This window comes from Aegilops tauschii, chromosome 5 (assembly GCF_002575655.3).
Source record: "Aegilops tauschii subsp. strangulata cultivar AL8/78 chromosome 5, Aet v6.0, whole genome shotgun sequence".
Lineage (NCBI taxonomy): Eukaryota > Viridiplantae > Streptophyta > Magnoliopsida > Poales > Poaceae > Aegilops > Aegilops tauschii.
The window spans coordinates 299423467-299495555 of record NC_053039.3 but is presented as its reverse complement, the minus strand read 5'-3'; the positions used below and the strand labels follow the sequence as shown (position 1 = coordinate 299495555).

At 50.2% G+C, this 72089-nt stretch overlaps 1 protein-coding gene across 1 annotated transcript; it reads right to left on the bottom strand.

The window, feature by feature from the left end:
- Positions 1 to 21983: 21983 nt before the first annotated feature.
- Positions 21984 to 34680, bottom strand: LOC109758000 (polycomb group protein EMF2B). Its single transcript, XM_020316848.4, has 22 exons — positions 34451 to 34680; positions 34237 to 34376; positions 33492 to 33660; positions 33322 to 33377; positions 31450 to 31564; positions 31208 to 31364; positions 31056 to 31133; positions 30145 to 30281; positions 29097 to 29156; positions 28820 to 28944; positions 27590 to 27654; positions 26543 to 26595; positions 26226 to 26279; positions 26079 to 26138; positions 24939 to 24985; positions 24717 to 24865; positions 24300 to 24426; positions 24153 to 24201; positions 23485 to 23568; positions 23253 to 23332; positions 22615 to 22704; positions 21984 to 22403 (listed from the first exon to the last, which is right to left on the bottom strand). Exons 2-22 carry the CDS (start codon positions 34269 to 34271, stop codon positions 22277 to 22279), a joined length of 1917 nt encoding a protein of 638 aa, XP_020172437.1. The 5' UTR covers positions 34272 to 34376; positions 34451 to 34680; the 3' UTR covers positions 21984 to 22276.
- Positions 34681 to 72089: the final 37409 nt, after the last annotated feature.

Here is a 72089-nt window from a genome sequence, read left to right as displayed (position 1 = left end):
GAGATTACAAATGGACTACCACATACGGATGTATATAGACATATTTTAGAGTATAGATTCACTCATTTTGCTCCTATATAGTCATTTGTAAAAATCTCTAGAAAGACAAATATTTAGAAACTGAGAGATTATTTGGTTTGTCGGCAAATTGATGACCGACATCAACACCATAACTAAGTATTTCCTACCTATGTTCCAAAAAACTTGTAGTTCTAGGTCTGTTTTAAGTTAAACTTCTTCACGTTTGACCAAATTCATAAATAAAAAATGTATCAATATCTACAACACGGAAAAATGCATCGACAGCATATGTAGTTGATGCGTGAGAGCCAAATTAAGCGAGACACTGTTCCGGCACTCGTGCGTCACACACGTTTTTCGTTATTTCGGCACCTTATGTTTCAAGGTTTTGGATGGAGCAGCTGCCGCATCAGCGTCATGAGCGTGCGCGGGTTTTCGCTCCTTCCGGCCGCATCACGCATGCATGCATATTTATTTCCGGCCACTGCATGCACCTGCACTCGTCTTTCTTCGAGTGGTATCTTTTTTTTTTTTTTGCGGGGTCTTCGAGTGGTATCTTGGGTACGAAATCGATCGTACGAACGACGAATAAAGCGTACCGTGCCCGCTTGTAGTAGGTGTCAGTTCGTTATGACGAAGTAACAACCACGAATTCTTTATGCGTGTCTTCTCATTGAAAAAACGTACATATATATACTGTGTGAATTGTGATCTTGCTAACCACACTTTAACTTCTCAAAAATACTGGTATACACGTACTACAGATCACCACACTTTAACTTCTCAAAAATCAAAGGCACTTAATTTGATTTTTGATGTACAAATGTGTAATATTCTTTGAGTTGTGATATTTGTCCATATATATTATCCAAACCAAAGGTAAATAAAATTGTCTTCTTTTGGGAGAATCGTTTTTTCAACCTTTTAGGATAATGATGATAATATATTGGGACCTCCTTGGCAATGATTCTTGATCAGAAAGCTAAGCAATGATGTTGACAACCTTCCAAATATGTGTGAGAAAGTCCATGGATGGGTTTGGTGAAGAGATTCCTTTATGCCTACTAGCAACCGCATGCAAATATATATCGTACAGAATATGTACCACCACATATTATACACAAACAAATGCAACTAAAAGAAGTCCCTGAAAAAAACATATCCTACTAGAACAAGGGGCGAGGAGGAGCACCGTGAGCGGCTACGACGCAAAAACATTTAACACAAAGAACACTGGAATATGAAGTCTCAAGAAGATTTGAGGAGATAGAAAGGGATATTATTTGGTACAAAAATCAACATAGTTATTTTACAGCCATGAGGTAACTAGTGTGTCAATGATTATCGGGCGAACAGTTGCAACTTATTGCTCAGGTTACCAAAATCCGAGTCCGCTAAACCAGCTAGCGTACCTGACCCACATGCACCATGGACCTTGTCGAGGGTGTTTTGCAAGGACCCTAACAACAGTAGCCTCATGTTACTAGATGGACATCAGATAAGACACGGGGCACATATTTTACCTAGATTCAGGACCTCACTAGTGGAGTAACAACCCCACTATTCCTTATATAGGATTATATCGAGATGATATTACAATAGATGAGTACAATGATGGTATCGGCGAGTTGGATGTCAGCCCGTTGAGTTCCATGTGGACGATTTGGGCGGAGCACCCAGATCGAATGTTCTAATGACCTAGTTTAGGGCTCAGAGAATGTTGAATATGCCCTTAGAGTTTGTCGAATGCCTTTATATAAGGGTGTATATATGTCGCTGGTCGTCATCCTTCATCTTGATCATCTTGCCTTGCATGCCGTCGAATCCTCCTGCCTTTAGTCGCCGAACTTCTGAGTAAAAGGGGGTGGCTTGTCGGAGGAAGTTGACCACACATGCATGGCCCCCCAATACCGCACATATGTAGGAAAATACGACCCAAATATGGTATGCGTGGCATGGAAATACAATGGAACCCCTTCCCCTCGACAAGCTACCTCCATCAATATTTGTAATGAGGTCGCGGGTGTGTTGCTAAATCGTTTGCCCTGCTGAAGGCGTTAGGCGACTTGCTTGTTGGCATTTGGACTCGTGGAGTCGTTGCTTCCCCAGCTAGCCTGCTAGTCTGCCACTTGATGGCTTTTTTCTATTTCTTTTATGTTTTTGGGCATGATTGTGTTATTGCCCTAGCTGTCTTATTTTCTTTGGTTCTTTGAACTGGTTGTATGGATGTTTGCTTTATCTATAAAGCGGGGCGAAAGCCTATTGAGAGAGAGAGAGTTTTTGTTTCCTTTGTGGCCATTTTAGTCGTCTATGAACCGTTGTCACGTGTCATACCCTGCGAGGGGTAACCGTGCGAATATACCCAAAAAGGGTTTCCCCCCGCTTTGTATACAAAGCAACCAACCGACCCATACAGGGATAGGTGCTAGGGGGGAAGCAGCACAGTCACGCCCAAAAAAATGACTGAGAAAGAACAAAGAAACAAATGCCGACAACGGCGGATCAACAAAAACGAAGAAGCCTCGCGACCACTGCGCCCACCAGGATCTTCCACTAGGCTCCAAGACTCCGGAGCGCCGGCACCTATCAACACCTCCAAGAAGGATCGCGACGATGACGACGCTGCTGCCAAGGGTTTCCCCCGGTACACGACGAGGCGAGAGGAAGGGTAGCCCCCGATGCCCTTCCGGAAGGTCAGGTGGCGCCCACAGGCGTCACCGCGCCGGTGTCGGACACGCCGACAGGGGTTTCCCCCGATCCCAACCCGCACCTCGGGAGCTCCGGATCCAGCCACCAGACCAACCACTACCCAACGCCAACGCGGACATGAGGCCCCCACGCCGTCTCACCACGGCACCACGAAGTGAGGACAGCGCGACGAAGAATCAGAGCCGGGACTAGGGCATCAGCATCGTCGGCACGCGGGAGGGCCCCACCTCCACCGTCCGCGACGGTAGCCGTCCGGACGCAATAGCAGGAGCACACCAGGCCCGTGGGCCCACAGGCCCGGCCGAGCCCTCTGGGCCCGTAAAGCTCCCGCCTTCGCGCTGCTGCCGGCGCGCCGTCGATGCCGACGCCCCACATCCGAGCCGCTCCTCCTCCTCACCGCGCCGCAGACAACGAGGCCACGCCGGGGAGCCGGCCCGCTAGGACCCAGATGGGGCCCGCCGGGCCCAGATCTGGGCCGGGGTCGCGACGACGGCCACCAGCACCACCACGCCGCCCTGCCGCCAAGGAGCGGCGCTGACACCACGCCCGCCGCCCGCCGCCGCCGCAGGGCAGCCGGACCGCAGCCACGCCGAGCTGCACCGCCGCCGCCTCCCTGCCCCGGGAAGGGAGCACGCGCGCGCGGGAAAGGGAAGGCCCGCCGCCGCCGGAACCACCCGGGCCAGCGCCGGGGGCGACCGCCGGCGGCGGCGAGAGGAAAAGAGGGAGGAGGGGGCCCGCGGAAGAGGGGCACGAGCTCCGCCCCGGCCACCTCCCGGGGATGCGGCGCGAGGCGGGTCTGGACGGGGGAGAGGGGAGGGAGGAAGGGGGCGGAGGTGGGGCGCGGGGCCGGCGGCCGGCGGCGGCGGGAGGTGGGGAGGGGGAACCCTAGACGCCTAGTCGCGGGAGCGCCAGCAAAACCACCGTGTGAATATACGAATGGTGATGCGGTTGATCATTGGCTTTTGTGCGACAGGTGGATTTATATACACATTACCCCCTTTGATGAAGCAACACCTTTCCTTCATTCCTCCTTTCTCAATTCCGCAGAGCCCGAAGCTTCTTCTTGCCTTCTCTCCTCCGCACGTGCCTAATGGAATCCCTGAGCACTGCCATGGGAGCCACTGCTACGTAGATTCCAGTTGGGTACGCAGGCAACCACGTACCACGCCATCTTTTTCATATATCAACAATGGAGTATTTAGAATCATCTATGCATATTAATAGAAATTTGTCCGTTGCTACAAAACTATAATGGAAAAAACAAGGATGTAAATGTGGCTAATGAGTACACTGATTAGCTTTGGTTTGATAACCAGTTATATGCAACAAACAAGCAGTGGTTTAATGCATGAATTTAGAGATAACAGTGGAACCACATAATAGCTTGATGCATGATTTAGAGATGGAATGACCAGAGTGTGTACACACGTACATCATGCAAAAGTTGTGGTCACGCAGGCAACTAAAAGTGAAGTGGGAGAAGTGTACTCACCACCAACTCAAAATTTTGTAAGTAGGAAAGATTTGGTTTCACTTTCATCACAAAGAAAAAACCCAGCTGAAAGAAAACAAGGAAACAAATCTGTTAGCTTGGGCATTGTTGGCCATCAGTCATTCTCAGGTTTCACCGCCCATTTGAGAGCAAATAAGAGGAATACACATGTCGCTTCTCCCAATTTAAGTATGATATGATAGATCCAGGTCTTAACATTTTGGCTTCAAACACAAGTAGTGAGCAGTAAGTACCTCACGTACCCTAGCTCTATCACACCTAACACCAAGTGTTGGCATCAATTCGTTAGATAACAGTTTTCCAAAAGCCGTAAGAAGACTGCCACCATATAAATATAGCACTTATATTTCTACGCCGCTAGTGCTAAGCAACAATATGATTTGTTTAAGGTGGGACTGAAACTTCTTCCTTCTCTCGCTCTCTGGGGTTGGTTATGCATGCAAATGCAAAGGCCGTGTGGCTAGCTAGTGCGGCCAAGATAGCCACAGGGGCTAGGAGGAAGCTTCGTTCATTGTCGGCTATGGAGGTGTACGTTTGCATGCAATGCAAGCAATGCAACGAGATAGTAGCTCATAGCTATGTCTCCTGGTCTCTTTTGCCGCGGTAGCTATGTCGACGTCGTCGTCTGCATACTTGAGGCTGGTACTTGCAACAATGGGCAACAATGCCAAAGCTAAGGCAACTGTCCATGCTTAATTATTGTTTCCTAGCTCAAGTGGTTGGGGAAGTGGATGTATAAACCCAACACCTAGGTTCAAATCTTGACGGAGGCGAATTTAGGTTCCTATTTAGATCTAAGGCGGCGGCGGCCTGACTTGGATCTTCTTGCGACGAGGTTTCTCTCTTGGGAGCATTGTTTGTGGAGCAGTGCTGGAAGTCAGAGGTAGGAGGTGGAGTGGCTTCGTCTTGCATGGAGCTTCGGTGAAGATGTCAAGTCATGCCTGGCCGGCGGGTGCTACGCTTGTGCTACGCACAGCAGATCTTCCAGAGACTTCAAGCTATGTTGGCTGGTGGTACTTGGCGGCATGGTGCTGAGGTGTACCAGCGGCGACCGCGATGTGCTCAGCAGTTCGCGTGCAGGGAGGTGGTGACGTTGGGCGCCGTGGTGGCGTCTACGGCAGCTAGACCGGGCAAGGATGATGCGCTAGTACAGCTCTGAAGATGGAGTGGTGGCAGTTGGCGGCGGAGGCATCTGAGAGCGCGCCGGACCGGTGTGTGCCCCATACCCGGCAAGTGGCTTGGCTGGGGCCTCGGGTCTTAGATGTTAGGCTTGGTTGCGAGGTCTGTGGTATTAGGCCCGGACTATCGGCATCTCTTCATCAACTGGATAGGAGTACAGATGTTGCCTAGACGGTGGCTTCAGACTTACTGATGTATTTCTTTGTAAGGTCTTTTGTGAATAATTAATAAAGTGGCTGCATGCATTGCCCAAATGCAGAGGCCGAGGGTCTTCCTCCTTTTAAAAAAATGATTAATTATTGTCGTGTCTCGTCTTTAAGTTCATATATATGTTTCCTCACTCAAAAAAACTACATATACTCCATATATGTTAATTCTAGCATATTGCTACATGATTATGAGTGTTGTTGTAGTAATGAAGGCTTGTAGTAATGACGGCTGCGGTAGCCTCGGTGAGTGCGCCGGACCGGTGTGTGACCCATTCCCAGTAAGTGGCTGGGATGGGGCAACCGGCATTAGATGTTAGGTTTTTGTGCGATGTCTGTTTGGTATTAGGCTCGGACATTCGGCACCCCTGCATCAAGGGAATAGGAGTAGCGACTGGTGTCGCCAAGATGGTGGCTTCAGACTTACTGATGTAATGATTTGTAAGGTCTCTGAGAATAATTAATAAAATGGCTGCATGCATCGCTCAGATGCAAAGGCCGGGGGTAATCCTCCTTTTCTAAAAAAATGAAGGCTTTCGTCCGGCATTATATTCTAACTACCTCCGTTTCATATTAATTGGACTCAAAGGGATGTATCTGGAGCTGGAAACTGACCCAACGAACAACAAAGTGAGGAATAGGACTCCTTCCCCCACGTCGTCCCCATGGCGACCGGGAGCAAACCCTAAAGCACCACCAGTGTCCTCTCCTCCTAGCCTCCTTCCCTCGCCGTCGCTGCACGGCGCCACCAGGCAAAGCCCGGCCGGCGTAGGTGGTGGCGAGGAACTGACTCCTCTTCGCTCGGGGCACGGCTCGCGGGACAGCTTCTCGTGCAGGGGCAGTGGGCTGGCGCGACGGCGGGCGCACGGGTCGACGGCGCGTGCAGCAAACGCTGGCGCGGTGGCGGACTATTGTTGGGCCGTGGTGCAGCGGGTGCGAGGAGACTGCTGAGGCGGGTGTGTGAGCCCTGTTCCCTGACCAGGTACGACCGGATCTGGCTCAGGGTGGCTGGGGCGCGGCGTGGGCAGTGGCCAAAGGCCTGGCTAGGTATCTGGGGGTGGTGTGTTGCGTCTGTCTCAGGAGGGTGGGTGCGGGCAGGCCCCCGACCAGATCCAGCCTCCTGGCTTAAGGTGGCGACGCGGGCCGTGGGTAGCACGGGCCGGCTGCCGCGGTAGCTCCGGTGGCAGTGGTGGCTGGTGGAGGTAGGCCAGCGACCTTGGGTGGCGCGGGTTGGTGGCGGTGGTGGTGGTGCGTGCCGACTGGATCTGGCGTTTTCCAACGGGCGGCACGGGTTGGGGCACCGGCCTGGTGTGGCCGCTACTCCGGATGTGGGCGGCAGCGGCGAGGCGGCTCGGCCCTCTGGTGGCGGCTTCCATTCACCGCGTCGGCATCACGGCAGCTCGGCGTGTCGGCTACTGCGGTGGCTGGATTTCCGGCGTCGGCTCGTTTGTACGCGGCCCGGCTCGACCTTCGATCCATCTCCTTGGCGTCCGGCCGCTATCTTCGGCGATGGTTGGCCCTCCCCCAGCTGCGGTCCATCACTCGTCTCGCGCTCGGCGGCATGACCGAGCTCGTCTCGCGCCCGGTGCCTCAGGATGGGTCGATGGAGGCCAGTTTCGGCCGGCCTATTGGGTCTCGGCACTGGGGGCAGCCTAGGGGTGCGAAAGGCGGGTCCTTTCCGCTCGTATCTTTGGTTGGGGTAGCGGCGGGTCTCGGGTAAGGTGGTGTCAAGGTCTTGGATGTCGGGGCGGCGGCCCTGGTGGTGGGTCCGCGATGCTCATGGGCAGAGACTGTGGCTTGGTCTTGCCCGGTTGCCACAGCCGTGTGGGCGGCGTGGTAGCCGTGGTGTGGCGTTCGGTGGCGGTGAGTGGTGGTCGGGGTGAAAACCTACTCCATCTTCGGACGGCCCGGCGGCGGCGAAGCTCGTTCCCTTCTTGAAGGCGTCGGCGCGGCTCTCATTTCCCGTCGTCTTGCTTCAGGGAACACTCTGATCCTTAGATCAGGCGGTGGCGGCACCTCGGTGTCCTCCCCTTCCTGAAGGCGCCGCCTTGGAGCCCACGGTTTGTTAGATGCGGCTTCACTTCTTCGCGGTGGCGTGTTCACGGCTGTAACCCCCGGCTACTCTTATAGTGCTAGAGAAGGTGTTGCTGCGCTCAACGCCTATATATTCTGCCTTAGATGTGTGTGTCCGTGTGTTGTGGGGGCATACGTTTGTCCGGGTGTTGTTGATCGTTGCTTTATATATAAATCAGGGCTCGGTAAACGAATGTATCTAGCACTGAAACACATCTAGATACATCTGTTTCAACGGCAACAAATATGAAACAGAGGAAGCAATAAACTAATAATGCCCTTAACGACCAATAATACGACGATGATGGTGTGTGCCTCGTTCTTGAGCATCTAAGGTATAGATCTGTGAGGAGAAAGCATGAACCTCGTGGCTCTTAATTTACCTTCCTCGAGCATCTACAGAATTTTGATGCATTAGATCATCTCCAATCCAACTTGTCGGATTTTGACACCTACTCCCTCCGTCCTTGAAAATGTGTACTTTTAACTTTGTTGGAGGGTCAAACTATCTCAAAGTTTGACCTTTATGTAAAAATATATGAATGTTTGTGAAACCAAATAGGTATATGACGAAAATATGGTTTATCATGAATCTAATGCTACTAATTTGATGACATAAATATTGGTCTATTATTATATAAATACGGTCTAACATAAAAAAAATTGACTTTTCAACAAAGTTGGAAGTACATTTTTTTAAGGACATAGAGAGTACCCCTTATATGCCCGCGGATACATGCAGACAGTGTCGGAGGACATCGTGCGGACATCCTCATTTTCTCCCAACATATTGATTTGGTTCGGGAATTTGCGAATGTTTGCACACATGCATTTCTCTTAGAACCGTTTGTACACATGCATATGAAAGAGTGAGTGGGCCGGATCTGATGTACCGGTTATATGGTCACATTCGGACATCCCCATTTCCTCTTTTCCGGCTGGATCCGACGTACTGTACATGTTGTATTGCCACATTTGGACACCCTCATTTCCTTCCGGCCGGATCCGACGTATTGTACATGTTGTATTGCCACATTCGGACACCCTCATTTCCTCCACACATATGAACTGTGTTCGGACAAAGAGGAATTGGGAATCTCGGTTGGTTAGGCTTTTTCCTTCTCTCTCTTTTCTGTCCGGGCTGTCCGCTCAGACATATGAAGAGGTTTTCCTTGGTTGGATGGAGATTTTTTTTTTGAAAAGGGGGATCTCCCCGGCCTCTGCATCAGAGTGATGCATACGGCCCTCTTATTAACGAAATAACATGTTCCAACAAGGTTCCAAAGTCTCCGACTGAAAAGAAATAAAAAGACAGCTCACTCAGAGCTAAAGAGGCTAGACACACAGACTAGCCAAGATACGACGCCACAACCGGCTGGCTAAAGATAAATAGGTAAACTAATTGCCTATCCTATTACATGACCGCCATCCAAACCGGTTGAAGATATCCCGAGCTACCATCTCCCAGCAGATAGATCCAGTAACCAAATGCTCCCTGGCCTCCATCGGAGTGAGTAGCGACCATGAACGGATCACAGCCGTAGCCCGGAAAATAACCTGCAAAAAGTGAATACGTGATGTTCTGTTAAAAACCAAATCATTTCTGCAAGTCCAGATAGTCCACAACAAAGCACAAACTCCAACGCGAATATGTCTCGCTAATTCATGCTCAATCCCAGTGAGCCATGTCCCAAATAACGTAGTGACAGAATTCGGTGGAGTAATATTAAAAGCAATGTGAACCGTCCTCCAAAGTACTCTGGCAAACGGGCAATCAAAAAAGAGATGTTTGATCGTCTCGTCCCGATCACAGAAGCTACACCTCGTAGGTCCTGTCCAATTACGCTTAATCAAGTTATCCTTGATTAAAATAACCTGTTTATGGACAAACCACATAAACACCTTTATTTTCAAAGGAACTTTGACAGCCCAAACATGTTTGGAGGTAGGAATGGAGCTCGAATTAATTACATCAATATACATTGATTTAACCGTGAATACTCCAGACCTAGTCAGTTTCCAGCGTAATACATCGGGTTGTTGAGAAAGGTGGACATCCATTAGTCTCCGGACTAGACGGAGCCAATCTTCCCAACGATTGCCCACTAACGACCGTCTGAATTGAATATTAAGGGGGATGGATTGAAACACCGTAGCAACGAACACCTCACGTCGTTGAACAATGCGATATAAAGACGGATATTGAATGGCCAAGGGTGTCTCGCCGAGCCAAGTATCCTCCCAGAAGCGTGTACTAGCGCCGTTGCCAATAACAACCTTTGTCCTATTAAACAGAGATTGTTTGACTTTCATCAGACCTTTCCAGAAAGGCGAGTCAGTTGGCCTGCCTGTGACCTGGGACAAGGACTTTGTCTGTAGATACTTGCTGCGAAGGATTTGGGCCCACATGGTATCAGTCTCAAAAGAAAGCTTCCACAGCCACTTGCTAAGAAGGCATCTATTCTTAACTTCAAGATTCTCAATACCAAGACCCCCTTGGTCTTTCGGTCTACAGATGATATCCCATTTTGCAAGTCTGTATTTTCTTTTTAGATCATCACCCTGCCAAAAGAAACGCGATCGATAAAAGTCCAGTCTTTTCCTAACACCAACTGGGACTAGAAAGAACGATAAGAGAAACATAGGCATACTCGTAAGCACCGAATTAATCAGAATTAATCGGCCTCCATATGACATGAGCTTGCCCTTCCAGCAACTCAGTTTCTTCTCAAACCGGTCTTCGATGCACTTCCATTCTCTATTGGTTAGCTTTCTATGGTGGATTGGAATACCTAGGTAAGAGAAAGGTAAATCCCCCAAGTCACACCCAAACAATTGCCGATAAGCCTCCTGTTCGTCTTTGGCTCTACCAAAGCAGAACAGCTCGCTCTTATGAAAGTTAATCTTTAACCCGGTCAATTGTTCGAAAAGGCATAACACCAGCTTCATATTTCTCGCCTTGGCCAGGTCATGCTCCATAAAGATGATTGTATCATCAGCGTACTGAAGGATGGATACACCTCCATCAACCAGATGAGGGACCAAGCCACCCACTTGACCATTCTCCTTATCCCTTCCTATCAGGATGGCTACCATGTCAACCACAATGTTAAATAAGATAGGGGACATCGGATCTCCTTGTCTTAGGCCTTTATGTGTCTGGAAGTAATGACCAATATCGTCATTCACTTTAATTCCCACACTCCCTTTTTGCGTAAATGATTCAACCTGGCGTCGCCAGGCTTCATCAAAGCCTTTCATACGCAATGCTTGTTGGAGAAATGGCCATTTAACCTTATCGTACGCTTTTTCAAAATCCACCTTAAAGATGACACCATCTAACTTCTTGGAATGTATTTCATGGAGCGTTTCATGAAGGACGACCACCCCTTCAAGGATGTTTCTATCCGGCATGAAAGCAGTTTGGGAGTGCTGCACCACAGAATGCGCAATCTGTGTGAGCCTATTAGTCCCGACCTTGGTGAAAATTTTAAAACTAACATTGAGAAGGCAGATCGGCCTGAACTGCTCAATTCTCACAGCATCCGTCTTCTTCGGAAGCAGTGTGATAGTTCCAAAATTCAAGTGAAATAATTGAAGCTGTCCAGAGAACAGATCATGAAACATAGGTAGCAAATCCTCCTTAATAATATGCCAGCACTTCTTGTAGAACTCCACCGGAAATCCATCTGGTCCGGGAGCCTTATTATTTTTCAACTGTGCTATAGCATCAAACACCTCCTTTTCCGAAAACGGGGCAACCAGAATATCATTTTCAGCAGCCGAAAGTTGAGGCACATCCTCATTTCTGGACTCATCGAGAGATACACAATTATCCTCCGGAGGTCCAAACAACTGCCTATAATACTCGGTTATATATGTCTTTAGGTTATCCTGTCCTAAAATAGTGCCCTCATCTTGTTCCAGTTGGAATATTCTCTTCTTTCTATGCTTACCATTAGCAATCAGATGAAAGAATTGAGTATTCGCGTCCCCTTGAACCACTTTGCGAACCTTAGCCCGCAAAGCCCACTTCAATTCTTCTTCGCGGAGAAGTTCTTTCAATCTCTTCTCTGCTTCACTTTTCACCTGAAGCTCAGCAGGTATCAAAATCGTGGATTCAGCCTTAACGTCCAGATTCTGAATAAGAGAGAGGAGCCTGTCTTTCTCAACCTTATAAACCCCACTAAGATGCTTAGCCCAACCCCGTAAGAAGCTTCTCAAACTCCTAATCTTATTTTGCCAGCGCTCGACCGCGGTCCTACCGCCTACACCCTTCGCCCATTCCCTAGCGATCAGGTCTAGGAACCCTTCGCGTTTGAACCAGGCCATCTCAAAAGAAAAGGTGTTTTTGTTACCCACGTGGTTCGGCTCCCCTGGGTCAACGAACAGGGGTGTGTGATCGGAAAAACCCCGAGAAAGAGCTTGAACCGTCACAAGCGGGAACTTCTGTTCCCACTCTACACTCGCAAGAACGCGATCAAGCTTTTCGTAAGTCGGGTTAGGCAAAGAGTTAGCCCATGTAAACTTTCTACCAGAAAGCTCTATCTCCCTCAGATCCAAGCTTTCAATAATAGTATTGAACATGAACGACCACCTGCCGTCAAAATTATCATTATTCTTCTCCTCTCTCCTCCTAATGATGTTGAAATCACCCCCAACTAAGATTGGAAGCTGCTCAGACCCACAAATCCGAACAAGATCCGCCAAAAATTCCGGTTTAAGCTCGGGCTGTGCGGCACCATAAACCGCCACCAACCCCCAGTTGAAACCATCAACCTTAGACCTGACTCGAAACTTAACCGCAAAGTCGCCCATGACTACACTCCGGACTTCAAGCGAGTCGCATCTCACACCCAGCAAGATACCACCCGATCTTCCTCGCAGAGGGAGGCAATGCCAATCAAAATCAACACCACCCACAAGAGAGGAAAGGAACTGGGGCGCAAAGTTGTCTCTACCAGTTTCCGATAGCGCAATAAAATCTAAACGATACTCCAGAGATGCCTCAGCAAGAAACCTTCTTTTAGCCAAGTCTTTCAGACCTCTGCTATTCCAAAAGATTCCTTTCATCACTCATCATGAAATTTTTTAGTAGTCCGAATCCTAGCACTCCGACGCACTGCAGAATCGGGGTAAATTTTCCGTTTCCACTTACGCTTGGGTTTACTAGGTCCTAGCTCCCGATCCTCATAACCGGACTCAGCGGAACAAACAACTGCATTCTCTATGGGCATATCGTCGTCCTCAGACTCATGATTGGATGGTGCTAGATCCACACACATATTATTGAGCACTCTAACCCCTAATGCATCAATCTCATTATCATTCATGGGTTTAACCGCTGCAATATTACGAATAGTTTCTAAGGCACGCTCCGCCTCCAAATCTAACAAATCATTCACCGAATTGGAAATCTCACTATATGTAGCCCCGAGTGAAACTCCTAATTGGTTTGCATTATTTATAATCTCCTCATTAGAAAAATGCAATAAAGAGTTAGATATGTTGACGGACATACCAGCAGAGATTGCAGCATCCTGAAGCTTGGCGGCCCTCATAGCGCACCGCTGCTGCATATCATCCACCTCCGGGAGCTCGTGGACGCGAGCACTGAACCGTCTCCCCGTCGAGACAGGGTCTGGGATCCCGCCAAAAGCAATGACCTCCTCCCTAGTAAAGCCTCGCGCTGAGTCCCTCAGAGGATCAACCGAGGTTACCGGAGGAGGTAGCTGCGGGCTCCCAAACCCCACCGGGGGGTCCACGTCCACGGGGACGAATGGATCGGAGAAGGCGGGGGCCGCCTGCCCGTGCCCTCCTCCCACCCCACCTACCGACGCAGAGGGTAGAGCCGTCGGCGAAGGAGTGGCGGTCCTCCTGACCGCCGGGGAAGAAGGGAGAGCCAGGGCCACCTGCCCCAGCCCCCCCCCCAGCGCAGCGGCTGGCTTGGGTGACACCGCCCCAACCGGAGAGGCAAGAGCCGAGGCCGCCTGCCTCGGGCTCCCTCCCCCGGCGCTGGCCGACCCCACCGGGACCGGCGTCCCCATAGGAGAGAAGGCTAGGTCCACCTGACCCATGCAGCCCTCCCCACAGCCGACCATCGCCGGCGTCACCGGTGTCACCGGCGCCAGACTAAGAGAAGGAGAGGCCGAGGCCACCTGCCCCAGACTCCCCTCCCCATACCGAACCACCAAGACATTCGACGCCTGCCGGCCCGAGGCCACTGAGGTGGTAGGAGAAAGCGGCCCCACCTGAGGCTCCACCTCCCGAACCCCTCCCACGGTCGTCACCGAGAGCGTCCCCAACAAACCATCCTCCATAGGACTAGCCACAGCATCAAGCTCCAACGGCGGAAGCAGGCACTCAAAGCTATCATCAGACTCCACCCTGTCGCTCCAGAGCCGAGGAGGAGCCGATGCTGGCTCAAAGGATCCGAACCGCAACGTATTCATTGGTACCGCTGGAGCCGAGGGAGACTCTACTCCAGGACCATCACCGGGTAACTGAGCATCCGGACTCGACCCCTTGGCCTTGTCGCGACCCGCCTCATTATGCGGGTTCCCACGAGCACCGGCATCATCATCCCCCTCGTGCATATCCATAGCATCCCCGGAAACCACATTGGCAAACAGCTCCGAATCCTCAAACTCAATCTCAAGAGGAAACACCTCTCCCCCATAGAACCAGTTGACCATATCTGGGACAAAATCGATGTCCAAAACACCCACTAAGAGCCGGGCCACCCCATGTGAGCGGGTGAAAGCCATGTCCACATCCTCAGTCTTACCAACCATCATACCCAAACTCGCCACAACTCGAGCATCTGTCAGAGCCTCAGATGGGGCCCCTGAAAACCGCAACCACACCTGAGTGAGCGGTTTGCCCTTAGGCTCCACCTTTTTCCACTCGTGAAACTCCAGGATGCACTTAGTACCCGGCACCTTACACAACCCAAAACTCAGCAGCTTCTGCAGATCTTCCACCGTAGGGAAATCAACCCTAAACACATTGTCCTCAATCTGGACGAGCTCCCACTGAAAATCACCTGGAGCCAGTTCCTGAAGTCGCTGCACAATTTGAGCCTCAGAAATCACTTCGCGGGTAGCTTTCACAAGTCCAGTAGTCAAACTTTGAGTCTCAACTCGAGTCTCCCTCGCCACCGGAGACTCAAAGAACGTGAGCTCGGCACAGTATACTCCGTACATTGTGAGAGCAGGAGCCTGATCACGCAAAGCCGGGCAATCCCCCATACCATGAGCAGTCTTACCACACGAGTTACAGAGTTCCGCCATGCACTCAGCAATAAAGTGGCCCTTCTCACCACATCGATAGCACAGCATCTTTTCTTTCTTACGCGCCCATTTGGACGCCCTCTCAGACTCAGCCCTGTCCCCTGCCTCCGCAGCAACTCCAGATGCAGGAACCTCCACGTTGGCCAAAGCCGTCACAACTTCCAAAGCCTGGCTAGGCAACTCAGTCGACCGAACGGGATCAACAGCCATATCCGAAGCCTGATGGTCATCCACGACCGGTGGCGGGGGCGGCTTGCGGGCCCGACCACGTCCACCACCACGGCCACCACGATGGCCACGGAATCCACCTCTCTGCCGGTTGTTCGGGCCAGTAACCCCTTCGACAAAACCACCCGCCGGACCAAGGAATGGTCTTTCGGCAGAACCATCACTCTGCCAAGCGTATCCGCGTCCACCTCCCGTAGACGACGAACCATGGTGCTGGCCTTTCCCGTAAGCATCAACACCATCATCCCCCCACTGTCCTCTGGGCGGCCCATTAGATCCACCGTTCCCCACGTCAGGCCTTGACTGCGATGGGCCCGAACGTTTTTGCGCCGGTCTCGCGACATAGTGAGGCGGTGGCGCGGCACGAGGCACAGTCGGCGCGACACCCCGCCCCACGGATGCAGGCGCCGGAGGTCTTGGGGGAGGGGCACCGCTCCCCGCAGCTGCAATGACCGGCTTGGGAGGCCGCACTCCACCTCGCCCTGCATGCGGCAAAGACCCAGTCTGCACCGCCGGACGCTGAAGCGGCGGCCGGGCACCATAGCCACCGCCCCGACTCGCAGCAGCAAGAGTCGCCGGACCTGGCGGGCGGATGCCACCACCCCTACCCGCGGCAGCAGGGGCCGGAGCAAGCGGGCGGACGAGATCTCCACCACCGCGGCCAATGGGCGAAGCACTAGCACCAGCCGGTGCGGCGCCCCGGCCCGCCGCCGGCACGCCACGGTGAGCTCCACCAGAAACATCCAGCGGCACCACTCCGGCACGGGCAGACCCGGCCGGCTCCGCCGAGCCCTTTCCCGGGGGCCCCTGACCCGCCATGGGAGGTAGCGGAGGGATTCGACGGGCGCGGCCTCCACGATCTACACGACGATGAGGAACCCGACAACAACAAACCCTACGGCGCGCGACGGGACCAGAGGGAACAGACAGATCGTTGCATGCCTCTCGCACGTAACCGATAGTCTCGTCCAAAAAGCCCACAGAAATTGGCCCACCTGCGATCACTTCGTACTGGGCCTCATACCCAGCCGAAGACGGCCCATTCTCCACCGGTGGCCCTGCATCGCCGCAGAAGGCATTCGACGCCGCCGGCCCACTCACAGGCCCGCTCTCACACCGCTCTTAGAAATGTGTAATTGTACTACCTCTCGTCCCCCGTCCTGATAATCATGATGTTTCCTAACTAGTATTGTTTTATAACACCAAGTCAGGACCTTGCGGTGCTAGTCTCTGATTTCTAAACGGCGTGATAATTTTACACATGCTTACGCAAGGTATAATTTTAGATAGGTTTTATTGCAGCAAGGAACAATGATTCAAGTTTGCAGACCATACGACAAGTTCTGCGACACTAAAGGCGCTGATCCATGGAACAGAACACGACGAACAACAACAGTCCATGTAAACACATCTCATCCGGATCACTGCTGCTTCAACACAACCGATCGATAAATAGAATCGAGAATAGTCCTCCATGGCCTCAGGTGCAGCTTTCACCTCTCTTTAACATGCTCCTAAGGCCTCCTCCAAACACCCACTTGATTTAAATTATAATGAGCGCACTATGCTCGACTCACATTTTCTTGGGGTCCGAGCCGCTTTCATTTTGGTAGCCTTGAAGAATTGTGCCGCAGACGTTCATGGCGCGGGCATCTAATAGACTGTGGTTCCAGAGTTTAATCATAAGGAAACGCCAGCTCCTGTTTATCCAGCCAGAAATTGCAGGTCAGATAAACACCAAACAGAAAGGTGCCTTGCTAGGAGTTACAGATACTACTCCCTCCGTCTTAAAATATAGAGTGTTTTCATCAGTAGCGTAGTGTAGTGTCAGAAACACTTATATTACAGGACAGAGGAAGTAGTTGACATCGATAGAACTATAGCTCAGCAACTCACCATAGTAGAGGAGGATTCTGTACAAGATGTTTTCCATGAAGCCGGGAGAATTCCTCACAGGCCCAAGGAATATGACCATCAGCTAGCACCCTGTAATTTACCAATTCAGTACGAGAAATGGACATGGAGGGTTCCGGGGGTATCACTAGACCAAAATTTGTACCGCATAGGATGAACACAACTTGTCAAAACAAAGTTGTGATATCCTTTGCAGGAAAAAAATATCATATATGATGGATACACATAGTCGAATCAAACTCAAACTCCCTGCTGAAAAGGCTATAGCGGGGCTATAGCCGGCTATTTAAAACTACGGTCGGTGGTCGTCATCCTTCATCTTGATCATCTTGCCTTGCATGCCATCGACCCCTCGTACCTTTAGTCGCCAAACTTCTTTGAGTGAAAGGGGGGTGGCTTGTCGGAGGAAGTCGGCCACACATGCATGGCCCCCCAATGCCACACATATGTAGGAAAATACGACCAAAATATGGTAAGCTTGGCATGGAAATACGATGGAACCACTTCCCCTCGACAAGCTATCTCCGTCAATATTCCTAATGTGGTCGCGGGTGTGTTGCTAAATCGTTTGCCCTGCTGAAGTCGTTAGCCGATTTGCTTGTTGGCATTTGGACTCGCGGAGTCATTGCTTTCCCAGCTAGCCTGCTAGTCTGCCACTCGGTGGCTTTTTCTATTTCTTTTATGTTTTTTGGGCATGATTGTGTTGATGCCCCAGCCGTCTTATTTTATTTGGTTATTCGAACTTGATTGTATGGATGTTTGCTCTATCTATAAAGTAGGGCGAAAGCCTATTTCAAAAGAGAGAGTCGTTGCTTCCCTTGTGGCCATTTAAGTCGTCTATGAACCGTTGTCACGTGACATACCCTGCAGGGGGTAACCGCACAAATATACGAATGGTGATGCGATCGATCATTGGCTTTTGTGCGGCAGGTTGACTTATACACACATTACCCCCTTTGATGAAGCAACGCCTTTCCTTCATTCCTCCACTCTCAATTTCGCAGAGCCCAGAGCTTCTTCTTGCCTTCTCTCCTCCGCACGTGCCTAATGAAACCCCTGAGCACTGCCGCGGGAACCACTGCTGCGTTGAACTTCCAGTTGGGTACGCAAACGGCCACATACCACGCCATCTTTTTATATATCAATAGTTGAGTATTTAAAATCATCTATGCATATTAATAGAAATTTGTCCGTTGCTACAAAACTATAATGGAAAAAACAAGGATGTAAATGTGGCTAATGAGTACACTGATTAGCTTTGGTTTGATAACCAGTTATATGCAACAAACAAGCAGTGGTTTAATGCATGAATTTAGAGATAACAGTGGAACCACATAATAGCTTGATGCATGATTTAGAGATGGAATGACCAGAGTGTGTACACACGTACATCATGCAAAAGTTGTGGTCACGCAGGCAACTAAAAGTGAAGTGGGAGAAGTGTACTCACCACCAACTCAAAATTTTGTAAGTAGGAAAGATTTGGTTTCACTTTCATCACAAAGAAAAAACCCAGCTGAAAGAAAACAAGGAAAGCAAATCTGTTAGCTTGGGCATTGTTGGCCATCAGCCATTCTCAGGTTTCACCGCCCATTTGAGAGCAAATAAGAGGAATACACATGTCGCTTCTCCCAATTTAAGTATGATATGATAGATCCAGGTCTTAACATTTTGGCTTCAAACACAAGTAGTGAGCAGTAAGTACCTCACGTACCCTAGCTCTATCACACCTAACACCAAGTGTTGGCATCAATTCGTTAGATAACAGTTTTCCAAAAGCCGTAAGAAGACTGCCACCATATAAATATAGCACTTATATTTCTACGCCGCTAGTGCTAAGCAACAATATGATTTGTTTAAGGTGGGACTGAAACTTCTTCCTTCTCTCGCTCTCTGGGGTTGGTTATGCATGCAAATGCAAAGGATGATGGCATGGTTAGGTTACTTGTCGGGCATCGCCCGTGTGGCTAGCTAGTGCGGCCAAGATAGCCACAGTGGCTAGGAGGAAGCTTCGTTCATTGTCGGCTATGGAGGTGTACGTTTGCATGCAATGCAAGCAATGCAATGAGATAGCTCGTAGCTGTGTCATCTGGTCTCTCTTTTTTTGCCGCGGGTAGCTATGTCAACGTCTAGATACTTGAGGCTGATACTTGCAACAACTGGCAACACTGCCAAAGCTAAGGCAACTGTCCATGATGAATTATTGTCGTGTCACGTCTTTAAGTTCGTATATATGTTTTCTCACTCAAAAAAAACACATATACTCCGTATATGTTTATTCTAGCATATTGCTACGTGATTCTAAGTGTTGTCGTAACAATGAAGGCTTTCGTCCGGCATTATATTCTAACTCCCTCCGTTTCATATTAGTTGGACTCAAATGGGTGTATCTGGAGCTGGAAACTGACCCAACCAACAACAAAGCAAGGAATAGGACTCCTCCCCCCATGTCGTCCCCGCAGGTGACCGGGGGCAAACCCTAGACCGCCGCCAACGTCCTCTCCTCCTAGCCTCCCTCCCCCCCGCCGCTGCACGGCGCCACCTGGCAAAGCTCGGCCGGCATAGGTGGCGGCGGGGAACTGGCTCCTCTTCGCTCAGGGCGCGGCTCGCAGGACAGCTTCTCGTGCAGGGGTCGCGGGTTAGCGTGACGGCGGGCGCAAGGCGGTGGTGGTGGTGGTGCGTGTCGGCTGGATCTGGCATTTTCCAGCGGGCGGTGCGGGTTGGGGCACCGGCCCGGCGTGGCCGCTGCTCCGGATGTGGGCGGCAGCGGCGACGCGGCTCGGCTATCTGGTGGCGGCTTCCATTCGCCACACCGGCATCACGGCAGCTCGGCGTGTCGACTGCGGCGGCGGCTAGATTTCCGGCGTCAGCTCGTTTGAACGTGGCTTGGCTCGACCTTCGATCCATCTCCTTGGCGTCTGTCCGCTATCTTCGTCAATGGTTGGCCCTCCCCCAACTGCGGTCCATCACTCTCTCGCGCCCGGCGGTATGACCGAGCTCGTCTCGCGCCCGGTGCCTCGGGATGGGTCGATGGAGGCCAGTTTCGGCCAGCCTATTGGGTCTCGGTACTGGGGGCAGCCCAGGGGTGCGAAAGGCGGGTCCTTTCCGCTTGTATCTTTGGTTGGGGTAGCGGCGGGTCTTTGGTAAGGAGGTGTCAAGGTCTTGGACGTCGGGGCGGCGGCCCTGGTAGTGGGTCCGCGGTGCTCATGGCAGAGACTGTGGCTTGGTCTGCCCGGTTGCCACAGCCGTGTGGGTAGCGTGGTAGCCGGGATGTGGCGTTCGGTGGCGGTGAGTGGTGACCGGGGTGAAAACCTACTCCATCTTCGGACGGACTGGCGGCGGCGAAACTCGTTCCCTTCTTGAAGGCGTCGACGCGGCTCTCACTGCCCGTCGTCTTGCTCCAGGGAACACTCTGATCTTCGGATCAGGCGGTGACGGCGCTCCGGTGTCGTCCCCTTCCTAAAGGCGCCGCCTTGAAGCCCACGGTACGTCATATGCGGCTTCACTTCTTCGCGGTGGCGTGTTCACGGCTGTAGCCCCCGGCTACTCTTGTAGTGCTAGGGATGGTGTTGTTGCACTCAACGCCTATGTATTCTACCTTAGATGTGTATATGTGTATGTTGTGGGGGCATGCGTTTGTACCGGATGTTGTTGATCGCTGCTTTATATATAAACCAGGACTCGATAAACGAATGTATCTAGCACTGAAACACATCTAGATACATCTGTTTCAACGGGAACAAATATGAAACAGAGGAAGCAATAAACTAGTAATGCCATTAACAGCCAATAATATGACGATGATGGTGTGTGCCTCGTTCTTGAGCATCTGTGATCTAGATCTATGAGGAGAAAGCATGACCCTCGTGGCTCTTAATTTATCTTTCTCGAGCATCGACGGAATTTTGATGCATTAGAGCATCTCCAATCCAACTAGCCGGATTTTGACACCTACTCCCTCCGTCCTTGAAAAAGTGTACTTCCAATTTTTTTTGAAGGGTCAAACTATCTCAAAGTTTGACCAAGTTTGTATAAAAATATATGAATGCTTATGAAACCAAATAGGTATATGACGAAAATATGTTTTATCATGATCTAATGTTACTAATTTGATGACATAAATGTTGGTCTATTATTATATAAATATGGTCTAACATAAAAAATGACTTTCCAATAAAGTTGGAAGTACACTTTTTTAAGAACAGAGAGTACCCCTTATATGCCTGCGGATACATGCAGACAGTGTCGGAGGACACGTTCGGACATCCTCATTTTCTCCCGATATATTGATTTGGTTTGGGAATTTGCGAATGTTTGCACACATGCATTTCTATTACAGTCGTTTGTACACATGCATATGAGAGAGAGTGAGTGGGCCGATCTGATGTACGGGTTATATGGTCACATTCGGACATCCCCATTTCTTCTTTTCCGGCCGGATCTGACGTACTGTACATGTTGTATTGTCACATTTGGACACCCTCATTTCCTTCCGGCCGGATCCGACGTTGTACATGTTGTATTGCCACATTCGGACACCCTCATTTCCTCCACACATATGAACTGTGTTCGGACAAAGAGGAATTGGGAATCTGGTTGGTTAGGCTTTTTCCTTCTCTCTCTTTTCTGTCCAGGCTGTCCGCTCAGACATATGAAGAGGTTTTGAGGGCCTTGGTTGGATGGAGATGCTCTTAGAGATGTGTAATTGTACTACCTCTCGTCCCCCGTCCTGATAATCATGATGTTTCCTAACTAAAGTATTGTTTTATGACACCAAGTCAGGACCTTGCGGTGCTAGTCTCTGATTTCTAAACGGCCTGATAATTTTGCACACGCTTACACAAGGTATAATTTTAGATAGGTTTTATTGCAGCAAGGAACAATGATTCAAGTTTGCAGACCATACGACAAGTTCTGCGACACTAAAGGCGCTTATCCATGGAACAGAACACGACGAACAACAACAGTCCATGTAAACACATCTCATCCGGATCACTGCTGCTTCAACACAACCGATCGATAAACAGAATCGAGAATAGTCCATGGCCTCAGGTGCAGCTTTCACCTCTCTTTAACCTGCTCCTAAGGCCTCCTCCAAACACCCACTTGATTTAAATTATAATGAGCGCACTATGCTCAACTCACATTTTCTTGGGGTCCAAGCCGCTTTCATTTTGGTAGCCTTGAAGAATTGTGCCGCAGACATTCATGGCGCGGGCATCTAATAGACTGTGGTTCCAGAGTTTAATCATAAGGAAACGCCAGCTCCTGTTCACCCAGCGAGAAATTGCAAGTCAAATAAACACCAAACAAAAAGGTGCCTTGCTAGGCGTTACAAATGAGCACAAGCAGATACTACTCCCTCCGTCCCAAAATATAAGAGTGTTTTCGACACTAGTGTAGTGTAGTGTCAAAAACACTTATATTACGGGACAGAGGTAGTAGTTGACATCGATAGAACTATAGCTCAGCAACTCACCATAGTAGAGGAGGATTCTGTACAAGATGTTTTCCATGAAGCCGGGAGAATGCCTCACAGGCCCAAGGAATATGACCATCAGCTAGCACCCTGTAATTTAGCAAATTCAGTACGAGAAATGGACATGGAGGGTTCCGTGGGTATCAATAGACCAAAATTTGTACCGCATAGGATGAACACAACTTGTCAAAACAAAGTTGTGATATCCTCTGCAGGAAGAAATATCATATATGATGGATACACATAGTTGAATCAAACTCAAACGAACATATTTTGTTCTGAAGGCAACAACAGAAAAAACGGAATGAAAACTTTCAATGGAGTATCATGTCGTATGAAAAAGTTCAAAAAAAAAGCATATAGAAATAACCCATGCCCAACAAGGAACAAACAGCCTTCCGACAATCATCAAAATGAGAATGACTGGAGAACAAAGCATTATGTGCAAGACGAAGACAAAATGGTACCCCCTTCTCACTGGAAACACCCCCAGCTTAACGCATCACAAAACACCTTTTCAAACAATATAAAATGATGAGGACCTGGTACTTGAAGAATTTTCATATCCAAAATTTCACAACAACTAAAATCATAAAAAGAGATTTCCAATTCAGGAAGAAAGCAAAAATAGTCCTGACCTTTGTTTCCGAACAAATGAATTCCACATATGCATAATAAGTTTCTCATCGTCTGTGACGTCAACAAAATCCTCAAGCATCTGCAACACAGAAATGTAATAACTAAAAAGGGGGAATAGTAGAAATAAATTTTTAGACAGAGACTGACTTGAGCTCACGTGTAGGCAACAGCATGAATATAAATTTTATGTTTCCGAACAAAGAGGATGAAACAAATATGATTGTATCTGACCCGTTTATCTTCAAAATCGGCGATGTCATCATCAACTTCATCTTCACTATCACGGTCCGAGAAAACTTGTTCCAGTGCCATTGGCTACAAGAAACGTAGTAAATGCAGTCAAGCTAGATTTCAAATGTAGAAAAATAAACTGTAGATAATCCAAAGTCCAAAGTCATAATAACAAATAAATAGTATATAATACTTAAAATCCAATAAACAAAATATAATTAGGGGCAGTGCAATAACCAAACGATGAGCATCTGCATTAAAAGCAAGACAACGAAGACTGGCGTACAGCCAAGCGCAACCATATAGTCTGACACTAAAATACACACGCAAGCTCTTCCAGATCACCATATTTTATTTCAAGAGAAGCTAATCGTGAATGGAGAAGAGTATTACTGCACACCAACCTCCGAGGAGAAAGAACCTAACATTTTAGACCTCGACTATAAATCAGCATCAAACTCAAATACTAAGTTAGAGGTTGAACTGATTATTCCCCCGTACAAAATAACTAAAGACCAGGCACCCAGAAAACAAAATGTGGATACAAAATCCTAAGGCTAAACAAGAATTATGGAACTATCAACTATGCAAACAGGCAACAGAAATAGAACAATAAAGTTTAAAGAACATAGAACAATACAATGAGAGGTTTTTTATTTTCCACACACCTGTGCCCTGTGAGAATGGAAAAACTGACGTTTCTGCAGGAGTTGCCGGCTGCCAGACAGTATACAAAATAAAACAGTTAGTTTAACTTAACATTTTAAATCTTACAATGCATAATGTGATACCGGCAATGTAAACAGAAGGGCTACTTTCTGGGATCAGCTCGCTCCGCAGATAGTTTCCTTGTCTTCCCAAACTGTAGTACTGTGGGTGGTGAAAGATTGCTACCATGTAATGATTGAGCAGGATCAACAGAAGCACGTGGTGCAGAAATATCTGGAAATTTTAGACACGGAAATGGGATATGAGCACGTGTAAGAAATAAATCTTCACCCAAGGTAAGGATCTAAATGTTTCAGGTGTGTTATATTCAAAACAGCATGCAGAACTTCTCAATGCTGAAATTCCGTGTGCATGAAACAAAAAAGAACTAGCTCATTCTAAATTTACCAAAAATCCAAATTCACCGGAAATTTTACTTGTTTGCCAAACTGTATGAGTAAGTCAAGAAAAATATTTGGTTGACTAACAAAAAAGGAAAAGGAAATCACAAGATAAGAATGTACCATCTTCCTCCCTCTGCACAAAGTCGTCTTCAGACACTGCCTGGGCGTCTTCAGGTGAATCTGAATCCATGATATGTGGATGTACATGGCTTATTTTCTCAGCTGTGGTTCCCAACATTCCCAACCTTCTACGCTTCTTAAACCTTGAGCTGATGCAACACAGTTTGGAAAATCAAACAGAGAACATAGCAGTAGCACCTTGCAAAGTGATGAATAGCTTACGAGTAGGAAAATGTTTGATGTCTTGGATCAACTCCCTCAGCCACAAGCTGAAAATAATTGGGATTATTAGTTCCAAATATTAGAAACAAAATGCTTCAATTCAAATCAATTACTAACAATCCATGGATTTACTATGCCAAGCACGTAAAACTTATGCAAAGCAGATTCTGCGAGGTATCCTGCACATTCGTCAAAGAATTTTGCAGAAAGCATGGGTTGATCATCACCAAGAGGCATAATATGTGCAGCTCATGGCCTTTGCATACAAGAAAGTAGGATGAAAAGCTAAGAACAAAACTGAGAATTTAATTAGCAGAAAACCAAGGGATATTCTTGTTATGTGGGGAATAAGCTAATTGTTTGGTGCGGTTAGTCCCTCGATTAGTCAGGATTAACCCTTTTTATTCAAATTAGTTGTACCCCAAGTCATATTGACTCAATGAGTCCACCCAAGCTAATTGTTTGGTTCAGTTAGTCCCTCGGTTAGTCAGGATTAACCAGTTTTATTCAAATTAGTTGTACTTGTTAGGAATCCTAGAGTTTTATTCAAATTAGTTGTACTCGTTAGGAATCCTAGATTCAAGGATTATCTAAATGAATGGTGCTCCATTAGGGGTGCTACAGATAGGATGAGTGGATACTGCATAAAACCACGAGATGTAAATTGTAATCTACTGAGTCAAGTCAAGCAAAGAGCTAAGGAAAACAAGTATTTCCTGCTCTCTGCCTCACCCTCTCTCCTATCCTTGCGCAGCTGTGCCTAGCGCTTCCAGCCCAAGACCTAGCCAAACCCACAAACAGTACCCCAAAAACCAACCTCACACTAAAGGGCAGCCCGGTGCATGTAGCTCCCGCTTGCGCAGGGTCCAGGGAAGTGTCCGACCACTTTGGGTCTATTGTTCGCAGCCTTTCCCTACATTTCTGCAAGAGGCTGTTTCCAGGACTCGGAACCCGTGACCTCATGGTCACAAGGCAGCAGCTTTACCACTGCACCAAGGCTCCCCTTCAAACACGAACCTCACACTCACAAGATAATACTCTCCTACAAAATTCATTCCATGAAATCAAGCCATATAACATGCTAAACTTAGAACACTCGGTTCAAACAGCTAACTTGGAAGTTCTAGATCTCTGATTTACCTCAGTTCTCCAGACATCAGTCTTCAGACTAACATTAACAGCCTGGCATTCTTCAGATATCTGTTTGAGCATAATGAACAAATTACGATCAAAGTATGACAACAAGCAAATAAGATTTAGTGATGGAAATTTCGGAGGTTTACCAACCCAAAACTCAAAGTGGAATAGGTCATGTGATGAGTTCAAGTGACACCCCAAACCCTAGTACCACCAGAATCACAACATTAGAGATTTGCCCTGAGAAAGTGGGCACAAAGATTGTTCCCAAAAAAAATAGGAAGGTCGTGCAGAAAGCAAACACAATCCAAATTTCATCACAAAGAACATCAAGACATTAGTGGTGCAGTGAGAATAAAATATTTGGTTTTACCTAACTGTAGCAGGTGAAATGATCCACCAGCCAATAGCAGCAAAGTGACATTTGAATAAATACAGTGCAAATGGAACTTTGCATCAAACTTTACCTTGTAGCTTCCACATTTTACCAAGCAGAAGGGGCAAGCAAAATCTTCAGTGACTGGTAAGAAAAGACCAATATAAGAAACAAAAAAAAAACAAGAAGAGCAAAGAATCATGAACCAACCAGAACTATTCGGGTTTTTTACCAACAAATGTCAATAAGTGACGTAAACTGAACATAGGTAATTGCGCGAATCTAACACTGGATCTTTGTCATGATTAGCATTCACAACAAAGGACTAAAAACACGGCTGGAGCTACACGGCACTCAATCAGCAATACGTACATCAGTTCATGGGCAAACATATACCTTAAACTACGCCACCAAATACAGCACATAGCACTCCTTTTATGATTAAATTAAGATACTTTGGTCTCCCATGCTGAACACGTTCGTAAAATTTATTCTTCCAATTTCAATGTTACACTATCCTTCTGAAGCGCTACAGATCATATGAGGTGTGTGCTTTCTGTCTTATGCACCAGCATTTTCAGTAATTGCATCTTTTTTAACGGAGCATATCTGACTTTTGCGTTTATGGTAATGACACGGAACTTGATTTTCAGAACAAAAAAATGCATAATTCATAATTAATTCAGAGAGAAATTTATAAGCCATTTCTTAAGTTAAAAACATATCAGTACATTAAAACCATTATACTTACCATTACCGAACTTAGCTCGCCAGCTTTAGTTCCAGGATCATATGCTAACCTAAAGCGTAACAGCGTAAAGTTCTCCACTAGGTTACTAGCTATGGCACCACAATTAGTGTGACAAAGTAATAAGATTACCACCATCAAACAGAAGTAGCTATTATTCCAACATGTGTACCATGAAAGGGTCTTAGCAGAATATCTTTTAATAGTTCAATGCTGCTGGATCATTTATTCAGATATCTAACATATCTAGTTCATTACTTTTCACAGTCAGGTATAAGGAGAAAATGTGGAACACCTAGAAAAAATGTCAAATACATGATACAAACAAGTGTGAGTGGAAGTGTGGAACTGAAAAAACACATGAACCCAAATGTTTGTGTAAGGGATAACCTTCAGTCTTTTGCATAGTATTGTTGTAGTACTTGAAGTTGAAAAGCACATTACCAGCTCTCAACCTGTGTGGAAAACAAAAAAATTATATCTGCTCAATTGGCCATATTGAAACGCAAATGCATTTGTAGAGATGAAAGTAAAAGCAAAGTGTCACACTAAGACCTGGCCAGACAACAGGTGCTTCGGTTAGGCTAAGGTCACACAAGAGCACAACAAACCTGAGCCGGTAGCCAAAACCTCACCACTAGGCACTAAAAGAAATTTGATATACTGACTCCATTCCTTTACCTGCCCTTTCAGGCATCTAAATCTATATAGAAGGTACCAACACATGTTTGTGGAATCCACACAATTTGAACCATCCATCCAACTTTCACCGAATGATTCAGAATTTTAGTTGGACTTTCTCAGATTCGGCTTTAATTGCACAATAATCCTCTTAATAAACCTCCATCTTATTTATTTTCCTCCTACCTTAATTGTAAGTGAAATCCTAATCCCTTCTCTGATTTCTCTTGTGTGCACTCACTCTGCGTCCTCTTCTCTCAAGGTGACATATTTCCCCCCTCTTCTCCCCACGCACACATGCCCACTTCCCTCTCGATATCTGCCACCTTTGCGGCTCGCCTGCCAATCGCCCCCCACTGCGCTATCTATTGTGTGGTGCTGAGAACTTCTTTGTGTTTGCAATATGTTCATTTCATTTTGCATTATGTCCCTATGACCAATGCCATCACTTTCTTCAACTATATTTCAGGAAAGCCACTAAAAGTAATATAATGATCTGAAGGTATTTTCTATGGAAAATCTATAACTATTATTTGAACATGACAAATCAGTATATATTTGTGTATATTAGCAGCCAATTTAAAAGATAGACTCCGTGCATTCCAAAACAACACCTAACAATGAACAGGTCCATCTTAGCCCGCTCAACTGTCACAGATGTCCAGTTTTCACCCTCAACTATGAAACAGAACATTTAACAGCCTGTCCATGTTGGTTTTGCCACATTTGGTACATGCCATCCACACACACATAAAATGTTCTCAGCAGGCAGCAAGCTCAGCTGCGCTGACTGCAAAACAGTGGCCATCTACTAAACCCTGTCAAAAACTCAAAATAGATATCTTCGAGCTAAGCTCTCCAAGCAAGCGAATGCAGTTACTCACGACTCTATTACGATAAATAGAGCTATAGATATGCATATACATGTAGTAGTGTTACCTTATGATATGTGGTAATGAAGAAGGTGGGACACCACTGTATGAGTAACTACTATATGGAGATTCAGACATGTCTTTTGCACCAGCTTCTTGAGCAGATATGCCTACTTGGAGTTGATATGAACCCTGCAACAATAATACAAATCTCAGAGAAGCTACGGAAGTAAATAACAGAACATACTGCAGTAAGGTGCTGACATCCTATATAAAAAATACTTACCCACTTAAATGCGGAAACAATTATTACATAAAAAATAAAGTAACAGGGATAAACTTACCGTAGCATCAACCTTATGAGAGCAAAATGTCAAGCAACTGTCCTGCTCCATAAATTTCGGCTGCATATATAACAAAAGGAAAGGCAAGTAGGTCAACATATAGAGTCAAGTACGGGCATCTTTGGTTCAAGGCTAACTTTGCTTAAGCAATGTGTGGCTTACCGCAAAAGAGTGGCTAACAAAATTAAAGCCACAAGTGTGGCAAAAGATTGTGTCTATGACACATGGGCCATATAGGTAGTTAGGTATGTGGTAAAAAACGGGTATGTACCTCAAAAAACTGTGGCTTGCCTATGGTTAAGTGTGGCAAGTTGTGCAAAAGATTGTGTCTATGACAGATGGGCCATATAGGTAGTTAAGTGTGTGGCAAAAAAAGAGTATGTACCTCAAAAAACTGTGGCTTGCCTATGGTTAAGCATGGCAAGTTGTGCAAAAGATTTGTGTCTATGACACATAGGCCATATAGGTAGTTAAGTGTGGCGAAAAACAAGTATGTACCTCAAAAAACTGTGGCTTGCCTATGGTTAAGCGTGGCAAGTTGTGACTGGGAACCAAACAACCCCTAAGATTGGCAAGTAGTTGCCACTACACTGCATATTCTCTCTCTCTTGATTTAACAATTTTCTATTAAAAACAAAAAAGATAGCGGATCCTGAGAAAGAACTGAATGGAACACATTTGCAGAATCACTGGAATATCCATAAACTACAATTTCAACCTTTACTGTTAATGTTCATCTTATAATATGTTCAGTTATCTTGATGCAAATTGCACTACTAATTTGACGATTTTCCATCTGAACTTCTGCAATGGGATGTGCTAATTAATTGCAAGCACTACAGCCTTCTAGATAGCAGAAGGTACATGCGGTAGATCGTCAAAATTTAACGTACAGGTGGCTAAGGTAATTTATGTAGTTGAAACATGCTTCAGGTGCTGCAAAAGGATTTTGCTTCGTCCATCCTATGGTTAAATACTACAGAAAATTTGCAGTGCATACAATAGGAACATTAAAGCTTAAAACCATGAGCAAGTTGAATTGGCATACCTCTAAGAAACTTGGGCTCATACTAACTGCAGAAGCCAACTCCACTGTATGTCCCAAATTTAAAGTTACACAGTTCTCCAAAGACGAACCAAGTAGATCAATTGGTATTTTACCCCAGAAACATTTCCCTTCAAGCTCTGACAAAATGCATCACATAGATGATAGTAAATAACTGCACTCAACAACACTACAAATCATAAGTGGTTTCTGAGATTCAATGTGTTCTTTACACTTTATTTCAGAAGGCACATGTGCTAGCTATACTAGCCAGTATGGGTGACTGACAATAACTATACCCTAAAAGGAGATAAAATAATCTAAACTAATGGCATACATGGCCTAGTAGCCCCTTGTCAAAAACAGATAATGCAATGTTTAAGGATACTTTTCATTTGATTCTCCTAACCACAGTAAAGTCGGTAAACATAGCCAGATCTTGCTCACCTACACTTTGTTAAGTAGTTATCCATGGATTAAAGGAATGTTTGTTAACTATTTTTTATTTCCAACGACTGTAATACTAATCTTCCATGCAAGAGAAGGTCTGGTAAGTTGCTGTTAGCTGTGAGATAGGTGGTTGCAAGGGTTGGATTGGTTTGGCCAAGAATATTGGGCGTGGACTAGCATAGCATACTGGGAGATAAACATAGTTTGATCACTGGTCTTCATTCTTGTCAAGAATTGGGCATTTGAGAATACAATTATATCTTCCACCACATGATAAGCAACAGTAACTGGCTAGTGGTAGCTCAACCTGTGTGGCACACATTTTGTGTGCCACACATTTTGTGTGGCTATCTAAATGTCTTGCTTGATAAGTTTTAGCATATTGTGTTAAACAACGGTAAGAATGCGCTTATTCTAGTAACTGTTTAGTATTTTTTTTCACAAAATAACAACCACAAACTTACTTTGGAGAGCAGAGCCTTCCACATGGTCCACAGAGCAGTTATGTTCACCACGATTTTCCCCAACTTGCCCTTCCGAAACTAAAAAGGGAACCAAATGTGATGGTGGTGAAGAAATGTAAAACCATAAACATCACATATGAAGCACATCATACCGCAGCTGATAAGGATAATGTTAAGGTTGCAAGCTCGGGAGGTTGATAAATTCTTGATGTCTGGAATTATGAATGTAGCTTTGGTGCGACCTTTATTACCAAATTCACTAAAAGCGGTAAGCAAACAAGCCCGACTGAATCGATATATCGGAGAATGCTGCAAAACATTATGCATCAATAAGATAAGAGATCATTTGGTACAAAATGTTGCATGTGTGGAACTAAAAAATAGGCAGACTTACCCCTTCAAGCGAAATATTACTGGTAGGTGTAGCCAACAGAACATAAAGAGGAAAGATATTCTGTTCTGGCAACTCAGTATTTGTACCTCGAGATAGTGATACCGTTATCTGAATCCTACATCCATAGCACAAACATTGATCAGCATTTGCACGATGAATAGACAATAAAATCCAAAAGTGGTTAGTACATAGTTTAACAGACATTACACCTGAGAACTTAATCACTTGGGCCTTGTTTGGCCAAGCTACCGTTTCAGCTTCTACTAGGGTGTGTTTGGTTTGGGGCATGGGATGGAATGTCACAGGTTGGTTCTGCACCTGGCACTGGTTCTTGTGTTTGGTTTGAGAAGAAACTGGAACAGACTGATTCCCCACAAGTGGATATACCCCTCCGATGCCAAACCAACAGATTCCTCCAAATCGGTGGAATCACATGGTTCCTCGTCTATTAGCGATAAAAATACAAATAAAATGAGCTCGCCTCACTGCCATGTCTCTCGCACCCTCGTATCTCACCCCCTCGATCTGTGGAGGAGCAACGCCCAGGGCCACAGCGGCAGGCCGCAGTCATTCTCCGGCGGGAGGAGGCACAAGCCGCTGAGAATCTCGAACGGAGCCTGAGGCCACCATCGCTCTCAGATTCCTACACAGAGAGCTGAGGCGGGCCTAGGAGTGGTGCTTGCCATCACAGGCGACTATCAAAACTCTCTTGACGGCTTACCAGAGCGGGATGGTGGTGGTCTCGAGCTGTTGGGCGGACGAATTTGTCGAGGGCCATGAGAAAAGCTAGCAAATTGTTAAAGCCCAGGCACACCGTAAACTAAAGCACTTCACTTGGTTCTACGAAGAACCATACTTTTTTTTTTGCGAATACCAAAAGCCATACTTGAATAAACATCATGTGTATAGTACACACACTAAAGTTCCATAGATCACAAATGTACCAAATGTGTAATACAATATATAGTACCACCTCTGTTTCAAATACCAGGCGTATTAAGTTTCAGTAGAACAAACATTTGACCAGGAATTAAACTATTACTATGTAACAATTGTGCTAAAAACACATAACCACAAATTTGTGCTTTAATTGTACTTTAGAAGATGGGTCTAATGTAACGCTCATGCTAGGATCACACTGTGCGTGAGTGTGTGACCCCTCCGACATGACCTATCTGGAAAAACATCCTAACCCCAACACAGAGCGCCTTACTCATGTGTATTGCATGTAGGAAAACCCCTGGCAAGATCCCAGTCATGCCATGTCACCACCAGCATGCCGTTCTTTTGCCTGCCATACCCCGGTTCGATTGGACTAAAATTGATCCGCTTTGCCAAATTAAGGGAGGCAGATGCATGATTTGCAAGGTGGCGTGCCTAAGTGTTTCCACTAGCCAAGTTTATCGACTTCTGATGCATTTCTCTCCTACTTTTTATGACCATGTATGTGCTAACTGTTGCATAGCCAACCTAGGCAATGGCATTGGGAAGGGAAATTATCAATCCAATTAGTTTCCAAATGACTAAATAAGCATTAAGAATAATGAAAAAATCCTGCTACATTCTTCAAATTATTGGGTGGAGTAGGATCTACGGTTTGATACTACTACTATGTTCAAAGCATTTCCAATTTGATTCAACTCTAATCGTAACAACCTTATGTACGCGGTTCCAAGACAGCTAAAGGAATCAGCAAACTACATAATAGTGAAGTCTCTGCAATTCGCAAATAAAAAATAGTGAAGCGTCCGCTATGTAAAAAAGAAAATACGTTTTGAAACAGGACAGTCCTTTCTTTTTCTCGACATATTGGATTTGGATCACAACAATTCTGAGTGTCAGCGTGTTCTGCAGTAGAGTCAAAGTGTGTACCTCTTTTTTCGGCTTGCATGTATCTTGTAATGAAGGCATCTTTGCAGAAAAGCGGGCTGCAAAAGTCAGTGAGAGATCATTGGTATCTCAAATCACTTGCACATGATGGTTATGTGATTAACACATGTGATTCATGTCAAATGAAGCTGCAAAATTAAGATGGAACTTACATTTCTAATGGCTCGCCGCTGAATGATATTGTATAGCTCAACTGGCTTGCAGTACAACGCGAAACTTTCTTCAGCAGCAAGCTGCTCATCTGGAGATAATCGAGCTCTCAGCTGTTGCTGGCGCATCTGGTCTGCAGACTGAGGGTAACTGAATTCACACCCAGCGTCCCTGCATGTATGCAGCACCAACATCAAAAGAAGAAGATACATTCATCTCATCTCACTATTAAGATCAAGAAAACCATCTACCATATATACATGAGTGCATATCTGCAAAGCAGCTGAACAGTTACAGAACAACTAAGCTACTTTTCAGAATCTGGATACAACCAAGGTGGGCCACACAGATTTCCAGTGATTAATTCTTATAAATAAAAATGGCCAATTACTAGTTTCCAGGTGCAACCAGCCGACATAGGTTACCAACCAGGGATGAGTCAATAGAAAATACTCATTTATTAATTTCCAAATGCAACCAAGGTAAGCTCTGAATATACTCACACATTAATTCTTGGAAGTAGCCACTTACAGTGAAAAGAACTTCACTATCCCACAAAGCATCCGACACACACAGAGACCACAGTGCAGTATCCAACTGCGATTCTAACATTGTACCTAATTTTTTTTTCTCCTGGGTTGCCCACACAGACATGACCAGGCAAATTCGACACAACTCAAGTAACAAGTAGCACGAGTATAGCATAAGCACAGCAACAACAAAATAGGTTAGGGGGGAGAGGCGTACGCTGCGTCCCGGGCAGGTAAAGGTAGGCCAGGCATCCTCCTCGCTGCCGCCGAGCGCCTCAGGGTCGCGGACGGGCGGATTTAACAAGGGGCATCAACCGGCGGGGACTGGTCTAGATGGTGCGCCGGCACACCAGAAATCTGTGGAGGTTAAAATTAGTTAGGGTTCGATTTGAGTGATAATAATCACTGGATGACAGAAATCGCGGTCATACCTCAAAGACCGATGTCGAAGCTCGCGGACGGGGTGGAGAGAGCAGGTACGGCGATGGCGGCGGCGTCGAGGCGCGTCAGTGGCGGCGAAGTTCCGGTCGTGAGGCGTCGGCGACGGCGCGGCGGCGGAGAGAGATTTAGAGCCGCATTGGGCCGGAAGGGAGCACCAGATGAAGAAGAAATTAGTTTTTCCTTTTCCTCTTTAATTTATCAACTACCTCCGAGCCTCCGCGATTCGAGACTTTGAGCCGTCCGATCATAATGATGAACGTATGGGAAGCATTTGCTTTTCCGAACCTCCACGTCGATTCAAGACTTTGAGCCGTCCGATCATAATCGTGGACGCATCAGAAGGATCTGCTTTTCCGAGCCTCCACGTCGATTCGAGACTTTGAGTCGTCCGATCATAATCGTGGACGCATCGAAAGGATCTACTTTTCCGAGCCTCCACGTCGATGTGAGAATTTTAGCCGTCCGATCGTAATCGTGAACGTACCAGAAGCATCTGCTTTTCCGCAAGGCGTTTCTTTCCTTGTTTGCGTCATTTCACATTAGACGTTAGCTGACTGGCCCAACTTATCATCGTTGTTACTCTACAAACTGATCCAAAAGCCCTATAGTGAACCAGTCCAACACACCGTGGGCCTCACACCACATAACCGCAGAGTGACAGAACCCTGTGACCGCTTCTAAGATTCTCCCGGCCCGACGAGCGCCCACGGCGGTGTTTCCGCACCGAACCGCATCATCTGCTAGCGGCGTTGTATCCATGGTGATGGGGCTCCTAGTTCATACGTTTACTTCCTTCTTCTGCCGCAATTAATGCAAGATGGTAGTGGATGTGTCGTGTGCGTTAACTATACCTTTTGATTAGGTTCATCTATCTATATAGCCTTTTGGTCATCCCATAATAGTTTTGTGTTCGTTTTTCCCTTCTATCAATCCGCAATGCCTTGTCTTCCATCCACCGCCTCCTGAAAAGGAGATGTGACAACATCTATAGGTGGCAAGATCCACACATGTGGGCGACGTTCTCACAAAGGTGTCGCTGCACCGCCCGTTCCACATTCCATCACTAGCAAAGAAGCGTTGAGGGTCGAGGCCAACATGGCACACATCGATGAGGGGATGGTGTCGGTGTCAAAACCGGCGGATCTCGGGTAGGGGGTCCCGAACTGTGGATACTGGATCGATGGGGAACAAGGGACGCAGAACGTGATATTTACCCAGGTTCGGGCCCTCTCTAAGAGGTAATACCCTACGTCCTGCTTGATTATATTGCTTGTGTATATGGGATTACAGAGTTAATCTACCTCGAAATCAGAGGAACTAAACCCTAACTAATAGGATGGCGATTGTTCTCCTCATCTCTACGGACTAACCCCCTGGTATATATAGACACCAGGGATACTAGGGTTTACAGATAGTCGGTTACATCAAGGAAACACCAGATATTCCATCCTGGCTTGGGGTACACACCAAGGCACAAGTGTCTTGGGTCCGGACATGGTGCAGTCCAACAATCCGACCCACGTGAGATGAGCCGGCACCCCGAGAACCCCCTAATCCAGGACTCCCTCGGTAGCCCCCGAACTAGCCTTCAACGTCGGTTTCATATATCTCCCATGATTGCAGGCTCCGGCTTGCGGGCGAGTTCCCTTTCTCCCGAGTGTTCGGAATAATCCTCCTCCAGAGAAGTCTTCAAACGGCGCTTGATCCAATTCGGCCATACGCCGAGCCGTGTCCGAAGTCCGAACTATCTGTTCCACTTAGCTCCAAAGGACAATCGTTCGAGTGTGAACAGTATCCTTGACTGACAACTTTTGGCGAAGGGCCGCGCCCGGTTATAAACATAAAGACTCGATACGCGGCTCGAGGCCGCCCCTTCATAGGCACGTCTCTTCGACATGGAGATCGTGTCCCATTTTTAAGGGATTCGATCAATGATTTCACAATATCCCACTCGCGCATCACGCCACAAGTTTATCGGGAATAGGCGAGGTGAGTGGCACATTTATAGGACTATTGGTATTACGACTGCTTATAAAAGGGAATATGCACAATTGTCCCCATATGCCTTCTTCTTCCTCTCGCCACAACCCTTCCCAAACTACAAAGCTCGAGCGCTCCAATCCATCTCTTCGCCACGGCTCTGCTCCCCGTTCTTGGCGATGGCGGGATCTGGTGCGGGGGGCAAGTGGGAGGCCTCGACCGTCATCAATAAGGATGTCAAGGACTTGAAGCGTGTCGGCTACCGCCCAGCCGCCGTTGTTCACCGGGCCCCAGAAGTGGGCTAGGCCATCCCCAACCCGCGACATGGTGAGAGGGTGGTGTTCATCCCCCACTTAGTTCGAGGGCTAGGCTTTTTGCTCCACCTGTCGGAGTAAATGGCAACGGGTAGCCTAACCGACTGCCCCTGGTTCTTCTGAAAAAATTATCAGGCCTTCGGGCCTCCAAGCACTCCGAGCATTGGGCCGCCTTCCCTGGCCGGCTACCTCTGAAGCCGACTCCCGGAAGGCGACCCAACCTCACCAACTCCTCCCCAGGACGACTACGGGGTGGCCGGCTCCTAGGAGCCGGCCGAGACCACAACCACCAAAGCTGTTCCCACATAACGGCGACACGACGGGGTGTGGCCACAGTGCGGCCCACTACCCCCAAAGCCCGAGGCGGGCATGGCTACAGGAGGCCGTACGGGACAGCCGTCTCCCGTGCGGCTCGGCACTGTAGCCATGCTGGCCTCAACGTCACCCACGACCGACTCCCGTACGGCCTGCGGGTGGCGGGCCCCTTCAGCCAGAGAGAGGCGTGAAGGCGGCCCGGCCTTTCCCAGTCGGCCAAGAGCGTAGCCGGCCGGCTACTCCCTTCCTCGAAGCAGGAGCCCCATTAAGGAGACAAGACGAGGTAAGGCTACAGTGAGAGCCCCCGAGACGGCCCACTGTAGCCACACTTACCTCAACAAAGCCCTCGTCATCAGAGGCACGGCTACAGTAAGCAGCCGCCGACAAGACCCTAGGCGGTGGGGCCGACCTGTCGACCAAGTAGCCGGCAGCCGGCGGGACCCAGCAGCCGGCGGGACCCAGAAGCCGGCGAGCGTAGACACTGACGGCTGGGACCAGCTCCCAGTCGGATTACCGTTGTACCCCCGGGGGGTAGGCCTATATAAACCCCCCGGAGCACCCATGCAAAGGGTTCGCACCTAAGCATAGTTGGCCTCTGAGCATAGAGTTGCCTTCTGAGCATAGCACACACACCATAGATAGAGAGAAGTAAGAGCTAGCCCTGTTCTTCTTCTCCCTTGATCTCAACAGCTCTAGGAGCGATTGTAGCTACCTTTTATCGATCTAGTGATCATGCGGAGACCCCGCAGAGCAGGACTAGGGGTGTTATCTCCTCGGAGAGCCCCGAACCTGGGTAAGATTCGCCGGCGTGCATGTCTTCGCCTCATCCCGTTTCCGGGCACCGGCGACGTTTTATTGGCTCCCACAATGATAAGCCATCCCTTGGCATATGTCGCACCAACCACCCGACATTTGGCGCCCACCGTGGGGCCAGGTGCACCGTCGTCCGGAGACCTGTTCTGGACGGGAACCCTCTTCCTCCCCCGCGAGCGCAGCCAGCTTGTTGCACCCGATGGCGTTTGCCTCGACGCGCTGCAAGGCGTCGACGACGCCTGCGCAGCGAGCCGCCTCGCCGATCTGCTCGGCGAGACTCGCATCTCCGACGAGCCTGCGTCCGACGCAGGCACCGACTACCCCGAGAGCCGCCTCGTCAGCCTCCTCGACCAACTTCACGTCTCCAGCGAGCCTGCTGCGGACATGGAGTCGGTCGGCTCCACCGACCCGATGCTCATCGACTCCGACACCGCGTCGCTTGACGCCTACCCCTCCGACATGGTGGTCTTCAATGACCCCCTCCCTCGAGCTGACAGCGGCAGCAGCGCTGTCACCGAAGTGCTGGTCATCAGCCACGTCTCCAACTCGGGCGAGAATGCCCGCGACGCTCAGCAAGCGGCGATGCACGACCTCTCCGTCCCCATCCCGGCCGACGCCGACGCCGAGACCCTGGAGGCACGCCGCCTTGCCCTCATCGCGGAGGGCCAGAAGATAGCCTCGATGAGACGCCTCACCGAGGCCCACCAGCGCGAAATCGACCGCGCCGCCTTCGGCACGCCACCGCCTAGCGGCTCGAGCCGAGCCGGCTTCATCCAGAAGCGCGGCGCAGCCGTTGCCAGCATGCTGGGCGCAGATCGCCCCGTCTACGCCACCCCGCTCGAGAATCTGCGAGCCGCTCAGGCGACTGCTGAGGAGCTCAATGGGCTGGGAGCCGATGAGCTCCCCTACATGACAAGACGGATCCAGCAGCTGATCGACGCGGCTGCAGAACGGCACGAAGCCGGCGCCCGTGCTGACAGTCATCCCCCGCGCAGGGAGCACGCCGCGACGTCCCGCTCGCCGACTGCGAGCGGCGCACGCCAGAAGAAAGACAAGGAGCCGGCTGCCAGCCGCAGCCGGACTCGTATCACCATCGAGCGCGACGCGGAGGGCCGCCCTCGAGCAGTATAGCACCAAGAAAACCTGCCTCCTCCCTCGCCTCGAAGAGAAAGACGCCTCACTCCGCCGCCCATCACACATCCGACTCTTGGCGACCGACTCGGACGCCGAGAAGGAGTCGGCGAGAGTGACGCCCGCCACAGGATCGACCGCCTTGCTCGATCCTTGGCGTTAGAAGAAGAAGACGATGTCGGCCCGCCATGCTTTGGCCCCCGCATCCGCGACGAGCCCTTCCCCAAAGGGTTCTCGCTCCCCAGAGACACGCCCAAGTACAACGGCTCAGTGAAGCCGGAAGATTGGCTCATCGACTACTCCACGGCCGTCAGCATCGCCAACGGCAATCGGCGCGTCGCCGTGAAGTACGTCCCCCTGATGCTGCAGGGCACGGCGCGCACATGGCTCAACAGCCTCAAGCCCTACAGCATCAACAGTTGGCTGGACTTCACCGAAGTTTTCGTCCGCAACTTCACCAGCACCTACAAGCGGCCTCCCAAGCCTCGCCAGCTCTCCCTTTGCGTCCAAGGGCCCAACGAGTCGACCCGCGACTACCTCACGCGATGGGCCGAGCTCCGCAACTCCTGCGAGGGAGTGCACGAGGTCCAGGCCATCGAGTACTTCACCGCCGGGTGCCGAGAGGGCACCCTCCTCAAGCACCGACTCCTCTGCGACGAGCCGGCTACCCTCGATGAGTTGCTGGTTACCGCCGACAAGTACGCCACTGCCGACTCCTCCATGAAGACCGAGCTCCGAGTGGACGCCTCGGGGAAAGTAATTACTCCGGCTCCCAAGACGCCGACTGGCGACCCTAATCAGCGCCCCTACCAGAACGACCACAAGCGCAAGGGCCCCATGCCGACTTCCTCCAGTCGGCAGGTGGCCACAGTTGAAGACAAGCAGCCCGAAGAGCGGCCCGCTCCCAAGAAGAAGGGTGGCCGACCGCCCTGGCAGCCGTCTTTCTCCTACGAGCAAGCACTCGACGCCCCCTGCAAGTTCCACAGCGGCGCGAAGCCGTCCAACCACACAACACGGAAATGCCACTGGCTCACCCGCATCACCAAGGGTGAGGGAATGTTGCCGCCTCCGCCTCCCGGCCAGCCGCCTCCAGCCCCCCAGCCGCCGGCGGCTCGGCCGGCAGTCGGCGCCATTCAAGACGAATTCCCCGAAGAGCACGCCGCCTACGTCGTCTTCACCAGTCAAGCCGACGACAAGCGCAGCCGACGCCGGCAGCACCAAGAAGTGAACGCAGTCGCCTCTAGCACCGCCGAGTTCATGCACTGGTCGGAAAAGCCAATCAGCTGGAGCCAGGCCGACCACCCAGAGTTGATGCCTTCGCCTGGCTCCTATGCGATGGTCTTGGACGTCACCCTCGCGACGGAGAGGCGAGCTGCCAGATTTTCCCGCGTCCTGATAGACGGCGGAAGCAGTATCAACATACTGTACCGCGACACCATGGAGAAGCTGAACATCAAGGCGAAGCAGCTCATGCCGAGCCGCACCGTCTTCCATGGTATCGTACCCGGCCTGTCTTGCTCTCCAATCGGCAAGATCAAAATGGATGTTCTCTTCGGAGACAAAGATCATTTTCGCTGGGAAGCAATATGGTTCGAGGTAGTGGATTTGGAGAGCCCCTATCATGCACTACTTGGTCGACCTGCTTTGGCCAAGTTCATGGCTGTGCCCCACTACGCCTACCTGAAGATGAAGATGCCGAGCTCGAAGGGGATCATCACGGTAGCCGACGACTACAAGAAGTCCATCGAGTGTGCCATGGCCAGCAGCCGGCTGGCCGAGTCCCTCGTGGTGGCAGAAGAGAAGAAGATGTTGGAACGGGTTGTGGCCATGGCCGGCAAGCAGCCGGCCTTGTCGCCCAACCCCAAGGATTGTGATGCGCAGGGCTCCTTCCAGCCTGCAAAAGAGACGAAGAAGATACCTCTAGACCCGGAGAACCCAGAGAGGTTCGCTGTGATTGGGGCAAACTTGGACAGTAAATAGGAAGGCGAGCTCGTCGACTTCCTCCGTGAGAATCGAGACATCTTTGCATGGTCCCCAAAGGACATGCCGGGTGTCCCGAAGGATTTCGCCGAGCACAAATTACATGTCCGAGCTGATGCGAAGCCGGTCAAGCAACCCCTCCGCCGACTATCAGAAGAGAAGCGAAGAATTGTGGGAGAAGAGATAGCCCGGCTCCTTGCAGCCGGCTTCATCATGGAAGTGTTCTTCCCAGAGTGGCTTGCCAATCCAGTTCTGGTTCTGAAGAAGAATAACAAGTGGCGTATGTGTATAGACTACACTAGCCTGAACAAGGCCTGCCCCAAGGATCCGTTTGCTCTGCCACGGATTGACCAAGTGATAGACTCCACAGCCGGATGCGAGCTGTTAAGTTTTTTGGATGCATACTCAGGGTATCATCAGATCAAGTTGGACCCAGCTGACCGCCTGAAGACTGCCTTCATCACACCCTTTGGAGCTTTCTGCTACCTGACAATGACATTCGGCTTGAGAAATGCCGGTGCCACTTTTCAGCGTTGCATGCAGAAATGTCTCTTGAAACAACTCGGCAGAAATGCCCACGTCTATGTAGACGACATTGTGGTGAAGACAGAGAAGCGTGGTACCTTGCTGGAAGACCTGAAAGAAACATTCGCCAACTTGCGCCGATTCCAGATCAAGCTCAATCCCGAGAAGTGCGTGTTCGGAGTGCCAGCCGGCCAGCTGCTAGGCTTCCTGGTCTCCGAACGCGGCATTGAGTGCAACCCCGTCAAGATCAAGGCCATCGAGAGGATGGAGATTCCCACCAAGCTGCGAGATGTGCAGAAGTTCACTGGCTGCTTAGCCTCCCTGGATCGTTTTATCAGCCGACTAGGAGAAAAGGCTCTCCCCCTGTACCGACTCATGAAGAAGTCCACTCACTTTGAGTGGAATGATCAAGCCGACCAAGCCTTCCATGAGTTGAAGAAAATGTTGACCACTCCGCCTGTCCTGGCAGCGCCGACTGAGAAGGAGCCCATGCTCCTCTACATCGCCGCGACTAGCCGAGTCGTCAGCACTGTTGTTGTGGTCCAGCGCCCGGAGGAAGGCCGAGCCCAGCTGGTCCAGAGGCCGGTCTACTATCTCAGCGAAGTACTGTCTAGCTCAAAGCAAAACTACCCGCACTACCAGAAGATGTGCTATGGGGTGTACTTCGCTGCCAAGAAATTGAAGCCCTACTTCCAAGAGCACCCCATCACGGTCGTGTGCACTGCCCCGCTCGCCGAGATCATAGGCAGCCGGGATGCATCCGGCCGGGTGGCCAAATGGGCCATTGCCTTGGCGCCCTACACGATTTTCTATCAACCCCGCACCGCCATCAAGTCGCAAGCATTGGCCGACTTCCTCGTCGACTGGGCCGAGACCCAGTACTTACCGCCGGCTCCCGACTCCACCCATTGGCGGATGCACTTTGACGGGTCCAAGATGCGCACCGGCTTGGGAGCCGGCATCGTCCTCACCTCTCCCAAAGGCGACAAGCTCAAGTACACGCTGCAGATCCACTTCGCCGCCTCCAACAATGTCGCCGAGTACGAGGCGCTCGTACATGGGCTCCGGCTAGCCAAAGAACTCGGCATACGCCGGATCCTGTGCTATGGCGACTCAGACTTGGTGGTCCAGCAATCATCTGGCGACTGGGACGCCAAGGACGCGAACATGGCGAGCTACCATTTCCTCGTCCAGCAGATGAGCGGATACTTCGAAGGGTGCGAGTTCCTCCACGTGCCAAGGGCCGATAACGACCAAGCAGATGCCCTAGCACGGATCGGCTCCACCCGACAAGCCATACCGACTGGCGTCTCCCTCCAGCGCCTCCTCAAGCCGTCCATCAAGCCGTCTCCAGAGTCGGATTCCATCTTCGTACCGCCTGCGCCAGAAACAGCCGGATCCGACTGGAGAAATCCCGCAGGCGGCACGGGGACTTCGACGACTGACCCGGGGACTGCCGTAGTCGCACCCGGCCCGGGGACTTCAGAACCTGGCTCGGGGACTGCAGCAGTCGGCCCGGGGACTGCAACGACACAAGAAGCGGTGGCCGACTCCAATACAACACCCAACCCACCCACCCGAGTCATGGTGGCCACATTAACAGAAGAAGAAGTCACAGCTCCCTCATGGGCCCAGCCCATCCTCAAGTTCCTAGTCAGCAGAGAGCTGCCGGCTGATGAGATCTCAGCAAGACTAGTGCAACGACGAGCCGCAGCATACACAATAATCAACAGAGAGCTTGTGAAGCGCAGCGTCACTGGAGTCTTCCAGCGTTGCATCGAGCCAGAAAAAGGAGTGGCAATCCTCAAAGACATCCACCAAGGCGAATGCGGCCATCACGCAGCCTCAAGATCCCTCGTGGCCAAAGCTTTCCTCCACGGTTTCTTCTGGCCGACTGCCTTGGAGGACGCTAAAGAAATAGTCAAGAGCTGCAGAGGATGCCAAGTTTTTAGTTCCAAGCAACACCTGCCGGCTTCTGCACTCAAGACCATTCCCCTCACCTGGCCTTTTGCCGTCTAGGGACTGGACATGGTGGGCCCTTTCAAGACAGCCCGCGGCGGCCTGACACATCTACTCGTTGCTGTGGACAAGTTCACAAAGTGGATCGAAGCCAAGCCGATTAAGAAGCTGAACGGGCCGACTGCCGTGACATTCATCACCGACATCACTACTCGGTACGGCGTGCCGCACAGCATCATCACCGACAACGGCACGAACTTTGCCAAAGGAGCACTGGCACGTTTCTGCGCGACGCAGGGCATCCGACTGGACTTAGCGTCCGTTGCCCACCCGCAGTCAAACGGCCAGGTCGAGCGAGCAAATGGACTCATCCTCTCTGGCATCAAACCCCGACTGGTTGTACCACTGGAGCGATCGGCCGGCTGCTGGCTCGAAGAGCTGCCGGCTATCCTCTGGAGCCTGCGCACTACACCTAACAAGTCAACCGGCTTCACTCCATTCTTCCTCGTGTACGGTGCCGAGGCTATCATCCCAACAGACATCGAGTTCGACTCGCCTCGGATCACCATGTACACGGAGGAGGAAGCCAAAGAAGCAAGAGAAGACGGCGTCGACCTACTGGAAGAAGGCCGGCTGTTAGCCCTCAGTCGGTCCGCCATCTACCAGCAAGGGCTGCGCCGCTACTACAACCGCAAGGTCAAGCCAAGATCCTTCCAAGAGGGCGACCTTGTGCTCCGGCTGATCCAGCGAACAGCCGGCCACCACAAGCTCTCGGCCCCTTGGGAAGGCCCCTTCGTCGTCAGCAAGGCACTCGGCAACGACTCCTACTACTTAATCGACGCGCAAAAAACCAAGAGCATGCAAGAGAGACGACTCCGGCAAGGAGTCGGAGCGACCATGGAACGCAAACCTCCTAAGACGATTTTACAGCTGAAAAGCAGTATGTATCACGCTCCCCTTTTGTATTAAGTACAAAACAACAGGCCCCCCGAACAGTACTCGGAGACTGCCTTTTATTTATCTATGAATGACGAGTGTCATATCCACGAATGTATTATTACATTTTGAATTTGTGTCCGGCACCGGGTTCGACTAGTCGGCCCGGGGACTGGCCGCCTTGAGCTATATCGCAAGTTTTTCCTAAAGTCAGAAAAGTAGTGCGCCGGCTCCCAAGTCCTCTCTTGTTGAAAGTCGCAGCTCAAAGAACTGACTGTCCAACTAGCAAGAGAGAAGACAGAAAGGATGCCTACACAAAAAATGGCTAAGGAACAACTAACCTATATAGCAAAGAGACGGCCTCCAAATATGCCCGCCGGCTGTCAAAGCAGCCGGCTGGCCGGCTTCCTAAAAAACTTAGCTTTAGTCCAGCAGAGCCAAAGTACTTCCCCCTCCCCAATCGGCCAGGCACTCCCCGGCTACAGATTGCAGAGCAACTGTTTGACTGGGGAGGCGGCAACCAAGGGAGGGCGGCAAAGGAAAAAGCAGAAGGACAAAGGGCAAAGTACAAGGAAAAGACCAAATGCATAAGTTATATATACATAAAGCCCCCAACAGGCGGCAACAGACATAAGTTCGAATACACCCAGTGGGTGGAATTGTGCGAATTTAACCAAACATTGTTCTAAAGAGTAACAAAGCAGAAAAGCAAAAGACGGCGGACTAGGACACGACATGGAGGCCGAGCTGGACGGTGAAGGTGGCCTCGCCGGCTGAAGGAGTGGCCGCCTAGCGGGTCACGGCCTGGCCACCACCTACGGCAGGCGACGCACTCGCACACGACGTGGTGCTGGAGGTGCGGTCAGGCTGAGGCTGGCCTGCTGCTCCACCAGCCGGCTCGGCGTCTTCACCTTCCTCCTCCTCTTCTTCACCCTCGTCGCTGGAGTCGATCTCCTCCGCCGAGTCTTCGCCGTACGCCGGGTCCAGCCCGAACCACTCCTCCGGCTGGGCAACTCCATTGTCATCCACCTCGGGGGCGAAGACGTTGGTGTCGGTGTAGTCGGCGATCGCCGAAGCCCGCCGAATGATGGCTGGCCGCGCCGGCTCCAGCTCCGTGTCGGCTTGCTGCCGCCAGGTAGCCAGCTGGTCCAGGTTGAGGCCGGGGTACCAGGCCTTGACGAACTCCAGCGCCCGCCTGGCACCGGAGCGGGCCGCCGACGCCTTCCAAGCCTCGAAGCGGCCGACTGCTACCTCCAGCCAGTCGGCGGTCCGACTGGGGGTGCGAGGGACCACTTGGCCAGGCCAGAGGGCGACCAAGACCTATGACCCGGCACGCTGAAGCCGGCGGAGCAGCCGGTGAGCCGGCTGGATGCGAGCCTGGATCGCCAGGAGCTGTTCCTCCAGCGAGCGGCCGGCGGTTGGCGAGATCTCAAAGCCGGCTTGCCTCTTCGCTTGGCGACGGGCCTCGATGGCCTGGTTGGCGGCAGTTGAATAGCCAGGGAAATACTCTGCGCGAAGAAGAAAGGAAGAGAAGAACACCAAAATCAGAAAGCAAGCCAAAGTGGCAGACGGCAAGAAAGGACGGAAAGGTAGACGGCTTACCGTCAACCAGATCCTCGATCTGGCCATAACCGGAGACCAGAGTCTGCCTGGCCTCTGCCCAGCCGGCCGCCTCCATCTCGAACTCGGCCTGGAGAGCGGCTTCGCGATCCTGCGCAGCCTTCAGCGCCGCCTTGTGGCCTTCCTCCTGGTCGGCCAGCTTCTTGACCAGGCGGTCGCGCTCCTGCACCAAGGCGGCGAGCTCGGCATCCTTGGCACGAAGAGCAGTCTGGGACTCCCCCAGCTGTGCCCTTAGACTGGCGTTGGCCGCTGCAGAAACGGAAGAAGAAGAAGAACAATAAGAAATCGTCAAGGAAGATCCGACCCGACTGCTCAGCAGTCGGCCCGAATCTCGGGGACTACACCCAGTGGGTGCGCTGACGCGCCCCCACATGAGAGAAAGATCAAGTCACATACCTCGGCTCTCAGTAAGGTCGGCGGTCTTCTGAGTCAGCTCCCGAGCCTGGGAGTTGAAGGCGGCCGCTCGAAGGTTGTGATAGTCCTGCAAGACGGACAGAAGACCGAAGTGAGAACAAAAACAGCAAAGACAAAAACCTCCAAGAAGTTCCAAGCCGCCTACTCAGCAGCCGACTCGGAACTCGGGGACTACACCCTATGGGTGCGCTGACGCGCCCCCACGAAAGAAATCAAGATCAAGACGGGAATACTAACCCGGATGGCTGCCCGCGTTGCGAGGAATTCGTCGGTGAACTGCCTCAGCGCCGCGGCTTGGCTTTGGAGCCGGGTCCGGACGTCTTGTGCAGCCACGTTCACTACGGCTGTCCCTCCGCCTGGCGTCCACCCCGAGGTAGCGTTGGCCGCCTCCGCGTCTCGGGCCGACGAGCTGGAGCCCACGGCCGGCTGTGGCTCCGACGCGGCCTTCTGCGGCTCCGACGCGGCCTTCCCCGCACGCCGGCTCGGCGGAACCCGGACCGCCACCTCAACCCCGCGGCCGGCTCGCCCTCCGCCGACTGTGCAGGCTGCGGATCAGGCTGGCCGCCTTGGGCCGTCCCAGTTGGCAGGGTCGGCTCTGGCCCCTTCTCCAAAATGATGACGTCGTCGCCGCTTCCTCCCAGCCCCGGCTGGGAGCCGCTGGCTCCCCCTGGCGAGGGCTCCACGTCCCCAGGCGCCATGACGCGCAGGGGGGTGACCACCAAAGCCTCCCCTGCCGCCGCCGCTGCCTCAGCCTCTGCCTGGGCCCTGGCTGCGGCCTCGGCGAGTGCCTTCGCCGCCTCCTCCTCCCGAGCCGCCTGGGCGGCGGCTGCCTTCCGTGCCTCCGCCTCCCATGCCTCCTGCTCCTCCCGCACCTCCCGCGCGTTCCTTTCCGTCGCCTCCTGGAGGTCGGCGCGGGGGTCCACGCGGCGGGTGGTGCTCCCCGAGCCCCTTGGCGACTCGACGACGGAGCCGGCAGCCGCCCGCTCAAGTGACAACGGAGCCCTGATCGTTGAAGAAAAAGACGAGAGTTCAAGAACCACCAAAGAAAAGAAAGAAAGAGAGTACATAGAGAAAGAGAACTTACGCCGACACGGTCTGCGGTTGCTTCACCACTTTGCGGAAACGAGCCGCCTTCGCGGCCGCCTCCTCCCGCCTGGTGGCCGCCGCCCCGCCCCTGGGTTTCTTCGTTCGGCTACCGAACAGACCCTGGGCGGCGCGACGCTTCTGCCCTCCGCCCCGAGCAGGCTGCGCGGCGGAGGAGCCCGCGCCGCGTCCAGATGCCGGCTGGCGGCGCGGGACGGCTTCGGCTTCATCTTCGTCCGGCCAGTCGTCGAAGGTAGCAGTGAACTCGGAGCCGCCGGCTTGGCCACCGCCCGGCTCGACGGCGTCGTCCATATGGACCGCCCCCAGGTCGGGGTCCTCCAGGTCGTGTTCGGTCCGGTCGAGGACGAAGCGGCGCTCCGTGTCTGACCCGCCGGCCGGCCGAAGCAGAGGGCTCTGTCGAAGAACAAGCCGACTAAGTCAGAGTCGGCCAAGAGATGCTCGGCAACAAGGCTGAGAGAGAGAGAGAAAAAGATACAAGGGGAACATACCGTAGGCGGAGGATTGGCTCGGCTGTATGGCTCCTTGCCGAACTGCCACTCTTCAGTGAGTTGGCAGTTTGCAAGGTAGTTCACCATGTAGGCGACCTCATGGCGCGACATCTCCTTGGTGCACATTCGGCTCGGATTGAGCTGGCCGCTCATCTGACAGATCAGATGAGGCCGGCTCTGGAGCGGAAGAACCCGGCGCGTGACGAACGCGGCCAGGAGGTCGGGCCCCGTCAGGCCCTCCGACTGGACCATCACCCGCAGTCGGGCGATGGCGGCGTTTCAGGCCTGCGACAACGTCACCGCCCGGAAGGACCACTGGGGCAGCCTGCCCGCCGGTGGGCCGGCTACGTAAGCCGGCAGGTTGATGTAGTCGCCCCGTGGAGCGATGTTCCGCACGTAGAAGTACGACTTCTGCCACTTCTTCACCGATTGGATCAGCGTGATGACGGGGAAGGGGTTGTCGGCGCCCGATCTCCGCGACGCGATGAAGGCGCCAGTATGAGCTGGCACGCCCTTGCTGCGCGTGCCCAGCTTCGACTGGAAGAGCCCCCCCCAGAGCTCAAGGGTGGGGAGGACGTCGAGATAGCCCTCGCACAGGGTGACGATGGCAGACAGCAGCACCACCGCGTTGGGGGTGAGATGGTGCGGCTGGAGCTGATAGAATTCGAGCCAGGAGCGGAAGAAGGCGCTCACTGGCAGGCCGAAGCCGCGCAAGAAGTGCGAGCGGAAGACCACCCGCTCGCCCTACTGCGGCCTCGGTGAGATTTCCTTCACCGGCGCGAGGCGGACCTCCACTTTGTCCGCGCTGGGCAGCCGCCGCGTGTCGCGAAGGAAGTCGACGTGGTCGCCATGGACGATGGAGCCGTCCCAATCCCCGCCAAGCTGCTCTACGGTGGGAGGCATGGCGAGAGCTAGCACGACAGCGGAGGAGCGTGCGGTGGAAGAGCGCGGCGGCGAGGCGCTGTCGCGAGAACGAGCGAGGGAAGAAGACGGTGGAAGTAGGAGGAGCGTGCGAGGGCCTGCCGCCCTCCACCTCCCCCTACTTATAGCCTCACGAGGCCGAAGAGGCCGGACGTGGGGGAGACATGGGATTAACTGCGCCCACTCCCCCCACGTCTCGCGATTATTGCGCATAAATGCGAGCCGAAACTGCCGCACGGAACGTGCGGGCGGTTTCGGGATACAAAAGATCCGCGCCTGGGCCGGGGCGCGGACGTGGCGGGCCCCCTCCCTGCGGCGAAGTCCCGTCGCACGCGTGGGTTGGCAGGCTTTCCGGCCACGTGGTTCGCAGACGGCCAGTGGCCGGCCCGCGGCCCGGAGCGCGCGCCAGCGGGCTCCCGCCCTCTGACTCCGGAAGATTTCGACTCAGGCGGCGCACCTGACTAAGGCCGGCTCCCAGCTGCCGGCTTATCAAGATAGGAAGCTGATCGAGCTTCTCAACCCCTACTCCACCTCGAAGCCCAATCAGCTTCGGGGACTACTGTCGGAGTAAATGGCCACGGGTAGCCTAACCGACTGCCCCTGGTTCTTCTGAAAAAATTATCAGGCCTTCGGGCCTCCAAGCACTCCGAGCATTGGGCCGCCTTCCCTGGCCGGCTACCTCTGAAGCCGACTCCCGGAAGGCGACCCAGCCTCACCAACTCCTCCCCAGGACGACTACGGGGTGGCCGGCTCCTAGGAGCCGGCCGAGACCACAACCACCAAAGCTGTTCCCACATAACGGCGACACGACGGGGTGTGGCCACAGTGCGGCCCACTACCCCCAAAGCCCGAGGCGGGCATGGCTACAGGAGGCCGTACGGGACAGCCGTCTCCCGTGCGGCTCGGCACTGTAGCCATGCTGGCCTCAACGTCACCCACGACCGACTCCCGTACGGCCTGCGGGTGGCGGGCCCCTTCAGCCAGAGAGAGGCGTGAAGGCGGCCCGGCCTTTCCCAGTCGGCCAAGAGCGTAGCCGGCCTCCAGAAGCCGGCTACTCCCTTCCTCGAAGCAGGAGCCCCATTAAGGAGACAAGACGAGGTAAGGCTACAGTGAGAGCCCCCGAGACGGCCCACTGTAGCCACACTTACCTCAACAAAGCCCTCGTCATCAGAGGCACGGCTACAGTAAGCAGCCGCCGACAAGACCCTAGGCGGTGGGGCCGACCTGTCGACCAAGTAGCCGGCAGCCGGCGGGACCCACCAGCCGGCGGGACCCACCAGCCGGCGGAGAAGCCGGCGAGCGTAGACACTGACGGCTGGGACCAGCTCCCAGTCGGATTACCGTTGTACCCCGGGGGGTAGGCTTATATAAACCCCCCGGAGCACCCATGCAAAGGGTTCGCACCTAAGCATAGTTGGCCTCTGAGCATAGAGTTGCCTTCTAAGCATAGCACACACACCATAGATAGAGAGAAGCAAGAGCTAGCCCTGTTCTTCTTCTCCCTTGATCTCAACAGCTCTAGGAGCGATTGTAGCTACCTTTTATCGATCTAGTGATCATGCGGAGACCCCGCAGAGCAGGACTAGGGGTGTTATCTCCTCGGAGAGCCCCGAACCTGGGTAAGATTCGCCGGCGTGCATGTCTTCACCTCATCCCGTTTCCGGGCACCGGCGACGTTTTATTGGCTCCCACAATGATAAGCCATCCCTTGGCATATGTCGCACCAACCACCCGACACCACCCCTTCGTCCGAGGGTTGATGTACTTTTATGGGCTAGACTTTCACGATCTAGCCCCGACCTCCATCCTCCACCTTTCATCCTTCATCATCATTTGTGAGGCTTTCCTCCGCATCCATCCGCACTTCGGCTTATGGCTGAAGGTATTCAATGTGAAGTCGAAGATTGTGGACGGCCAACAAGTGGACTGCGGGGGAGCAATGGTTAGCAAGCTGACCCGTGTAGAGTGGCCAGTGGGCACGTTCATAGACACATTCAAGGTTTGGCAGAGAGAGTGGTTTTATATCATAGAACCACGATGCGGCCTGGGCGGCGGCCCCGGAGTTCAGATCTGGACCACCCATGAGGCTGACCTCGTGGACCAAGAAGAGCCCCGACTGGGGGTCTCCCGAAGAAGTGGAACTAGTGCAAAAGCGCGTCCTCAGCGTGAAGAAGGCTGGCGTCAAGCTAACCAGTGTGATCCAGGTGATGCTCAATTGGCGCTCCTCCCTTGCCAGCAGCGGGACACCCCAATGTGGGCGTACAAGTCCGAAGACCCTACCACCGTGCGCCACTTCCTCGAAGCCACCTATGACAAGCTGTGGAGGGCGCTATTCAAACCCAAGAAAGAGGATTGGCCGGCGGAAGATGAGGAGGACACTGGCCTCGACGCCGAACACCCTCCCAAGAAGGTAACAAGACTTGTATCCGTTCTAAAGTCGGACATTCATATTACAGTAGATTGATTTTTCGCTCTCCTATTCCCGCGGGGTTGGCTCGAGAAGGCCGAGAAGATGAACAACCCGACCCCACTGCCTGAAGACCCCCAGTTGGCTCAGCTGGAAGAAATGCTGGCCACGGTGCCGTCTAAGGCGCTAGAGAAAAAGGAACACAAGAAAAAGAAGAACCCTGCGAGGGAGGCCCGGGAGGGTCTCCTCCCGTGGATCCCTTCGGACACCAAGTCTAGGGACATCCATGTCCCCTCCACATACGAGGGGGAGCAGGACGAAGAGGGGGAAGAGGAGAGTGACTCTCCCCGTACCAGAAAAAGAGCGGCCTCCGCCGAGGCCGAAGAGGGGCATCCTCCCCCGCCTCCGAAGAGGAGCAGGGGATGTTGGTCATGCCCAACGATAGTTTGGACTCTGATAAGGAGTCTGTAGCCTCCGAGAAGGTCTCGGAGAAGGTGCGCAGGGTCAAGCCCCGTGCGAAAAGGTGGGAATCCGAACATTGTTTGGGCATTGGTTTTACTAACCCACCATTAACTACATGTGCCTACTTATGTTGCAGCCTGCCGCGCGACCTCCCTACCCACCAGATATCGGAGGGTACCTCTCTGCCAACCGAACTGGCGGAAAGCAGGGGCAACTCGCCTTTTGCGCCTCCTCCGGTCATCGGCGAGACCGAGGAGGTGCTATCCCAGAGGACCCCTCCCGTAACGAACACGGGGGGGTGACGTCGATGTTGACATGGCCGAGGTTGACACTTCATCGCCAAAGACCAGGAGAAGGGGCTCGGGTAAACCGAGCCCTCTCAGCAGATGATTTCGGAGCCTTCACAGCCTTTCGAAGCGTCATAGCCACCCCTCAACAAAGGGGGAGTTGAGGCCCCACCGATGGTGCCGAGCACCGGGGTTCGGGTTGCGGTAGAGTGGGTGGACCTGATGGAGGAGGCCGTGAATGACTCATCCATAGAAGTCGAACATCGTGCCCTGATGGGCACGGTTTTACAAAAGCGTTCGGTGTCGGTGTCAAAACCGGCGGATCTCGGGTAGGGGGTCCCGAACTGTGCGTCCAGGATCGATGGTAACAGGAGACAGGGGACACGAGGTTTACCCAGGTTCGGGCCCTCTCTATGGAGGTAATACCCTACTTCCTACTTGATTGATATTGGTGAATATGAGTGTTACAAGAGTTGATCTACCACGAGATCATAATGGCTAAACCCTAGAAGTCTAGCCTGTATGACTATGGTAATGTGTATATCTCTATGCGGACTACGCTCTCCGGTTTATATAGACACCGGAGAGATCTAGGGTTACATGGAGTTGGTTACATAAGAAGGAATCTACATAGTCGGTTGCCAAGCTTGCCTTCCACGCCAAGTAGAGTCCAATCCGGACACGGGTACAGTATTCGGTCTTCATGTCTTCACAGCCCATCAGTCCGGCCCAAAGGATAACAGGCCGGACCCCCGAGGACCCCTTAGTCCAGGACTCCCTCAGTAGCCCCTGAACCTGGCTTCAATGACGAGGAGTCCGGCGCGCTGATTTGTCTTCGGCATTGCAAGGCGGGTTCCCTCCTTTCGAACTCCAGAATAGTCTTCGGATGTAGTAAGTATATCTGGACCCGTGCATATAATTGCAGAGAATACAATATTCCACGAGTCCAATTTGTTGATAACTGTTTATGACACCATATCACGCCTGCCCGGTTACTATTTCCAACCGTTGGCCAGCACGTCGCCCCACGTCTCGGGGCGCGGTTTTACTGGCACGTCTTGTCAAGGCAGAGATCGTGTCCCCTTTATTCATGGGATTTTCATTAATGCAGGCGTGGGTAACCCAACCGTCCCCTGGGTACAACTCTTTGGGGATAGGTAAGTTTCGAGTCCCAGGTAGAGACGCTTAGTATTTGGGGTCTTTATATAGGGACCCAGTCTCGTCTTTTTCCTTTGCGCTTGTTTCTTCCTCAACCCCTGGCGCCTCGAGTTATAACCCTCGGGTTCCAATCTCCACCAGCCCCAATCATGTCCGGATCCAGCCGTCCAGGCCGGTGGGTGGCTTCTTCTGTCATGGAGGAGGATATTGCAAAGCTCCGTGCGGCGAGGTATCTGACCCCAGAAATCCTTCATCGGCTTCCTGCAAAGGGGCAGGTTATTCCTACCCCCAAACCCGGCGAGAGGGTAATATTTGTGTCCCACATCCTCCACGGGTTAGGGTTCGCGCTTAACCCCTTCGTCCGGGGGCTCATGTTCTACTATGGGCTAGATTTTCATGGTCTGGCCCCGGACTCTATTCTCCTCATCTCGACATTTATCGTCACGTGTGAGGCCTTCCTCCGGACTCCTCCGCACTTTGGTTTGTGGCTCAAGACCTTTGACATGAGGCCGCGAGTGACAGAGAAGGAGTAGGCAGAGTGCGGCAGCGTCATAATAGGCAAGCTTGCCAGCGCGGTTTGGTTTGAAGGATCTTTTGCCAAGTCTTCCGACCTATGGCAGCAGGGGTGGTTTCATATCAACGAGCCGCGAGGCTCCAAGTGGGCGGCTACGCCTACGTTCCGACCCGGCCCTCCAATTCAGCTTGCTTCATGGATCAATAAGGGATTGGACTGGGGATCCGTCAATGAAGTGCAGACTCTGCAAAGTCGCATCCGAAGCCTTACCGAGAAGGGCATCGATCTTGTCAACATCGTTCAAGTAATGCTAGTCCGCCGGACCCTGCCATGTCAGCGGTGGCCTCTCTGTATGTGGGAGTTTAATCTAGAAGGGCGGCGGACTCTTCAGCACTTCTTCGGCACCACGCACGAAGGAATGTGGAAATTGTATTTCGGGGAACGAGAGCAATGGCCGGACACCACCGAAGATGTTGGCCTTGACTGCAATCATCCGGACACTGCGGTAAGTACTCAATCTCCGAACACCTTCCATTCAAGCATCTCTTGACAAGATACTGAACAATCCGTCCCTATACAGGACTGGATAAAGAAAGCGGTGTTAATCTGGTGTCCGGCGCCCCTTCCCGAAGACTCTGCAACCGCCCTGCTAGCGAGAATGCCGATTCCGACACCGTACCAGGTGTCCGCAGAGGGGGGCGAGAGCAGGGAGCACAGAGGTGATACCCGGCCTGAGGATGAATTAGACGCTGTGTTCGGGGAAACCGAAACCCCTTTGTCCAAGGGCAAAGGTGCAGAGGAAACCCTCCATGGCAAAAAGAGGGCCGCTTTCGAAGATCAGGAGGGGAAGCCTTCCAAGAGAGGAAGAATTCCATCATCGGGGGGCTTGGGCCAGGCGAGCGATGCTGCCGTATGGCTTTATGACGAGGACGAACCTCTGGCCAAACCGTAAGTGAAGCTGGGGCACTTTTAAACGTACATCATTCTTTTCCTATTAGTGAAGTAATCATCCGACATATGTACATCCACGCAGGTTAACGCCTGGTGTTTCTCAATCGCCCTCCTCCTCGGGAGACCTTCTTCCGGAGATGATGGAGAGTGACACGTCTTCTCCGGCCTCCTCGCCCAACAGGGGGGATGATACCGAGGTGTTGTCATGAAGGGCTCCTCCCGATCGTCAAGTAGTGCAGGAAACGAAGAAGGCATTACCCGAAGGTGGTGCCTCTGTCACTCAGGGTTCGGGAATCAAGAATGACGGCCCCGAACCGTCCGGTTTACAGCTGGAGACGATTCTGGAGGCGAGTAAGCGGATTCCTTCAAAGGAATGTCGTACTTCGGCGGCGGTTTCCGAAGACCCCGGAGCGCCGGAAATGCTGACGGACATGCTGCGACAAGCGTCCATTTCAGAGGAGCACCGTGCCTTGATGGTTACGGTGGTCGAAAGGGTTCTATCCGCGAAGAGCGGATTGAATGAAGCCTTCTCGAGCCTTCTAAGAGGTTTTGAGGTTTGTGATGTAGTTTTGCCAATTGAATAATATTGATAGAATGCACCTGTTGTATATGCAGTAGCCCCTGAGACTCGGGTTGCCTTCCGAAGGAAGTGATCGGAGGATCAAAAAAAAGATATGCTCAGGTACTAACCTTGATTTAACTTGGAATACAGGTTGTCTCTCCCCTTGCGGCTACCCAAATACGGAAGTGGCCGAATTGCAGCGAAAGCTGGATATTGCGGAAGATGACATTGCCTTGATCAACAGGCGTCTTGACGACTCGCAAGGTATATATTTTGAGCATTCCTTACACCAATGTGTTTGTTATGTAGGCCTGACGCCGAAAAGAGTTTTATATGAAATGTGCATGAGTGCAGATGGTGCTGCCGCCGTTGAAGCTCTTCGGCGGAGCTAGCCCGGGCCAAGGAGCAGGCCCGGTGTAGTGATGCGGCTGCCGAGAAGGCATCGGCTGGGCTAAGAGCCGAACAAGCAGCTCGGCGCCTAAATGAGGAGAAAATATCCGCACTAGCGCTTGAATTGAAGAATACTGCCAGCCGCTGTGAATACCTTGAGAAGGAGAATAAAGCCAAAATGGCTGAACTTGATAAGGCCGTATGAGAGGCGAGTGAAGCTCGGTCTGAATCTAGGGCAGCTCGTGAAGAGATTCGGCAGGCTAAGGATATAGCGACCGGTAAGCCATTTTTGCTTCAGACTAAGTTTGGCGATCCGGACTATGCTCAGCTGAACCAGGTCTGGAGTTCTCCGGCTGAATTTTTGGACTTGCCGAAGAGTTCTTTCGATGCGGCGCAATTTTACCAAGCATAAGAGGGGTATGCAATGGAGAAGCTTTTCTGGTCACAATTTGGCGCATCAAAGCGCCCTCTGTTACTGAATGAACAGATGTCCCAATGGGCCGAGCTTCATAGGATATCCGGCGACGCCATGAAGAACGTCATAATCCGGTTGTGGCCGAATGAGCCTGTTCCAAAGAGCTACTTTGGCCTGGTGCGGCGTCTTGTTGATGCGGTGCCGCGTATCGATGCTGCAAAGCGGTCGTCGTGCATTGAACGTGCACGGATGGCCTTTGCTCGAGTCAAGACGTTCTGGGGGAAGATGAAGGCTGTCGATGTTGCGGCGAAGAGTCCGCCCAAGGGCAAGGACCGTAGTGAGCCGGAGCATTATTTTGAAGACGTCCTGGAAGCCGCCCGCCTGATAGAGGGTCAATGCTCGAAGAACATAATGTTCGAGTGAGGTGTATTAGAATTGTAAAAGACAATTTTATAATTGATCTATTTTTATATTTTTGCTCAAAAGCTTGAATTCCTCCTGTGCGGCCGTTTTAATATAATCTGAAAGTTTTCCAGTCGTCGGCTTCAGCCCCCTCGTAGGAAGTACGGGGGTGTTCAGAAAAGCATTTAATCACTCTTTATCCAATGTCTTGGTCCGTGAAGGAGGTGATAATGCAGCGAACCGGGCAATCGGACTATAAGGCGTTAACACTTTCACTTAGCCATAGGAGTTTTATGGTGGGACTACGACATAGCCCCTAGTATGTATGCGGCGTATAGTGCCTTACATATTTGATCTGAAAAAGATCCCTCGCGTGACACAGAGAATCGCTAAGGATTCCAAGAAGTCGTCAAGTGGTTGACCAGCTCTCACCGCATCATGATAGTCAGTTTTCGACTTTCTCTACTGAGGTGCTCATCCGGTTTAGACCAGGGCACAATCGCAGTAGTTCTCCCTTTACTACCCTAGCTGATAGAACAGAACGTAGGGTAGCAAGCACAGGAGCCGGGCAACCCAACTATTGACCCAAGACAATGATTCGGAGCTGATGCATATAAGGCCAAACTTGCGACGCCAAAGTACGATATAGAGCTGTTCGGACTTTTACTGGCAACTCATTCGTTCCCATACCAAGCCCCTGGCAGGGTATGCCGAGGTGCATCTGTAAAGCAGCCGTTGAGGCCGTACTCATTCTTGAAAGAGTATGAAAGATTAGTTTGGATGAGGTTTACTGGGAGCGGAGCAATATGCCAATGATAAATTTATGTATATATAAAAAAGGAAACCACAAACCCGGCTATTTGACATGCTCGGGGTCGGGAACAGAGGAAAAAGGGCATAGTACATGCTCGGAATAAAGAGTGCGGTCTACAAAAAGTTATTTTGGACCTCCTGTCGCACGTCTGTGCCGCCCGTCCTCGGGGAGGGGAATCCTTAATGGAAGTAGCCCCTTAGGTGAGTGTATGGATCCGAACTCCGATAGAGTCCGTTGTAGATGCTGTCCTGTTGGTCACCTGTTCTTAAGAGATGATACAGAAAATAAGGAAAACAGATAAAAACGTTATGGGAATGCTTGCAGGGTTGTCCGTATTGTGCTTCCGCCGATTCCCATGGTATCTTGAGTGCATAGTGATGTACGCGTGGTGTAAATCTTGCTGGTATAGTAGGTGGGTGGCGGAAACCGAACTGCTATTTCCGTTCCGGGAGCGATTGAACTTCAGAGGGAAACTGTTTCTGGCCCCTGGTGTTCGGCTGGCAAGCCGCTCTGTCGTCTTTATCTCCTGGTGGCCTCCTCCCTTTGTGATCGGCGTTAAGCTTGCCTGCCTGCTTGAGGACCCAACCGTCTCTGTTGGTATGATTAGCTGGCTTATCAGGGTGACCGTGAATCTGACAAGGTCGGTCCAATATCCTGTCAAGGGTGGATGGTCCATCCTTGTTTGCCTTTAATGGCTTCTTCCGTTGACCGGGCTTTGGATTGTGAAATCCGGCGTTGAATGCTGTGTCGCATAATCTTTCAGTATCATTGCGACTGTTGTGTTTGGTTCGTCGTGGCTTACCATTGTCGTCTCGGATTTCGGAAGTGCCCGGGTCGCTGGCGTTGTTGCTTTTACGAGCGAACCAGTTGTCTTCTCCCGCACAGAAGCGAGTCATTAGAGCAGTAAGGGCTGTCATGGATTTGGGTCCTTCCTCCGAGGTGACGCGCTAGCCATTCATCCCGGACGCTATGTTTGAAGGCCGCGAGGGCTTCTGCGTCCGGACAGTCGACAATTTGGTTCTTTTTGACTAGGAACCTAGTCCAGAGCTCCCTGGCTGACTCGCCGGGCTCCTGGACAATATGAATCAAGTCATCGGCATCTAGTGGCTGGACATATGTTCCTTGGAAGTTGTCTCGAAAGGCGTCTTCCAAATCTTCCCAGTTGCTAATAGAATTTTCTGGCAAACTGTTTAGCTAGTACCGAGCTGGCCCTTTGAGCTTGAGAGGTAGGTATTTAATGGCATGAAGGTCGTCCCCGCGAGCCATGTGAATATGGAGGAGGTAATCCTCAATCCATACCGTGGGATTTGTTGTTCCATCGTATGACTCGATGTTAATGGGTTTAAACCCGTCTGGAAATTCATGCTCCATTACCTCGTCAATGAAGCAGAGAGGGTGTGCGGCTCCTCTATGTTGGGCCACACTATGAAGCACCTCCGGCGGACTCCGTTTACGGTGTTCGAACCGGGCGTGGTCGGCTCTGTTGTGTCCGAATAGGTAACCACCATCACCGGTCGGGGCATATCCCCGCGATCTGTATATCGATTTTGTGTGTCCTGTTCTACCCTCCAGGTCTTGTTGGATGTCGCGAGTATTCCCCCGAGCTGTTTTGTTCTTGTTTTGACGGTCAGATGGGTTGGTATGGTACTCTGCTTGGGCTGCTGCTTTATCTGGACCGAACTGTGGTCGGCCTACCGCATTATTCGATGGTGGTGTGGGCTCCAACGCCCTGCCATCGTATTGAGGGAGCCACCTACTCTTGGGGTGGCTTTTGTCTGGGCCGCTAAGGCCGTATTCTTCGGCGGCCAAGACCTCGGTCCATCTATCATTGAGCATTTCTGGCTCGCTTGAAGCTGCAACTGCTTCTTCCTTAGGCTCCTTGCAATGGATATGAGCCGGCGTTTAAAGCGCTCCTGCTCGAGAGGTTCCTTAGGCACGATAAAATCCTCGTTGCCAAGGATCTCCTCTTCCTCGAAGAGTGGGAGATAATTGCTATCCTCCGAGTCTCCATATGCGGCCTGTTCCTCCTGTTCGGATCCTACCCCAACAGGGTCTTCATTGTCCGGAGTGTTATCTTCTCCGGTGCTAGTATTGTTTTCTCTTGAGCGACGTGACTCAGAGCGGCGCAGGGCGCGCCGGTGTTCGGACTGTGTACCAGGAGGTTTATCCTCAACTGGGTCCTCCTTGTCATCGTCGAGAGCATCGTTGGGTGTGTCTACCATACACACGTCGTACCATGAAGTGGCCATCCCGCGTCTAGCGGGTTGCGAGTTCTGGCCTTGCCCCTCATCGCCGTCCATACCGTCGATGTCTTCGGAGCCAGGGTCAGGCGTGTTGGTTGGGTCTTTGACAGTGGCTATGAAGTGGGTGGCGGGTTGGAAGCAAAATTCTCCGTCATCCGCCGCAAGTTCGAACCGAACATAGTTCGGCGGCGAGTCGCCTGCCAGGGATAGGTTTTTTAGTGAGTTTAGTACATCGCCCATGGGCGAGTGTTGGAAGACGTTTGCGGCGCTGAACTTGAAGATCGATAACCAATCGAGTTTGGTATCCGCGGTCTCGCAGGGTTCGGAACTTGTCGTCGGAGATGAGTCCGGGGTTCCGTTGATGCAGATATCATATGAAGTAAAATCTGTGTGCGGCTCCAACGCCGTGGGATCAGCAGCCTCCGTGATGGGGTTGAGCTTCCCATCTTCGGATGACTCGATCTGCTCCAGGTCTAAGGCCAGAGTTGTTACAGGAGCTATCTCCTAGATGGGGCCCGACGACAGGTTTAGGCCATGCTCATCGGGACGAAGGGGAGCGGTGGCCGTGGTCTCGAATCCGGTGAAGACGAAGTCTCCACGGATGTCCGCGACGTAGTTCAAGCTTTCGAATCTGACCTGATGGCCAGGGGCGTAGCTATCGATCTGCTCCAGATGGCCGAGTGAGTTGGCCCGCAGTACGAAGCCGCCGAATACGAAGATCTGTCCGGGGAGGAAGGTTTCCCCCTGGAAAACATCATTACTGACGATCGAAGGGGCCATCGAGCCTTTCGTCGACGGCACAGTGGAACTCTCAATGAAAGCACCAATGTCGGTGTCAAAACTGGCGGATCTCGGGTAGGGGGTCCCGAACTATGCGTCTAGGATCGATGGTAACAGGAGACAGGGGACACGAGGTTTACCCAGGTTTGGGCCCTCTCTATGGAGATAATACCCTACTTCATGCTTGATTGATCTTGATGAATATGAGTGTTACAAGACTTGATCTACCACGAGATCGTAATGGCTAAACCCTAGAAGTCTAGCCTGTATGACTATGGTAATGTGTATATCTCTATGCGGACCATGCTCTCCGGTTTATATAGACACCGGAGAGATCTAGGGTTACATGGAGCCGGTTACATAAGAAGGAATCTACATAGTCGGTTGCCAAGCTTGCCTTCCATGCCAAGTAGAGTCCAATCCGGACACGGGTACAGTATTCGGTCTTCATGTCTTCACAGCCCATCAGTCCGGCCCAAAGGATAATAGGCCGGACGCTCGAGGACCCCTTAGTCCAGGACTCCCTCATTCGGTCCATGAACAATGAATTGAAACAAGCTTTTGACGGCCTCCTGACAGGCTTTGAGGTAAGCAAAGTAATGTTCCCTCCTTCATAAAAGTATATTCTATAGTCAGGACATTAGCGATCCTTATACATAGCATCCCCCGAGACTCTGGCAGGTTTGGAAAAGAAACCTGACTAAGTATCCATATCATCTAAATAATGGGCTACCCGAGGTGCTTGTTGCCTAAATGTAGGCCTCAGCGTTAGCGGCGGCAGCCAACGCCGCCGAACTTGTCGAGATGAATCGGAAGCTGGAGCGTTTTGATGAAGAGCTCGACCTTGTCCACAAGCGGTTCAATGAGGCATAAGGTTAGTATTAGTGAATTGTTGTTCCTTGGGATTCTGTGTCGAACAAAGCATTCAGAATTATCCCTAAGTAGGAGGTTGTTTTGCAGCTGCCGCCGCGGAGGTCGAGAGTCTCAAGGCCGAACTATTGCGGGTCAGGAAGGAAGCAGCAGAACAAAAGGTGGCGACCGAACAGGCGGCTGCCGATCTCGCGTTGGTGAAAACCGAACGCGAGAAGCATGAGGCCAGGGTGGCCGAAGTACAACAAGAGGTCAAGGATGCCATCACAAAATGTGAGGATTTTGAGCAAAAGAACAAGGAGCATGCCACTGCGTTGGCGAACCTGAAGACGGAGATCCAAGAGGCACGGTCGGAGACACGTAGCGCCCGGGAGGAGCTCCAGAAAGTGAAGCAAATTTCTAATTGTAAGCAATACTTATTGCAGAGTGTATTTGGTGGCCAAAGATTCAAGTTGCTCACCCGGGTCTAGCGTTCTGTAGGCGCCATTGCGGATCTCCCGAAGAGTGTGGCTGATGCTACAAGGCACTACGCTGCCCGGTAGGGTGCCTGAGCACCCTCCCCTCCTCATGAATCAAATGAAGCAGTTGATGGAGATGCACCGAATGACGAAACCGGCCATGAAGGAGCTCTGTGTCTGGCTATGGCCCTCCGAGCCCGTATCAAGCAGCTACTTCGGTATAGTGGCAAAGCTGTGTGACGCGTCCGCTCGGATTGATGTTGTCAAGCGTTTGGTGTGCATCGAGGGGGCTCGGATGGCGTTTGCGAAGACCATGGTGCATTGTCCGAAGATCAAGCCTGTCGAAATGGCGACCGGTCCTCCGCCTACTAGAAGGAGCATAGGCGCCCAGAGCAATACTTCGCCGCTGTGATGGACGGAGCTCGGGCCGTGGAGGCGCAGTGTTCCAAGGATATATTCCTTGAGTAACTACGTTGTAATGTATGAACTTGTGATGAAACCTTTATGCTTTATGAGCCAATGGTATTTTGTATGGTTTATCATGTTTGTGTTTAATTTTGACTCCTCTGCGGCCATTTTTATTCTGAAAGTTACCAGTCGTTGGCTTTAGCCCCCAAGTAGATGCCACGAGGGGTGTTCTATTCTCCGCACTGTAACCCTTAGTCGACGTCTCGGTGCCTAGAGGCGGTAGTTGATAACCCACAAGTATAGGGGATCAATTGTAGCCTCTTTTGATAAGTAAGAGTGTCAAACCCAACGAGGAGCTAAAGGTAGAACAAATATTCCCTCAAGTTCTATCGACCACCGATACAACTCTACACACGCTTGACGTTCGCTTTACCTAGAACAAGTATGAAACTAGAAGTACTTTGTAGGTGTTGTTGGATAGGTTTGCAAGATAATAAAGAGCACGTAAATAAAAAGTAGGGGCTGTTTAGATAAAGAAGCAATAAAGTTAGTATAGCGAGTGTGGAAAAGTGGTGGTAGGAGTTGCGAAATTGTCCCTAAGCAATTGACTACTTTACTAGACCGATAGCAAATTTTATGTGGGAGAGGCCACTGCTAGCATGTCATCCCTGACTTGGAATTCTCTACACTTATGATCGAAACTATTAGCAAGCATCCGGAACTACTAACGTTCATTAAGGTAAAACCCAACCATAGCATTAAGTTATATTGGTCCCCCTTCAATCCCGTATGCATCAATTTCTATGCTAGGTTGAAGCTTCTGTCACTCTTGCCCTCCAATACTTAGTCCTATCAACATACAACTAACCCTATGGTGTGATCCACGCGCGCGCTCATATGATGGGCACCAAAGGACATCAACGTAACCACAAGCAAATTAAATCAATCATAGCAATCAACCACCGATAGGACAACGAAAATCTACTCAGACATCATAGGATGGCAACACATCATTGGATAATAATATGAAGCATAAAGCACCATGTTCAAGTAGAGGGTACAGCGGGTTGTGGGAGAGTGGACCGCTATAGATAGAGGGGGGAAGGTGATGGAGATGTTGGTGAAGATGGCGGAGGTGTTGGTGAAGATCGCGGTGATGATGATGGTGGCCACGGCAGCGTTCCGGCGCCACCAGAAGAGAGGGGGAGAGGGACCCCCTTCTTCTTCTTCTTCCTTGACCTCCTCCCTAGATGGGAGAAGGGTTTCCCCTCTGGTCCTTGGCCTCTATGGCATGGGAGGGGTGAGAGCCCCTCCGAGATTGGATATGTCTCTCTGTCTCTCTCTGTTTCTGCGTTCCCAGATCTGGCCTTTCACCGTTTCTTTTATAACCGGAGATCCGTAACTCCGATTGGGCTGAATTTTGGACACGATCTCTATCCGGAAATTAGCTTTCTTGCGGAGAAAGAAGGGCTCCAACCGCCTTACGGGGTGTCCACGAGGGTCTAGGGCGCGCCTGACCCCTAGGGCGCGCCCCCTGCCTCGTGGCCCCCTCGGGCATCGTATCGCGTTGATTCTTCTTCCCAAAAATCATAAATATTCCAAAAAAAATCCGTCAGTTTTTATCCCGTTTGGACTCCGTTTGATATGGATTTTCTGTGAAACAAAAAACATGCAACAGACAGGAACTGGCACTAGGCACTGGATCAATATGTTAGTCCCAAAAATAGTATAAAAAGTTGCCAAAAGTATATGAAAGTTGTAGAATATTGGCATGGAACAATAAAAAATTATAGATACGACGGAGACGTATCAGCATCCCCAAGCTTAATTCTTGCTCATCCTCGAGTAGGTAAATCATAAAAAAGATAATTTTTGATGTGGAATGCTACCTAGCATAATCTTGATCATGTAATCTAATCATGGCATGAATATTAAGACACGAGTGATTCAAAGCAATAGTCTATCATTTGACATTAAGACAATAATACTTCAAGCATACTAATAAAGCAATCATGTCTTTTCAAAATAACATGGCCAAAGAAAGTTATCCCTACAAAATCATATAGTCTGGCTATGCTCCATCTTCACCACACAAAAATATTCACATCATGCACAACCCCGATGACAAGCCGAGCAATTGGTTCCTACTTTTTAACGCGCTTCAGCCTTTTCAACCCTCACGCAAAACATGAGCGCAAGCCATGGATATAGCACTATGGGTGGAATAGAATATGATGGTGGTGGTTGTGTGGAGAAGACAAAAAGGAGAAAGTCGCACATCGATGCATCTAATCAACGGGCTATGGAGATGCCCATCAATTGATGTCAATGTGAGGAGTAGGGATTGCCATGCAACGGATGCACTAGAGCTATAAGTATATGAAAGTTCAGACTGAAACTAAGTGGGTGTGCATCCAACTTGCTTGCTCATGAAGACCTAGGGCATTTGAGGAAGCCCATTGTTGGAATATACAAGCCAAGTTCTATAATGAAAATTCCCACTAGTATATGAAAGTGATAACTCAAGAGACTCTCTATATGAAGAACATGGTGCTACTTTGAAGCACAAGTGTGGTAAAAGGATAGTAACATTGCCCCTTTTTCTCTTCTTTTTTTGCGGGCTTCTTTGGCCCCATTTTTTTATTTAGGCTTCTTTGGCCTCTCTTTTTTTGGGGGGGGGCAATGCTCTAATAATGATGATCATCACACTTTTATTTACTTACAACTCAACATTACAACTCGATACTAGAACAAAGATATGACTCTATATGAATGCCGCCGGCGGTGTACCGGGATGTGCAATGATCTAGCGTAGAAATGACATCAAAAAACGGACAACCCATGAAAACATCATGCTAGCTATCTTACGATCATGCAAAGCAATATGACAATAAATGCTCAAGTCATGTATATGATGATGATGGAAGTTGCATGGCAATATATCTCGAAATGGCTATGGAAATGCCATAATAGGCAGGTATGGTGGCTATTTTGAGGAAGATATAATGAGGCTTATGTGTGATAGAGCACATCGTATCACGGGGTTTGGATGTACCATCGAAGTTTGCACCAACTCTCGAGGTGAGAAAGGGCAATGCACGGTACCGAAGAGGCTAGCAATGATGGAAGGGTGAGAGTGCATATAATCCATGGACTCACATTAGTCATAAAGAACTCATATACTTATTGCAAAAGTTTATTAGCCCTCGAAGCAAAGTACTACTACGCATGCCCCTAGGGGGATAGATTGGTAGGAAAAGACCATCGCTCGTCCCCGACCGCCACTCATAAGGAAGACAATCAATAAATACCTCATTCTCCAACTTTGTTACATAACGGTTCACCATACGTGCATGCTACGGGAATCACAAACCTCAACACAAGTATTTCTACTAATCCACAACTACCCACTAGCATGACTCTAATATCACCATCTTTATATCGCAAAACTATTGCAAGGAATCAAACATATCATATTCAGTGATCTACAAGTTTTATGTAGGATTTTATGACTAACCATGTGAATGACCAGTTCCTGTCATCTCTCTAAATAGATATAAGTGAAGCAAAAGAGCATTCTACAAATGGCGGTTTTCTATGTGAAGAGAAAACCCTATGGTGTGATCCACGGGCGCGCTCATATGATGGGCACCAAAGGACAGCAACATAACCACAAGCAAATTAAATCAATCATAGCAATTCATCAACCACCGATAGGACAACGAAAATCTACTCAGACATCATAGGATGGCAACACATCATTGGATAATAATATGAAGCATAAAGCACCATGTTCAAGTAGAGGGTACAACGGGTTGCGGGAGAGTGGACCGCTGTAGATAGAGGGGGGAAGGTGATGGAGATGTTGGTGAAGATGGCGGAGGTGTTGGTGAAGATCGCGGTGATGATGATGGTGGCCACGGCAGCGTTCTGGCGCCACCGGGAGAGAGGGGGAGAGGGGCCCCCTTCTTCTTCTTCTTCCTTGACCTCCTCCCTAGATGGGAGAAGGGTTTCCCCTCTGGTCCTTGGCCTCCATGGCATGGGAGGGGCGAGAGCCCCTCCGAGATTGGATCTGTCTCTCTGTCTCTCTCTGTTTCTGCGTTCCCAGATCTGGCCTTTCACCGTTTCTTTTATAACCGGAGATCCGTAACTCCGATTTGGCTGAATTTTGGACACGATATCTATCCGAAAATTAGTTTTATTGCGGCGAAAGAAGGGCTCCAACCGCCTTACGGGGTGGCCAGGAGGGTCCAGGGCGCGTCTGACCCCCTGGTGCGCGCCCCCTGCCTCGTGGCCCCCTCGGGCATCGTATCGCGTTGATTCTTCTTCCCAAAAATCATAAATATTCCAAAAAAATCTCCATCAGTTTTTATCCCGTTTGGACTCCGTTTGATATGGATTTTCTGCGAAACAAAAAACATGCAACAGACAGGAACTGGCACTGGGCACTAGATCAATATGTTAGTCCCAAAAATAGTATAAAAAGTTGCCAAAAGTATATGAAAGTTGTAGAATATTGGCATGGAACAATAAAAAATTATAGATACGACAGAGACGTATCAGTAGTGTAGGAGAAGAATAAGGCAATCGTACTATGCAGCTTTATGACTTTCACTCAGCCATAGGAGCTTGAATGTGGGGGTTGGTGACCAGCCCCCAGTATGGTGAGATGTTAGGCGAACCCTAGGGCCAAGCATCGATCACTTGATTTGTTCAAATACAAATCCTTCGTAGTACACGGGATAATCTCTAACGATTGTTTGGTCTGAGGACCAATCATCGGATCACCGACCAGTTCTCGCGTATTATGATAGTCAGTTTTCGGCTTTCTCCACTGAGGTACTTGACCGAACGAGGCGGAAGTACAATCGCAGCGGTTCTCCCTTTACCTTCGTAGCCGAACGTGCTGAACGTAAGGAGGTAAACACATGAGCGGGGCAACCCAACTATTGACCCAAGACATAATACGGAAATAGTGCATATAATGCAATATCTGAGACGCCGAACACAGTGGAAAAAGGTGTCCGTCTTTTAGTGTATGGGGCGAGCGTCTAGGCCAAGCCCCTGCTCTAATGACCGGTATATGTACGAAATCCGAAGTGTATGACACTTGGTTGAGGTAGATTCCAGGAGCAGAGAGGAACAAACAGGGAAATATATAGCGTAAACAACTGTAGAAGAACCGTAAAAGGGTTTGTTTTATTTCCAATAAGCTCATGACGTCTAGCCGTACAAATCGAACTACCGAACACAACACCGGAAAGGACAAGTTCCTTTGAAAGATGAAAAAAATTTACAGATGAAAGGTTTACGTAGGACCTTGATGCTTGGGTTCACTCCCGAACTATGCCCTACTGCACATCTGCGCCTTTGCTACTATTGGAGAGAGCTACTCCATGGGTTGATTGTCCACCGGCGGGTCCTTGAGAGGGAGACTTCAACGGGTCACTATATTGGTGGGGCTTGATGCCAGAGAGGTCCTAGATGGTACATGTTTGTCGTCCGAAGACGCACTATTCCAAGGGCGGTCGAGTCGGACTCTTGGTGATAGACCCCATAGCTGCCATGGTACCTTGAGTGTGGGGTTGTGGTGTCGAGGCACATGGTGAGCTTCTGTAGTGGGTGGGCCATGGGGGCGTATTCCTATGTACGTGGAACATAAGGAGGCCCCTTTGCTGGAGATAGGGCCCGTGCTTGCTTGTTTACCTCTCGTGCCTTGATGACCGGTTGGCACTTCGCCCTTCATATTCGGCCGCCAAGGCCATGGTGTGTTCCTTCATCCGAAGAGAGCGCTCCGTATTGCCATTGGCTGTGATGACGCCTCGTGGTCTGAGCATCTTCAGTTTGAGGTAGGCATAGTGGGGGGCAACGTTAAAACGGGCGAAGGCCGTTCGGCCTAGCAGGGCGTGATAGCCAATGCGGAAAGGTGCAATATCAAAGATCAAGTCTTCGCTCCGGAAATTGTCCGGGGAGTTGAACACTACTTCCAAAGTGAGCGTTGATACGTCTCCATCGTATCTAATTTTCCAAACTCTTTTGCCCTTGTTTTGGACTCTAATTGGCATGATTTGAATGAAACTAACTCGGACTGACGTTGTTTCAGTAGAATTGCCATGGTGTTATTTTTGTGCAGAAATCAAAGTTCTTGGATTGACCTGAACATTTACGGAGAATTTTATGCACACTCACTTAGTTTTAAGTTTGAGCTTTCATACACTTACAACTCTTAGTGCATCTGTTGCATGGCAATCCCTACTCCTCACATTGACATCAATTGATGGGCATCTCCATAGCCCGTTGATTAGCTGCGTCGATGTGAGACTATCTTCATTTTTTGACTTCCCCATATTAATCTCTATCACCGCATTCTATTCCACCCGTAGTGCTATGTCCATGGCTTATGCTCATGTATTGCGTGGGGGTTGAAAAAGCTGAAGCGCGCTAACAAAGTATGAACCAATTGCTTGGCTTGTCATCAGGGTTGTACATGATTTATATTTTGTGTTAAGAAGATGGAGCATGACAAGACTATATGATCTTGTAGGGATAGCATTTTTTAGCATTTTTATTTTGAAAGGCATGATTGTCTATTGGTATGCCCGAGTATTGATGTCTTTATATCAAATTATAGACTATTGCTTTGAATCATTCAGATCTTAATATTCATACCATAAAAGAAAGATTACATGATGAACATGTTAGGTAGCATTCCACATCAAATATTCTATTTTTGTCATTTACCTACTCGAGGACGAGCAGGAATTAAGCTTGGGGATGCTTGATACATCTCCAACGTATCTATAATTTTTTATTGTTCCATGATACTACAGTATCAATCTTGGATGTTTTATATGCATTTATATGTTATTTTATATCATTTTTTGGGACTAACCTATTAACCCAGCACCCAGTGCCAGTTGTTGTTTTTTGCTTGTTTTTGGCTTTTCAGAAAATCAATATCAAATGAAGTCCAAACGTGATGAAACTTTATGGTGATTTTTTTCTGGACCAGAAGGGACCCTTTAAGTTTGGGAGAAGACCAGAAGAGTCACGAGGGAGCGACAAGTTCACTAGGCATGCCCCCTGAGCTTGTGGGCCCCTCGTGGCACCTCTTGACCTAATTCCACCTCTATAAATTTCCAAATAGTTCCAATATACCAGAGAGCCACCTGAAACACTTTTTCTGCTGCCATAAGCTTCTATTCTTCCATGATCCCATCTTGAGGACTTTTTGGTACTCTGCCAGAGGGGGAATCGATCAAGGAGGGCTTCTACGTCATCCTTGTTGCCTTCCGATGATGTGTGAGCATCTCACCACAGACCTACGGGTCCATAGCTAGTAGCTAGATGGCTTCTTCTCTCTCTTTGATCTTCAATACAATGTTCTCCTCGATGTTCTTGGAGCTCTATCTGATGTAATCTTCTTTTGAAGTGTGTTTGTTGGGATCCGATGAATTGTGGGTTTATGATCTGAATATTTATGAATATTAATGGAGTCTTTTCTGAACTTTATTATGCATGATTGTTATAGCTTTGTATTTCTCTCCGATCTATCCGCTTGGTTTGGCCAACTAGATTGATTTATCTTCAGTGGGAGAGGTGCTTTGTGATGGGTTCAATCTTGCGATGCTCTGTATCCCAGTGACAAAGTAGGGGCAAGACACGTATTTGTATTGTTGCCATTAAGGGTAAAACAACGGGGTTTATTCATATTGATTGGGTTTACTTTGTCTACATCATGTCATCTTGCTTTTATACTTGATACCCTAGATGCATGCTGGATAGCGGTCGGTGGGTGGAGTAATAGTAGTAGATGCAGGCAGGAGTCGGTCTACTTGTCTCAGATGTGATGCCTATATAGATGATCATTGCCTTGATTATCGTCATAACTATGTGCTTTTCTATCAATTGTCCCAATAGTAATTTGTTCACCCACCATATGCTATGTGCTCGAGAGAGAACCCTCTAGTGAAAACTATGGCCCCCGGGTCTAATTTTATCATATACAAAAACACAAAAATACCTCGCTGAAATTTTCTATTTTCTTTTATGTTATCTTTGCAATTTATCTATCTACCACTACAAGATTTAGTCCTTGCAAGTAACTGCCAAGAGGATTGACAACCCTCTTGTTTGCGTTGGGTGCAAGTATTTGCTTTTGCATGTGCAGGTGTGTTCACGAGGCTTTGTGTGATCTAAGGGAAATACTTATCTCTATTGTACTGCATCTCCTCTCCTCTTCGGGGAAATCCCAACGCAGCTCACAAGTAGCAGTTGTCAAGTGCTCTTCGGTGAGACCGATGGGTCATCTCGGTGAGAGCGATGCAGATAGGGTTTAGGACAATGACTATATCAGAATGGCTTGGTGACTCCGAGGTGTATTGTTTTGGTGAGTCCAAGATAACATTAGGGTTTGATATAGTGGGAGCTTAAACTGTCTAAGGCTTTTGGAGTTTGATCTTTAAGCACTTGAGCGAAGAACTCATCTTCTGAACCTCATCCCCTTTTGATAGTATTGTCATACATATGGACTCAATGTGATCTTTGATCACTTAAATAAAAAAAGAAAAAGGCTTGAGGCTTGATCCAACAGTTGTCCTTAGCACTTTGAGGGGTGCATTTCCACTTCCCTTGTTATACCTATATTGAAATTTTCCTGAAATATACTCAAGAAGATCATTAGTTCAATGATATGTATGTTGACATAAATTACCAAAACCACCAAGGTATTTGATGAGCTTTGAAGGTGCACTATGAGTATCCCCTTACCAACATTTCAGTGTTTACACTTCCATTTTTCCTTGTGGCTATGTTGACATGAGTCCACTCACAATTTTTCATGATTGGATTAGGGTAGAATTTTCATAGTAACACCAATGAAGCAAGATATCACATTTTTGTTGTCGGCTTGGTGAAAGTTGGACTTTTGATGTTGGTGTAGCTAACCAAACCTAACTATCCACACATAAATCCATGTATTTGCTTGATGAAGAGATGCTTCTTCCATCTAGCAAGGTATTCATTTAGTGTCTGTCAAGATTTCGTAGGAAACAAGGCTAAGTGAACACACTAGGCGCGACAGACAAGATAGAGGGATAACGTAATAACTTCAATGTTGTAGAAGGGTTGCTTGTTTGTTGCAGCCATGTGACCATATTTCTTGTTTTGTTCCATCACATTTACATATAACATTCTCTTTCCAATCTTAATACAAAGATGCGCAAATCTTTTGCAGATTTTGCGAAATAATATTTGATGCTTGTAGTGGTCAAGTGAGTCAGGTTACTAAGAATTAGAAAAATGAGCATTGCTTCCTCATGGGATGCCTCCTCCCTCTCAAACATCTAAAATTTACACCCCTATTGAGCCCTTTAAGAATAGTGCTACATCTAAAAAGGGGAACAAATTCCAGTTCTCCATTTCACCCTTGTTTGTGAGATATATGTATCCTTACAAGTAATAGACATATTCATGCTTGTCGAGAGAAATTGTTGCATGTGTATTCCATTCCATCATCTGCATTTTATCTTGTTACCAAAGGTTAACTCACGATGATGATGATCATGCTTTCCTACTACATGTCTACAATTTAAAATCAAGATTGATAAAATGTTATGCTACTTAAACTCATGATCTTCATCTTGCTACTCTTAACTGAATATTCATTGCTACTACTTCCAGTCAAGTAACAAAGTTGTTTGTGGTTTGATGCTTTGAGCTATAAGTGCAGATCAACATATTGCAAGCTCCCAGCTCCACATGGAGTGGCAAACCAGGTCAAAGAAGAGGCAAGAGGCCACATTGATGCAAGTCTTCAAGTTATCAATCACAGTATTTGCAGATGGGAATAACGAAGTTGTAGCAGGTTAGCTACAAGTGCTAGCATGGGACTGAGGTCTCTCCTTCGATCCTTCCTTACATTACATGTAGTAATTCTAAACAATGTTCATGCACATCCTTTCTAATTGTGTTTATAGGCTCAATCCTTGTATTGTAACATGTTTATAT

Coding starts and splice junctions, on each gene's coding strand:
- LOC109758000 (XM_020316848.4), bottom strand. CDS start 34,271: ATGCCTGGCCTACCTTTACCTGCCCGGGACGCAGC. Junction 30,282..31,055: donor GGAAGGCTCTGCTCTCCAAA/GTAAGTTTGTGG, acceptor GCATTTTGTCAG/AGCTTGAAGGGAAATGTTTC. Junction 24,866..24,938: donor CATCAAACATTTTCCTACTC/GTAAGCTATTCA, acceptor GTGTTGCATCAG/CTCAAGGTTTAAGAAGCGTA.